The sequence below is a fragment of the Solanum stenotomum genome, chromosome 1, assembly GCF_019186545.1.
Source record: "Solanum stenotomum isolate F172 chromosome 1, ASM1918654v1, whole genome shotgun sequence".
Classification (NCBI taxonomy): domain Eukaryota; kingdom Viridiplantae; phylum Streptophyta; class Magnoliopsida; order Solanales; family Solanaceae; genus Solanum; species Solanum stenotomum.
Genome location: NC_064282.1, coordinates 48197555 through 48269643, shown reverse-complemented (window position 1 = coordinate 48269643; position 72089 = coordinate 48197555). Strand labels below are relative to the sequence as shown.

At 35.9% G+C, this 72089-nt stretch overlaps 2 protein-coding genes across 7 annotated transcripts; one reads left to right on the top strand and one right to left on the bottom strand.

Annotated features, from left to right (window-relative positions):
• Positions 1 to 39161: 39161 nt before the first annotated feature.
• LOC125862956 (uncharacterized) lies at positions 39162 to 56419 on the top strand. Of its 5 annotated transcripts, none has more exons than XM_049543102.1 (25): positions 39162 to 39451; positions 39683 to 39788; positions 45058 to 45413; positions 45917 to 46071; positions 46559 to 46795; positions 47251 to 47360; positions 47440 to 47517; positions 47603 to 47709; positions 48696 to 48790; positions 48992 to 49107; positions 49215 to 49318; positions 49409 to 49486; positions 49644 to 49722; positions 49827 to 49995; positions 50334 to 50404; positions 50903 to 50983; positions 51092 to 51162; positions 51394 to 51490; positions 51569 to 51628; positions 52572 to 52626; positions 52700 to 53100; positions 53183 to 54946; positions 55046 to 55618; positions 55694 to 55752; positions 55929 to 56419. In XM_049543102.1, the coding sequence occupies exons 3-25, from the start codon at positions 45070 to 45072 to the stop codon at positions 56122 to 56124; spliced, it is 5100 nt and encodes a 1699-aa protein (XP_049399059.1). In that variant the 5' UTR covers positions 39162 to 39451; positions 39683 to 39788; positions 45058 to 45069; the 3' UTR covers positions 56125 to 56419. The 5 variants fall into 5 exon arrangements, with proteins under 5 accessions (XP_049399059.1, XP_049399076.1, XP_049399043.1 ...); XM_049543119.1 differs by having other exon boundaries at positions 39680 to 39788; positions 49833 to 49995; XM_049543086.1 differs by having other exon boundaries at positions 39680 to 39788.
• A 5495-nt stretch (positions 56420 to 61914) lies between these two features.
• LOC125878395 (uncharacterized) lies at positions 61915 to 64510 on the bottom strand. 2 transcript variants are annotated; one of them, XM_049559644.1, is made up of 2 exons: positions 64356 to 64510; positions 61915 to 63021 (listed from the first exon to the last, which is right to left on the bottom strand). In XM_049559644.1, exon 2 carries the CDS (start codon positions 62958 to 62960, stop codon positions 62163 to 62165), a length of 798 nt encoding a protein of 265 aa, XP_049415601.1. In that variant the 5' UTR covers positions 62961 to 63021; positions 64356 to 64510; the 3' UTR covers positions 61915 to 62162. The 2 variants fall into 2 exon arrangements, with proteins under 2 accessions (XP_049415601.1, XP_049415608.1); XM_049559651.1 differs by having other exon boundaries at positions 64323 to 64441.
• Between the last annotated feature and the right edge of the window lie 7579 nt (positions 64511 to 72089).

Genomic DNA, 72089 nt, shown 5'->3' with positions numbered 1-72089 from the left:
CTTGAATTCCTCAAAGACTATGACATAAATGTGCTCTATCATTCGAGTAAGGTCAATGTAGTGGTTGACGCCCTAGCAGACTATTCATAGGTAGTGTAACACATGTTGAGTAAAAGAAGAAAAAATTATCCAAAGATGGTCATTGGCTTGCTCGCTTATGAGTTTTCCTTATGGACACGTCAGATGGTGGTGTGATAGTTCAAAGTGTGTCAAAATATTCTTTGATAGTAGAGGTTAAGGGAAAATAGGATAGTGATCATATAGTACTTCAGTTGAAAGGTGCAATTCATCAGTACATGGTTGAGGTTTTCTCCCAAGGTGGAGATGTTGTGCTTTGTTACTAGGGTTGCTTATATGTTCCTATGATGTACCGTGATCTGTGAGAAGTCTTTTGGTGGAACAACATAAAGAGAGACATCACAGATTTTGTGGCTAGGGGTCCTAACTATCAATAACTTAAAGTAGAACATCAGAAACCAGGAGATGTGACTCAAGATATTAACATTCCTACATGGAAGTGGGAAGTGATAAACATGGATTTCATTACGTGTTCACCTCGTACTCACAGACAACATGATTCTATTTGGGTGATAGTGGACAGAGTCACTAAGTCAACTCACTTCTTGGCTTTCAAGATTACAAATTCAGCGGAGGATTTTGCCAGACTTTACAACAATGAGATAGTAACGTTGCATTGGGTTCCCTTGTCTTTCATCTTAGATATGGGTCCTTAATTTACCTCTCATTTCTGGAAATCATTTAAAAAGGTGTTGGTACTCAAGTAAATCTAGGTACACCATTTCATCCACAGATGGATGGTCACGCAAAGCAAACCATTAAGACCTTAGAGGACATGTTGAGAGCTTGCATGATCGATTTCAAGTGTAGTTAGGATGATCACCTACCTGTAATAGAATTCACCTATAATAACAGCTCTCATTCCAGTATTCAGATGGCCCCTTATGAGGAATTGTATGGGCGTAGATGCAAGTCCACGGTTTGTTTGTTCGAAGTAGGTGAAGCAGCCTTGATTAGGCCATATTCGGTTCATGAGGCTATGGAGAAAATTCAGCTTAACATTGATAGACTAAAGATGGCTTAGAGTCATCAGAAGTCCTATGCAGATGTAAAGAGAAGGGACTTAGATTTTGAAATATATGATTGGGTTTTCATGAAAGTGTCACCCATGAAGGAGGTGATGAGATTTGGAAAGAAAGGGAAACTTAATGCCTGGTATGTCGGTCCTTACGGAATCCCGAAAAGGGTTTGTAATGTGGCTTATGAGATAGAGTTGCTAGTAGAACTAGCAACAGTTCACCCACTCTTTCACATTTCTTTGTTCAAGAAGTGTGTGGGTGATCTAGCATCGATAGTACCTTTACAGAGTGTGGATGTGAAGGATAGACTAACCTATGAAGAGGTTCCAGTTGATATTCATGACAGTCTGGTTCCTAGGTTGAGAAATAAGGAACTCGCTTCAGTAAAGGTTTTGTGGAGGAGTCAATCCGTAAAGGGAGCTACTTGGGAAGCAAAAGAAGCCATGATGGCCAAGTATCCTCAACTCTTTCCTCCCGATTCAGTTTCAGTTTGAGATAATAGATCCTCTCTATTCTCTAAGTTTACTCTTGTGTAACACAGTCTCAGTAACTTGTTCCCTCAGTTATCTTTGCATTTCTATATCTTTGCATGTTCATGAAAATTAGTTAAGTTAGATATTTGTTTCTAGTGCTTAGTGGTAGGGATTGCAGCTCCTTCCCTCGATACTTAGCTTTTTAGTCTTCATTCGAGGATGAATGATCCCAAGGGAAAGATATTGCAACACCTAAGAAATCTAACTAAGACAGCACAAGAGGAAAAAGTGTGGACTATAGAGGGGCCCATGGACCGTTAATAGGACTACGACCCATCACCCTTATCGTGGCTCACACCCACCAATAAGGTGAAGGACCACGAACCCCTACACGAGCCGTGGAACTCCACATGGGCCTTCAGGTTGGCAGGGAAAACAAACAAGAATTATCACGCCCTAAGGCTACCCCCTTGACATAAACACGGGACCTAGGATCACGAGAGACCCTAAGCTAACCCTGAGTTGGCATATAATAAGCATACTTCAACAAATATTCAGTGGAAGCTAAAAACATAAGATAAACTAAATGATGGGAAATACCCAATCTAAGTTTGAATATCTAAAAACTGGAATAGATTTTATAACAGTGAACTATAACTCAAACACTAAGATGAATCTTTCTATGTCCGAAATAAGCCTCTAACTGACTAGAGATGCTGGGGCATTCCCCCCAGCTAACTCTAGCAAATACAGAAAACTGAAATGAAAAGAGTAATTATAGAAACATGTCTATTGTCCTCGAAATATGAGGACTCACTACTGAAGCTGATGAAAAGAAGATCGGGAGCCGATCTATGCATAATCTGAATGTTGAGGACCTTAACCTACATCACGAAAAGATGTAACGCAGAGTATGCATCAGTACTTGAAAGGTACTGAGCATGCATGATAGGATAAAGCTGAACAATATATATATAACTGAATAAAGCATACTGATCAATGATATAAGATGAACATGAATAATATATTGAACATACTGAACATGAACTAAACTGAATGCAATGACCAAGTACATAACATGCTGAAAGTGAATACTAAAATGTAATTGGGAACCTGGTCAAATGCACTCGAATCTAACTGTGGGAGCTACTAATAACCGACATAAAGCTACATGAGCTAAATGTGGAGTCCGATATATACGCCCCATCGAGAGGACCCAATATACCTTGCCAAGGGTATAAAGGCATGACTGGCATGATCACTAAATATAATGCCCACAGAGGGGACTTACAAACCTACAGGGGCACATAGTTCTAGAACTATGAAGGTGACTGACCCTAGTCCCACTTGGTGTAAAGCCTACTCCCAACCTAATATATGTACATTACAACATAACTGAAATATAATAGATAGCTCACTGTTCTGACCTGCTAACTGAAAATGCAACTTTAATGTACTAATAATGAAACATTTGGAATTAATGTATGTATATCTGTACAAACTGGCCTAGCATGTGTAATTCATGAACTAAACGAATGAACACATCTAGGTTTCTGAATTTCATGCAAGAAACTAAGCGCCAATATTACGAAATCATGATAATCTGATTTGGAGTATTCTAACAGCTAAATCACATCAATTATCTGAAGTTCTAGAAACCCTAGGTCTAAACAGTATTTAGGGAATCAAGATTCTGACTGAAACCTAGGGACCTAATGGGTGAATTTAACCCACTAATGAAATCCCACATACCTGGTGATAAATTTCACGAAGAAATCTTTTGATTCCGGGGCTGGAACTGAAGAAACCTTGTTGCGTTCTTGGAAGGGTTAGTCGACTCTTTCTCCTCTCTGCGCTCTAAGTTTTATGAATTTTTGTGAATTATTTTTCTAGGGTAGGTTCTAAGTAAATTACTAGGCTTAAACTGACCAAAACTACATAGTTTAGGGGTTAAACGACGTAGTTTAGGTGTCCAACGCATAGGAAAAATACCAATTGACCCCTGACTTATAAGCTGTCGGGGGTCACCGACGGGCTCGACCAATGGACCGTGGATGGACCGACGGTCCGTTCTTGTCAGCCGTCTTTCAGCATCTGGGAGTTGAAGACTGGGGGCCAACACCACGGACCTGGACCACGAACCGTGGTCCCTCCTATGGTCCATATGTCCTGGCGTGGTTCTGGACTTTTCTGGAGATCCTAGGTGGCCGACCAACAGACCACACCTACGGTCCGTGGTCTGGTGACACCTGCAGGTTCTGTCAAGTCTGCTATTTGGTCTGTTTCGAATACGAATCTCCCCCTTGGGAACATTCGTCCTCAAATGAAGTCTAAAGTAGTTGAATATCTAGGGAAAGAGTTGCAAACCCTACCACTAAGTACTGAAATCTGACTTAACAAAGTTTCAAGAAAATGCAAATACGCTGAAAATGTAAGTAAAACTGAAGGAACAAAATACTAAGACTGAATTTATGCATGAGTAACTGAAAGACTGGAGAGGAACTATTACCTCAAGCTAGAATGGAATGGGAAGGAAAGAGAGGAGGATACTTGGCCTTCATGGCTGCTTCTGTTTCCCAAGTAGCTCCCTTTACGAACTGACTTCTCCACAAAACCTTAACTGAAGCGACTTCTTTGTTTCTCAACCTTTGAACCTGACGATCAAGAATTTCAACTGACACCTCTTCATAGGTGAGACTATCTTTCACAGCCACACTTTCTGATGGCACTATAGATGTTGGATCACAAAAACATTTCTTCAATAAGGAAATGTGAAAGACTGGATGGACTGCTACTAGTTCTGCTGGCAACTCTAATTCATCAACCACTTTACCAATCCTTTCCAAGATCCTGTAAGTACCTACATATCTGGGACTAATCTTCTTTTTCTTGCCAAACCTCATCACCCCCTTCATAGGTGATACTTTCAAGAAAACTCAGTCATCAATCTCAAACTTTATGGCCCTACTTCTCACATCTACATAAGACTTCTGATGACTCTGAGTTGTCTTAAGTCTATCTCTGATGAGCTGAACTTTTTCGATTGCCTTATGCTCTGAATCCTGCCCAATCAATATTGCTTCACCTATTTCAAACCAACCAACTAGAGATCTACATCTATGAGCATATAATGCCTCATAAGGGGCCATCTGAACACTGGAATGGTAGATATTATTATAGGCAAACTTAATAAGAGGAAGGTGATCATCCCAACTACTCCTGAAATCAATCACGCAAGATCTCAACATGGCCTCTAAAGTCTGAATGGTACGCTCTGCCTGACCATCCATATGCGGATGAAATGTTGTGCTGAGATTTACCTGGGTACCAAGACCTTTCCGAAAAGACTTCCAAAAATGAGAGGTAAACTGAGGACCTCTATCTGAAATGATGGATAAAGAAACCCCACGCTACCTAACTATCTCATTAATGTAAAGATTGGTGTAGTCCTTCACCGAATCTGTAGTCTTAATAGCCAAAATGTGAGTGGACTTAGTAACCCTGTCTACTATTACCCAACTAGAGTCATGTTGTATGCGAGTATGAGGTAAAACTGTAATGAATTCCATGTTTATCACTTCCCAATTCCTTGTATGAATGTTTATATCTTGAGTCATACCCCCCCCCCCCTCCGGTTTTTGATGTTTTGCCTTCACTTGTTGACAATTAGGGTTCTTAGCCACAAAATCTGCTATATCCCTTTTCATGTCATTCCACTAAAAGACTTCCCACAGATCACGGTACATCTTGGTGGCATCAGGATGAATAGAATACCTGGAGTTATGGGTTTCTGTAAGGATTTTCTGTCTCAACTCTCCTACCTTAGGAACACATAAATGACCCTGGTAGCGAAGCACGCCATCTCTCCCTTGGGAGAAAACGTCAACTTTCTGCTGATGGACTGCACGTCTGCACCCTTCAATTGAAGCAATATAGGATCACTGTCTTGTTTTCCCTTAACCTCCGCTACTAATGAAAATTCAAACCTATTCTGAACTGTCACACCATCATCTGATATGCTCATAAGGCAAACTCCTAAGCGAGTAAGCCGGTGAACATCCTTTGCCAATTTCTTCCTTTCTTTCTCAGCATGTGCTACACTACCCATAAATAGTCTGCTAAGAGCATCAGCTACTACATTGTCCTTACCAGGATGGTAAAGCACATTCATATCATAGTCCCTGAGAAATTCAAGCCATCTCCTGTGGTGAAGATTTAACTATTTATGGGTGAAAACATACTGAAGGCTTTTATGGTTTGTGAACACATCTACGTGGACACTATACAAGTAATGCCCCCAAATCTTTAGGGAAAATACTACGGTTGCAAGCTCGAGGTCACAAGTCAAATAATTCTTCTCATGCACCTTAAGTTGTCTAGAAGCATAAGCTATAACCTTACCTTGTTATATCAACACACAACCCAAGATGACTCTGGATGCATCACAATAGATAACATAACCGTCTGAACCCTCTGGTATAGGTAAAACATGAGCTATAGTCAACATAGTTTTCATTTCTGAGAAGCTCTTCTAACACTCATTTTACCACTAAAACTTAACCTTTTTCTGAGTCAACTTAGTCAATGGAGAAGTTATGGATGAAAATCCTTCCACGAACATTCTGTAATAACCTACCAAACCCAAGAAACTTTTGATGTTTGTTGGAGAGGTGGGTCTGGGCCAATGTTTCACTGCATCTATTTTTAGAGAATTCACTCAGATCCCTTTGCTAGACATTATATGCCCAAGGATAGCAACTGATTGTAACCACAACTCGCATTTGCTAAACTTAGCGAATAACTGGCAATCTTTGAGAGTTTGTAGGACAACCCTCAAATGAGTCGCGTGTTCTTCCTCATTCCTTGAGTAAATGAGGATATCATCAATAAAGACGATAACGAACAAGTCCAAATACTGGTTGAATACCCTGTTCATCAAATCCATGAAAGCTGCAGGAGCATTGGTTAGTCCAAAACACATAACTACAAATTCATAATGACCATACCAAGTTCTGAAGGCTATTTTCGGGATGTCACTTTCTCTGACTCTAAGATGATGACAAACAGATCTGAGGTCTATCTTCGAAAAATGACTAGCACCCTGAAGTTGGTCAAACAAGTTATCAATCCTGGGGATAGGGTACTTATTCTTGATTGTGACCTTGTTCAACTGTCGATAGTCAATGCACATCCTGAGAGAACCATCTTTCTTTTTCACAAACAACACTGGTGCACCCCATGGGGAAATACTTGGTCTGATGAAGCCCTTATCTAGAAGGTCTTTCAACTGCTCTTTCAATTCCTTATGCTCAGCTGGAGCCATTATGTAAGGAGGAATATAATAGGCTGGGTATCTGGAAGGAGATCAATTCCGAAGTCAATTTCCCTTCCGGGAGGAAGTCCGGGAAGATCTTCTGGAAATAGTTTTGGGAACTTATTTACTACAGGAACTGACTCAAAAGTTAGGGTTTCAAAGCCGAAATCCTTAACCCGAACTAGATGATGATATACCTCTTGGAAATCATCTTTCTAGCCTTAAGGTAAGAAATGAATCGACCTATAGGCACTAAGCTATTACCCTTCTACTCTAAGACTGGCTCGCTTGAAAACTGGAAACGAACGATCCTAGTTCTACAATCGACTGAGGCATAACAGGAATGTAACCAATCCATGCCTAGAATGATATCAAAGTCTACCATTTCCAACTCTACAAGATCTGCTAAAGTGACTTTCTGAGAGACTGTGATGGGGCAATTTCTATATACCCATCTAGTTATAACTAGGTCACCATCTGGAATAGAGACTGAGAAGGGTTCTGAGAGAGTTTCTGGACTAACACTGAAGTTCACTGCTATATATGGAGTTACAAAGGAAAGAGTAGTCTCTGGATCTAACAAAGCATAAACATCTAAGTGAAAGACTCATAACGTACCAGTGACCACATCAAGAAAATCTTCCTAGTCCTGGTGATCTTGGAGCACATACAACTTGTTTTGGCGCTGACCGCCACCTGTACCAAACGAAGCACCATGCTGAGTTGGGCGACCTTTTGGTGTTGCTGGAGTTGTAAATTGAGCCCTACTATTGTTACCTCCATGTCCCTATTTAGGAAAATGGCAATCCCTCAACCTATGGCTAGACTGACCACATCCAAAACACCCTTATTTCCCTGCAAGACTCTCGCCCGGATGGTTCTTACAACATTTTGGACAAGTTGGATAGGTTCTAGTACCTAAAACACTCCACTGAGACTTAGAGACTGATGTCCTCTCTTTATGATCCTTTCAGAACTTGGAGGATAGAGCACTAGCTGATGAATGTGCTAGAGCTAAATATTTCTGCTGAAATTGAGAGCAATTTCCACCACCCGACTTCTGCTGAGAGTACTCATAGTTACCTATCCTAGCCTTGTTATTGTCCTTAGCCTATTCCCTAAGATTGTCTCCCTCAACCTGCTGAGCATGAGTCAAAAGCATAGAGATATTCATATCTTCCAGCAACATAGCATTTCGACACTCTATTTTCACTAGGTCGGATACTCCAAACAGAAATGTATTCATCTGTGCCCTCGAATCAGCAACCATATGTGGAGCATGCCTGGAGAGTTAATTGAACTTGAGTCCATAATCTTGGACCAACATGTTACCTCGACTCAAATTCATGAACTCCTGAGCTTTTGCCTCCCTCAACTCTCTTGGGAAGAACCTATACAGGAAAGCTCTATTAAAACACTCCCAAGTGATAGGAACCGCATATGTACCCCTATTTTTTGTCCACTGAGTAAACCAGATGTGAGCTACATCCTTAAGTTGGTAGGACGCCAACTCTACCCTGTCATTTCCAGTCACTTGTATACCTCCAAAGATTTTCTTGACCTCATTAATAAAGTTCTGGGGTCTTCTCCAACTTGTGACCCTAAAAATTCTGGTGGATTCATATAGACAAAGTTTCAGACCCTAGTTGTTGCTGATCCATCCCTAGAATTTGCATGAACTGAACCTGTTGATTGTTCTGGTTAGTCACACTCTGAGCCAAAAGTAAAATGGCATTCCGAAACTCTGCATTCAAAACTTCCTTATCTGGGACTAGATGAGCTGTGTTAGCATTGCGCGAATTAACATTCCTTTGGTAAGCTCTATGAGGAGGCATGATCTGAAACTCATAACGACGAGTTAGAAGGTAGATCATACCCAAGAACGATAAGAACAACAAGAAAGTGAAGTTTTTTCTAAAACACTTCATAGCCTCCGTCTCATTAGATGTGATACACTTCACACCCATGAAAATGATTATTCTAAGTGCGGATTTTTAGACATTCTATGATACTTAAACCAAAGGCTCAGATATCAAGTTTGTCACGCCCCGAGGCTACCCCCTTGAAGAAAACAAAGGACCTAGGATCACGAGTGACCCCAAGCTAACCCTGAGTTGGGATATGAGAAGCATACTTAAAAATTATTGTGAGAAAGCTAAAAACATAAGATAAACTAAATGATGGGGAATACCCAATCTAAATCTAAATATATAAAAACTGGAATAGAGTTTATAACACTGAACTATAACTCAAATACTAAGGTAAATTTGTTTATGTCTGAAATAAGCCTCTAACTGACTAGAGATGCTGAAACATGCCCCCAGCTAACTATAGCAAATACTGAAAACTGAAATGAAAAGACTAAATATAGAAACATGTCTATTGTCCTCAAAATATGAGGACTCACCACTGAAGCTACTGAAAAGAAGATCGAGAGTCGATCTATGCGTGTTTTTGAATGATGAGGACCTGAACCTACATCACGAAAAGATGTAGCGCAGAGTATGTGTCAGTACTTGAAAGGTACTAAACATGCAGGATAGGATAAAACTGAACAATATATATATATATATATATATATATTACTTAATAGAACATACTGATCAATTATATAAGATGACTATAAAGAATATACTGAACATACTGAACATGAACTAAATTGAATGCAATGACTAAGTACATAACATGGTGAGACTGAATACTGAAATGTAACTGGAAACCTGGTCAAATGCACTAGAATCTAACTGTGGGAGCTACTAATAACCGACATAAAACTACAGGAGCTAAATGTGGAGTCCGATGTATACGCCCCATCGAGAGGACCCAATATACCTTGCCAAGGGTATAAAGGCATGACTAGTGTGATCACTAAATCTAATGCCCACACAGGAGACTTATAAACCATCAGGGGCACGTAGTTCTGGGACTATGAGGGTGACTGACCCTAGTAAAACTCGGTGCTAAGACTACTGCCAACTGAATATATATACATTACGACATAACTGAAATATAATGGATAGCTCACTGTTCTGACATGCTAAATAAAAATGCAACAATAATGTATTGATAAGGAAACATTTGGAACTAATGCATGTATATCTGTACAAACTGGCCTAACAAGTTTAATTCATGAACTAAACGAATCAACACATCTAGGTTTCTGAATTTCATGAAGAAACTAAGGAACAATGTTACAAAATCATCCTAATATGATTTGGAGTATTCTAACAGCAAAATCACAACAATTATCTAAAGTTCTAGAAACCCTACGTCTAAACAGTATTTAGAGAATCAAGATTTTGATTGAAATGTATGGACGTAATGGGTAAAAGAAACCCACTAGTGAAATCCCACATACCTGGTGACGAATTTCATGGAGAAATCTTTTGATTTCTAGGCTGGAACTGAAGAAACCTTGTTGCGTTGTTAGAAGAGTTGGTCGACTCTTTCTCCTCTCTGTGTTCTAAGTTTTATGAATTTTGGTGAATGATTTGACTAGGGTAGGTTTTAAGTAAATTGCTATGCTTCAACTGACCAAAACTACGTAGTTTAGAGGGTTAAACGATGTAGTTTAGGTTTCCAATGCATAGGGAAAAGACCAAACGACCCATGACTTAAAATCCATCACGGGTCACCGATGGGCCAGACTGAAGGACCGTGGATAGACCGCAGTCCGTTCTGGTCGGCCGTTAAACGGCGTCTGGAAGTTGAAGACTGGGGGACCCGAACCACGGACCATGGTCCCACCTACGATCCATAGGTCCTAGCGTTGTTCTGGACTTTTATGGAGATCTTGGGTGGCCAACCAACGGACCACACCTACGGTCCGTGGTCTACCCACGGGCCGTGGGTGGCCACCGTTGGTGGCATCTGCAGGTTCTGTCAAGTGTGTTATTTGGTCTGTTTCGGATACGAGTGTTACAAGAAACAACCAAGGCCCTGTGAGGAACCACAGACTACTAAACAATCCATAGAAACCCACACAGTACAACCCCAACATCTGTGAGAAACCACAGTTGCCCATACGGCCCATGGTCTTCACACAATCGGTGAATGGGCCCGTGAAAGATGTTCGTCAGAATTTAAGTCAGGGTTGTTTTGGTCTTTTTCCCAAAGAGTTTGGCATTTAAACTACGTCATTTGATGCCTAAACTATGTCATTTTACTCAGTCTAAGCCTAATAATCTATTCAGAAACAACCTAGAACCGTTATTCTCCTAAAATCATCTAACTTAGAAAGAAAAGGTTAGAAAGAGGTGATAGTTTCATCCAAGAACAAGCAGAGGTTTTCTTCAAGTTGAGCCCCAAAACCTAAAGGATTTCTTCATAGTTTTTGTCACCAGGTATGTGGGATTTCACTAGTGGGTTCCTTTCACCTATTAGGTCCCTATAATTTAGACAATTCTTTAATTTCTCATAAACTATTCTGAACCAGGGTTTCAAGATTTTGAAGATTTGTTGTGATTTTAGCTGTTATAGATTCCATGATCTAAATAGCCTATTTCTTTGCAAATTAGTGTAGTTCAATGCATAGAACCCAGAACCCTAACTTGTGTAAATTTATCATAATTCCTGAATTATACTTACTAGGCAAATCATACAGAATATCATGCTTCAAAATTCGAATGTCATATCTTCAGTATATATATGTTGCATTCTCGATTGGCATATCAGTACTTTGAGCTACTCAGTATTTCAGTGCATTTTAGATTTTCATATTCAGTTGGGAGTAGACATATCACCGAGTTGGACTAGGGTTCATCGTACCCTTAAGTTCTAGAACTACGTGCTCACGTTGGTTTATAAGTCCCCTCTATTGGGCATCAATTTTAGTGATCACGCTAGAGTCATGCCTCTATACCCCTAACAAGGTATATCGGGTCCTCTTGATGGGGCATATACATCAAACTCCATGTTTAGGTAATGTGGTTTATGTCGGTTAATAGGACCTCCCACAGTCAGACTCTTATTGCATTGACCATGTTTTCAACATTTATATTTGTATTTAGTTCAACATATTATCTTCATGATTAGTACTTGGTCATTGCATCCAGTTTAGTTTTCAGTTATACTTCAATACAATTTATTTCTTTATTCAGATTATATTTATATTGTTCAATTTAGCATATCTATATCCTGCATGCTCAGTACATTCATCGTACCGACGCATAATTTTGTGCTACATCATTTTAAGATGTAGGTTCAGGCGTTGAACATCCAGATCACGCTTAGTTCGACTCCCAGTCTGAATTCTCAAGATTCACTAGTGAGTCCTCATACATCGTGGACAATAAAGTGCTTATTTATTAGTCTTTATTTCAGTTTTTAATCTTGTTAGAGTTAGCTGGGGGCATGTCCCAGCAACTGAATTCAGTTAGAGGTTTTTCAGACATAGTAGTAGAGTTAGCTCGAGTTGTTAAGTGTTTTTTCAGTCATCACTAAACTCTTATTAATATCTAGTATATTCAGACTAGTTGGATTTTTCCCATTCTAGATATCCAATTCTTTTAGCTTATGCATAGCACATGATTTACTTAGTTAATTTTATGCATGTTATATGCCAGACTCAGGGTTAGCTTGGGGTCACTTCTGATCTTGGGTCCCATGTTTCGTCTAGGGGGTAGCCTCAGGGCGTGACATAAACTCCCAAAATTTGGTTTTTATGAGTACAAGAATCTTATTTGTTACAATTGATAGAAAGAAAATACAAGTCTCAAATGTCATTATTTTTATAGAACAAAATCATATATGGGAGTAAGAGGGTCTACTAGGATGACAAACAACTACCTCAAAAATCACTACAGGATGCCTTAGACAAAAAGAGAACTTAGAGAATCACAAAGATCTTGGCTCATAACCTACACAATGTAGAAGCAAGGGATGAGTACCAAGCAAAACGATACTCAACAAGCAAACTCCTAAATGCAAAGCAAAGTATTATAGAATACAGGTACTCCTAACGATCCAATTGAACCTCCTCATAGCTACAACCTGCATAAAAATTCAACCCAACATAACCGTTTTCAATTCATTTAATACATTGCACAATAACCACATTCACTAGGCACATGTCATCAACATAGATACAATGATAAATAATAAAAAGTTCTTCAATAGCACACACAAGTTCATAAATGGTAATGATGTGCATTGCAACAAAATGGCATATCATGTAAGGTGATGCACGTCTATCCTACGATAGCATCCATTGAGACTCAGACCAGAACCTATGGAAGCTTTATCAGTACATTCATCAGCCACGGAGCGTGTGGCCCGATCCCTTAATATAGAACATGCACGGAGCGTGTGCCTCGATCCCTCAATATAGAACTTGCAAAAATCATTTTCCATTGGCATTTTCATCACAATAATCTCATCACAGTCCTTCAACACTAATACAAGTATGCATGTTAACAAAAATATGACAAATGACAATTTACATATAAATACACAAGCCACATCAAAATAATAGAGTTAAATTATCAAATGAGTCACCACAATTAAACCAAACCATTCTCAATAATCACACATCAATAAACCATCAAGTTTCCTCATTAGCAACATATGAATAAACCAAACCCATCCTCATATCCCATTACTCCCCAACTCATAAAACAAGGGAATATGGGATTCTATAAACATAACAAAGGTTAAGAACCTCACTTGTCACAACCCAAAGTATACCCTAGGTGGAATGTGGTGTATAAAACCCGAAAAGGCCCAATACAAAGCACTTAGCATACATCATACAAGATAATAGAAATGATACCATTTTTCGGGGGTGCGGAATTGGTAGTTGAGGAAGTCATATCTTTGGTAGTGTGGTAGGTGATAGTGTGGTAAGTGAGGAATTTATCTTAAAGATTTTATCATAATATTCCTTTTGCAAGGGTCTTAATCTTGATATCTCTTTAATATTATTTATGATATATTCTAGATATAACATATCTTAGGTTCTTATGTACATATATAAATTTTCTTCGATTAATTGTTCTAATAGTTTTATATCTTCCATAGATTCTGTCCAATATTGTAAATATTCGTAGTTCATTTTAGTTTGAATTTATTTCTAAATCATACCATTCTATTCTTTCGAGGTCTAAATCATGTAGGTCTATTTCCTACCATTGTTGGTTTAATATATCTTCTGATCCGTTATCATTAAATATTTTTTCCCATATTATTCTTCTTAATTCAATTATTTCTATATCTTTAAGTATAGATAAGATTAAAGTTTCATAGTTTTTTATTATTTCATCATGCATGTTTGTAGTCATGTCCATTGTTATGCAGTTTTTTATTTTCAATTATTCCTTCCTATCATATTCATAATTGATTAAATTTATATTAGATCATTATGAACTAGATTATTTGTTTATCATGTTCGCCTGTCACTACTAGCATCATACTTTAGCGGATACTTCCTTCTTTTCAGCGCCTCAACTTTGTTTACTCCCCTAAACGGCTTTCCTCGCCTACCGGTTTCAACATTAGGATGGCATAGTATAGAAGTTTTCTCCCTGTTTCCAGTGTGCTAATAAACTAGAAATCATGATTCAAATAATTCTAATACATAATAACTAACATAAATTTATTCAATCATATATATGATATTCAGGAATATATGAAATTAGTTCTGCATATTTTTTGAACAATATACCTTTGCCTCTTGCTTATCTATGATATCTGAAGTTTTTTCCATTATCTATTAAATATGAATAGCTTAAGTATTAAATATTTAAGAGAGTGTTTATGAAAGTGCTTCGTTTATTTCAGTCTGCCTTTTATGTTACATATTCCTTCCTTTATATAGAAAGGAAATCCTATCTACTGCACTTTCAAATTTTATCTCTACAGTAATGCATAATAATGCATTACTTTACAATAATGTGCTACTTACACCTACCATACCTACTACTTACACGTGCCCATACTCTTTTAATTTGTCCATACTATATGACTTTTTAACACTACTATAATTTACACTACACAATAATGCACACTCCACTTTACACTTGTCTTCTTACAATAAGACACAATAAGACTAATAATATTTACATGATACGTTTTTATATTATTTGCTTTTGGCCAAATCTATTCTTTGCCTTATCTTTTTATTTTTGTTTTCTTCTTCTTGTCTTCTTCTTATCTTCTTTCGTCTCTATCTTATTTGATCATTCCAGCTGGACATCGGGAATCACATTATCTTCTCCATTACATTTTGAACATATATGGTCAGGATATTTATGTCCAATTAGTTTACAGTATCTAGTTAAAAGTTCTGATAAAATAAATCCTGCCTTTAATGCTTTTGTTGAAGGGCTTTCTTCTGGCTTTAATAATGATAAAATCCATTTCTGGACTTCATTCATATCTGACTTCCTTAGCTCCCTTGAATTAGCATAAATCATTAATTGATCTCTAGAATAATAACTCCATATAGCATTTCCATTCAAATAATTATTGGCTAGTTCTTGTATTATAGTTGATATACCAATTATTCTTTTATTGGCATAGAAATTTGGTATCTCAATTTTTGGTATTTCTGGTTGTTCTCCAATATCTTCCGGTATTATCATCTCTTTGGTCAGGCCTATCTTTATAACCTGAATAGGAGGTTTTATCTCATGTAATATCTCTGTTGTTGCCATATAGAATTTTACATAAAATAAATTTCCTTTGGTCGCTCTTTTGTATATAATAAATGCTTTGTATAATTCTTGTATACCACTTAGTTCTTCTCCGTCATAAGTATTTGCAGTACTTATTAATCCATAATTATAACATATTTTAACTAGGTTAGCATTGGTTTTGGCTGTGCAATTAGTTTATTGTATCCTTGTAATTTCTGGGTTATATAGTCTTGGTTTGGATCTTTTGTAGTGGTAGATCTGGGATTGAGGTTTAGGTTACTCTGTATTTTGTATATATTTTTGAGGTATGTCCTTGTGATGTGGTTATACACCTTTTTCTCAGGTTGTAGGCTATCTGCATACGTTGAAGTTTGTGGTTCTATGGTTAATGGATTTTTTTATTTTTTGTGTAATTGGCTTTTCAAATAACTGATTTAGATTTGTATTTCGTTGTTTTTCAATAACTGGTCTTCTTGTACCTGCAGCTATATTTAGACAATCATTATGGGTTTTAAGGTGATTCCCAACGTCACCTCTTAGCTCTGGATTTTTAAAGTCTTCCGATCGACTTAGCTCCGCATTTTTATAGTCATGCTGCTGACTTGTACTAGCTTTAGACTTCAGATTATCTTCATTAGTCTTTAGCTTTTGTATCTCATTGTTCATACTGTCCACTTTGATACAAAGTGTAGTAATGGCTTTGAATATATCTTCAATTGTATTTTCTTTCTCAGTTTGAGTAGCTTTGTCTTGATAAGTAATCTGCATTAACATTCTTGTCAGTTTTTATTACTTCAATAGTAAATGTAAAATTTAATATATTTAATACCAATCTTCTTATTTCTTTTGTAGTTACCGAATCTTGTATTTTTCTTGTTAGCCACCATTTTACTTGTGTGTTATCCGTTCTTATAATAAATTTGTTATATACAATATATGGTTCAAATGATAATAAACATTTATATACTGAATATAATTTTTTCCTATTTATTTCCCATTTCATTTCCGTATTAGTAAATGTTCCTGAATAATATCTGCAATGATATTCTATTTTTTCTTCATCATACCTGTAATTTAAGACTCCTCCATAACTTTTTTCACTGGCGTCTGATTCTACTATATAAGTAATTTTTTTGTTTTCATCCGGAAAATATAGTTTAGGTAGGTTCTTACATAATAATTTTATTTTTTGTATTTGTGTTTGGTCTTTTTTTATCAAACTAGTATTCTACATCTTTCTTTAACTTTTGTTGTAATAGTTTTAAATTCCCTGCTAATTTTGGTATGTATTCTCTTACTTGATTTATTAGTCCTAGAAATGATTGTAATTTCTTTTTTNTCTACATGGACACCATACAAATAACGCCTCCAAATTTTAAGGCAAAAATAACCAGCACTAATTCCAAATCATGGGTAGGATAGTTCTTTTTATGAATCTAAAGTTTCCTTGACGCATAAGCAATTGACGTTCCCATTTTTCATAAGGACATGCCCTGATCCAATCCTTGAAGCATTATAATACACCACAAACCCATCAAAACCTTCCGACAAGGTCAACATCGGAGCGAAGGTTAACCTATATTTCAACTCTTGAAAACTCTTTATAAATGTTTTCGACTATAAGAACTTAACCTTCTTTTGGGTCAATGCCGTCAATAGAGAGGCAATCGAACAAAGCCCATTCATAAACCTTCTATAATAACATCCAACCCCAAGAAACTCTGTATATCCGAAGGGGATAGAGGTCTAGACCAATTCTTAACCACTTTCATCTTCTTAGGATCAACCTCAATTTCCTTAGCAGAAATAATGTGACCAAGAAAAACCACGAATCTCAATTAAAACTCACATTTATTAAACATAGCATCTAACTCACGATTCTTAAGAATTTGCAACCTAGTTCTCAAATGATCGGCATGATCATCCTCACTCGAGAGTAAATCAAGATATCATCAATAAACACAATCACAAAAATATCAAGATATTGTCTAAACAATCTATTCATCATATGAAATAATCCAGTCGGAGCATTAGTAAAACCAAACAACATCATCAAGAATTCATAATAAACATACAGAGTTCAAAAAGATGATTTTGGAATGTCACTTTTCGTCACTCTTAATTGGTGATAACTCGACTGGAGGTCAATTTTTGAGAAATAGCTTGCTCCTTGGAGTTAATCAAATGAATCATTAATCCTTGGAAGGGGATACTTATTCTTAATGGTAACCATCTTTAATTACTGGTAATCAATATGCATATGAAGTAAACCATCTTTCTGACGAACAAACAAAATTGGAGCACCCTATGGAGGATACTCGATCAGATGAAACTCTTATGCACAAAATCTTTCAATTTCTTTTTTAATTCAATAAGTTCTTCTGGAGCCATACAGTAAGGAATAATAGAGATAGCTTGTGTATCTGTGAGAAGGTCAATACCGAAATCTATTTCCATTTCAGGAGAAACATCAGGTAGGTCATCGGGAAACACTTCGAAAACTCATTTACAATGGGTACGGACTCAAGAATATGGGTTTCAGAATTTGTATCCCCAAACCAAACAAGACAATATATGAAACCCTTAGAAATCATTTACATAGTTTTAAGAACAAGGAAAATTTTGTAGCACCCAAAAAATTTCTAAGCTAAGGCAAAACTATTCTTTATTTACATGTAACGTCGTATCGGGTGATTCTTAAATTTCACATATGTTTAAAGGGAAATTCTTAGTGTAGAATTAATTGGATATGAATTAAGGTCACTAAACCCCTAGCACAAAGTTGAGTTGAAACTTCCAAACTGATTAAGTTTTGATGTAAGATTCTACTTGGGTCACCTTCAAACAATCATATCTCTTAGAATATAAAGGGTTAGGTGGCCCATAACATATAAATTAAAGGTATTTAAATCTTCTTTCCAACACCACCAGTTGTGCATTAATCTGAGTTTTGAGTAGAAAGTTTTGACCATTTTAGTAACCTGATATAGTGTAGTGATGAATTATCCGACGGAAAAACATTACAAGGGGTGATTTATGTCTTTTTACTTCTAAGAAAACCATACACCAATTTCTTCACTAATTAAAGGCTCAAACCAAACAGATTTTGATCTCTTAATCTAACATTATCTTCTCTCTCAAATTCTTAGGAAAAACCCTAAGGAAGAATCAAAATAGAAGACTTCCATTCAAAATTCTTTAAATCTTTTTCAAGATTTTTCTTCAATGTAAGTCATTCTCCAAGAATTCCATTCTTTCCAACCAAATTCCTCCATACAATTAAGAATCACTAATGAAAACTATAATTCTTGGTCATGGAGATTTCAAGAAACTAATTCAAGAATGTCAAGAAAGGTTTTGTTGATTGTTCTCCTTCAAGATAAGGTTTCAAGGCTTCTAATCAAGTTATTCTTCAATATTCTTCAAGAACCTTGTGCTTTCAGGTATGTAAGTCTAGCATAGTGTTTCACTAGTTCATCCTCAAGCCCTACATCTACTTTCAAATCAGCAAAAGAGTAATCTAGGGTTCTATCCCTAGATTTGAGTATTCTTCAGATGAGTTGATTTAGAGTTCTTGAGTTCCGGATTCTTTTTAAAATTCTATTCCTAATAGTTGAATTTCTATATGTTATGCATTAAGATTCTTGAGTTTATTAGTTCATGCCTATATTTCAGCATGAACCTATGAATTGAAAATTCTTTAGATAAGTTGTATTGTTAAGTTCTGAGTTCTGAGCATTGAGATTTCTATATTGTTATTGAGATCCTTGAGTTGATTTTTTTCATGTCTATATTTCAGCATGAACCCTATTTTGTGTTATAAATTTTGAGAATCTTTTAAAGCCAACATTTTTGTTTTAAACTGAGTTTTGAGAAAATAAAGAGAAGTTTGAGAAAGAGTTTTAACCAAGATTTGAGAAAAAGTATAAGGGAACTAAGTAATTCCCAAATGTTTCATTTTTACTTGGAGAGAGAGTACTTTTACATTGAGCAAAGATAAACCTTGTTTTTTAAATGAGCAATTGAGTTTAGAGTTATTTCAAACCAGATACCTCTTTTAAGAGGATTGTTTGAGCACTTATCTCAAACAAAAGAAAGAGTATGTTTTATACATTTGAGCATGAGTATATATATTATTGGGAGTAGTATAGAGCACTGCTATGGGGATGAGTTTAGACTACTCAAAATCCTCATAAACCATGTCTTGCCAACATGGCACATGATCATACTTTTTAGATGAATCCTTATTTCATAGTGGATCCACTTATTTGAGGTGTCCTATATCTTGACATGATATAGGACAGTTCAAGCAGCGTGGTTGAGACTTTGTATCATCATGTTCATAGTGATAGTTGTCGCTTAGAGAATCTCCCAAATAGAGTTAAAATGTATTTTTGTTATATGACTTAATATGTTAAGTTCAAAGATGAGTAAGTAATTTTTTGTAAAGTTTTAATGATTTTACTTCTTTATTTATGAGTATATATCTATATCTATTATAGTCTTTTCATTTAGTTATTTGGTATTCAGCTATATCAAATACTTGTACATTTAATGTACTGATGTCATTCGACCTGCATGTTTTAATGATGTAGATACAAGCTCTTAGGATTCTCAACAAGAGTCCGTTGAGATCACTTCATCTGCTCATGAGCTTTTGAGTATGACCTCTTATCTTCTTGAGGACTCTAGTTTTATGAGGTTTTACTAGTAGGTCATTTAAGAAGTTGTGGGTCTTATCCCAACACTCATCTTTGTATAATAGAGGCTTCATAAATAGACAATTCTGGAGTATCTTTCAGTTTCAAAGGTTTTTTCTTTAAAACTTAGGTTTAATACTCAGTATATTATGAGATTTTTGAGATTTAATACACTATTGATTTAGAATTTCTTTCAATTTGATGATTAGGAATGCTCGAGTTAGTCTTTCGCTTGTATTCACGAGGATAAGGGTTTGTTTGGGGATCAACAATGGTTCTTGAGTACCAGCCATGTTCAGGGTGTAGGCTCAGGTCATGATAAACTTGATATCAGAGCACATAGTTCAAGTGTGCATGGGTTTCTATGAAGTCGTGTAAGTAGGATCTTATTTATGTTTGTAAGGTCCCCAGTTCTATAGATGACAAACTACGAACATTTCAAAAAAGTTTCTCTTCTTTCATACTCTAAATCGTGCAATAGCACTGTGTCATAAGAAATTTATTCAAACTCCTACTTTCAAATTCATTCGACTACCCCTCATACTCAAGGTAGTTGAAAAGCAAAGCCTAGATCCTTAATGATGAGTTACTCTCAGCAAAATTCTTCTGAAATTCATGAGGTTGCAGAGGGGCTTGAAAGAAGCATGTGAGTGAGCTTAAGTGTAGAGATTCAAAAGAATGCACTCTTATTTATATAAATCATGCGTTCGAGCTAAAAGTGGGATGTACTCCTAGACTTTCTTCTCTAAACCTTGTTTCACTTGACCACCTTATGAGGAAGTTTTTTTTTAGAGATTTTGTGGTATTTTCACCTGGAAAGATAGTATGAGTTACGATGTTATAAGAAGTAGTAGTAAAAGTGCCCATAGTTAGATGAATGCATGCAGAGGTATAATAATCTAAGAAAGGAAAATATTGATGAGGCAAATCATGTTGTTGCAGTGTACCTAGTTAGTCATTAATGAGGAGTTTTCCTTTATGTATAGACTAAGGAATAATAATTTTCTATGGAGTTCATGACAGAGGGTAGAAGAAATAGTTACTAGTTAGGATGAGTTAGCGTATACTTCAACAAGAAAAAAGTTTATGATGATGTGTCAATGTGTTAGTAACGAGCAAGTATATGTGCTGAATTGAAAAGTAAGAGTATTCATAAAGTGAGAGATCTAAGATAAGTTTATAATTTTGAATGGAGAGTTGCACGATATTTAAAGGGTTATAGAACTAATTAGGAAATGATGTGTAGTGTATGTGTAAGTAGTACTTATGTTGTGAAATGGAATGTCACGGTAAATTGTAAGTATGATGATTGAGAGATAAAGATTGACTACTTGTCATGTGGTCTTAGAGGGTGAGTGTTTCTTAATTTTATCTAGTATTCATAAGTTAGTATAGTATGTGAGAAATCTTATTGTAAATTGTGTTTAGTACTAGACCTTAAGCTTGAATTTGATATGAGTGTCGTGATAAAAAAAGAATGACAACATAAGGGTGATGATGTTAGTTCGAGATCTGATCTAGTAGGTTCGACATAAATTAGGTGAGAAATTAAGGTGTTATTTTGATAAGTGTGAGTGGTAAAAGTGTGGTTGTATGACTCTTAGATGAGAGCAAGGGAGTGTGTCTACGACATTAGATTAGCAAGAGCAATAAGAGGTGTACCCGAGATCGTATGTAATCAGACGAGGTTCCATCTAAGTTAATGATTTTTTATGTGTGCCTAGATAGTATATTTGAGCTATTAATGTGGAATAGGCTGATGTATACATTATTTTTTTTCCCTTAAGAGTTAGATGAAGCAGCCTTATAAGCCAATGAAAAGAAATTAAGAGAATCATCTTAGAAAGAGGTAATGAGAAGAGGTTAAGAGAAGCATCTTAGAAGGAGATCCTAGAAGGAGTCTTAGTACTTTCACATGGAGAGTTCATTAGTCATAAGATAAGCCTTTCTCGAGTATTAGAGTAAAGTGAATGTAGACCAGTTTAGAGATGATGGAATAAATCCATAGCTTTAAAGTGTCAACTTCAAACCTAAGAGGGAGATGATAATATGAGAAACCAATTAAAGTGTGGAGAATCATATAGTGATGTGTTCAGAAAGAGTTACAGTGTTACTTCAATTCATTTCATACTCTAGCATATTCCTCAAAGATCAATTATTACAATATTTAGTTGATGTCTCCAATATTAGCCTTATATCCACGACCTATGCTCATAAAAATCCATCTATGCTCAGTTCTCATAATGAGAGGCAAAGACGTCAACCCATTGATCTCAATCTTACTCCATAAAGTTATGGTTACCATTCTCATGATATGAACCAGTTCATATAAGCATTTATGTCTCATAGTATGCTCAGTCGCGCAAATACCTTATTTACACTCAATGGCTAGCAATATAATGTTATGCCATGCATATTCGTATATCAAATATCTCAAATGAATAGTGCTTATGATCTTTCTCCTTAATATTCTTTCAATGATCCTTTTTAGTTTTGATAGCGATGTTGTCGATAGTAGTTGTGTAATGGTAGAAGGAGAGGGTTGATGTTTCATATTGTGGTGGTGGTGATGTGCTTATTACATTTAAGGTTATAAATGTGGAGGAATAATGATATGAGGTTTTACCATGAGTACTAGTTAAATGAGAGCAATTATTCGGTTCCTAGTAGTAATGCGTGAAATTTCATTTGGTAGAGATGATGAGAGAATGAGAAATTCTTAGAAGGATTGGTTAGTAGGAGTTCACGGAGTGGTTATAGTACTAGGCATGAATGTGGTGTTGTTAACATATGAAAAAATGAATGATGCATTAGGGGTTTCTTGACATGGGCTGAAGGTTGGTTGAATGTAATTATAAGGATAAGTATAGGGATGAGATAGGTATAAAATCTAAATCTTATGGTTTAGATAAGTATAACCATTTTATGTTAAGCACCATGTGAATTACATATTATACCTAGCAAGCGATTTGAAATAGACATTTGTGAGAGTAGTCATATACTCTAGTGGTAGCTATGAGTTGCAGCTAACGAAGTGTAGTTATCAACAAGGAGAGCATAGTTGAGAAGTGTTGCTAAGCTTAAAAGATAAAGTTCATATCACTCAAGGCATAATATTCCTATTCTTACTTCATGCCCGGATACTCTTGTTTCATGTCGTGGTCTGTAATCTTGAATTTTTATGTGAGCATTCGTGCCAAGCATGCTCTAGTCCAGTTTCAAAACTCTGAGTATGAATCAGTTCTACCTATATTAGTAGACAAGTTGAGAAGTCGAGAGAGATAGTGATAGAAACTCATTTTCCTTCCATGCTCAATTTAACCATCATTCAAGAATGAATAATCCTAGGGGAAATATATTGTATGAATCTAAGCTAAGACCTGAACTATTCTTTATTTACATGTAAGGTCGTATCGAGTGATTCTTGAATTTCTCAAATGTGTAAAGATCAATTTTTCTATGTGGAATGGAAATGGATATGAATTAAGGTCACTAGAACCCCTAGCACAAAGTTGAGTTGAAAGCTTCCATACCGATTAAGTTTTGACGTAAGATTCTACTTCCGTTAACTTCAAAGTATCATATCTCTTAGAATATAAACAATTATGTGGCCCATAACCTATCATATTAAAGGTATTTGAATCTTCTTTCAATGCCACCAATTTTGTGTCAATCTGAGTTCCGAGTAGAAAGTTATGACCATTTTAGTAACCTGATATAGTACAATGACGAATTAGCCGACGAGAAAAAATTAAAAAGAGTCATTTATATCTTTTACCTCTAAGAAAACCCTAAACAAATTTCTTGACTAATTAAAGGCCCAAACCAATTAGATTTTCATATCTTTATCAAACATTATCTTCTCTCTCAAATCCTAAGGCAAAACCCTAAGGAAAAATCAAAGTAGACGACTTCCATTCAAGATTATTTTAATCTTTTTCAAAATTCTTCATCAATGTAAGTAATTCTCCAAGAATTCCATTCTTTCCAACTAAAATTCCTCCATACAATTATGAATCACTAATGAAAACTATAATTCTTGGCCATAGAGATTTCAAGAGACTAATTCAAAAATCTCAAGAAAGGTTTTGTTGATTGTTCTCCTTCAAGCTAGGGGTTCAAGGCTTCTAATAAAGTTCTTCTTCAAGATTCTTCAAGAACCTTTTTCTTTCAGGTATGTAAGGCTATCATAGTGTTGGACTAGTTCATCCTCACGGCCTACATCTACTTTCAAATTACTAAAAGAGTAATCTAGGGTTGTATTCCTATTTGAGTATTCTTGAGATAAGTTGATTTTGTGTTGTTCAGTTCCAGATTATTTTTGAAATTATCTTCCTAATTATTGAATTGTTATATATTATGCATTAAATTACTTGAGTTGATTTGTTCATGTTTATATTTCAGCATGAACCCTAAGAATTGAGAATTCTTAAGATGAGTAATATCATTGAGTTCTGAGTTATTGAGTTCTACTATGTTGTTATTGAGATCCTTGATTTGATTCGTTTATGTCTATAGTTCAACATGAACCCTATTTTGGGTTATATATTTTAAGAATCTTTTGAAGTCAACATTTTTGTTTTAAACTGAGTTTTTGAGAAAGTAAAGAGAAGTTTGAACAAGAGTTTTAACCAAGATTTGAGAAAAAGTATAAGAGAACTAAGTATTTCCCAAATATTTCTTTTTTACATGAAGAGAGAGAGTATTTTTACATTGAGTAAAGAGAAACCTTGTATTCTAAATGAGCAATTGAGTATAGAGTTATTTCAAACTAGTTACATATTTTAAGAGGATAGTTTGAGCAATTATCTCAAACAAAAGAAAGAGTATGTTTTATACATTCCAGTCTGAGTATATATATTATTGGGAGTAGTATTGAGCACTACTATGGGGATGAGTTCAGACAACTCAAAATCCTTATAAACCATGTCTTGCCAACATGGGTACATGATTATACGTTTTAGATAAATCGTTTTTGCTTAGTGGATCCACTTAGTTGAGATGTCCTATATCCCCACATGATATAGATTCTTAGCATTCTCAACAAGAGTCCTTTGAGATCACTTCATCCACTCGTCAGCTTTGTAGTAAGACCTCCTATCTTCCGGAAGACTCCAGTTTTATGAGTTGTTAGTAGTAGTTCTTTTGAGAAGTCATGGGTCTTAACCCGACACACATCTTTGTATAGTAGAGGCTTCATAAATAAACAGTTTTGAAGAGCCTTTCAGTTCTAGAGGTTTTTCTTTAAGACTTATGTTTGATTCCCAATATATTTAGAGAGTTTTGAGATTTAATACATTGTTGATTTTGCATATCTTTCAGTTTGATGTTTATGTTTGCTCAAGTTAGTCTTCCATTTGTAGTCAGCCAAGATAGGGGTTCGCTTAAGTACCAGAAATGGGTCTCGAGTGTTGTCCATGTCAAGGGTGTAGCCTTGGTCGTGACAAAACTGACCCTTAGGTATCGAAATTCCCCCTTTCCACTCTAGGACACGCTTACTAGGAAACTGAAACTTAACCACTCGGGTTCAACAATCAATAGGACTATAACAAGAATGGAGTCAATCCATACGAAGAATAAAATTGAAATCCAACATATCAAGCTTTACAAGATCAACATGAGTGACGCTATGAGATAAAAAGACGGGACAATTTCTATAGACTCTCTTAGTCATATAGACTCACCAATAGGAGTAGAGAAAGAAAAAGGATCTAACAACACATCCGAAGAAACATCAAATCTCATAGCCACATGTGGCATCACAAAAACAAGGTAGCACCGAGATCAAGCAAAGCATAAACATAAATATGAAATACTTTCAACATACTAGTAACAACATTGGAAGAACCCTCTTAATTATGCCGAGTTTGAAGTGCATGGAATCAGTTTTGCTTTGGAGCACTCGAACCTAAACCACTAGGAGGAGCATGCTTACCATCTTTTCCGTTGTCAATTCTAAATGGGAAATCTCTCAACTGGTGACTACTTATACGAAGATTAAAAAAATTATCCAAACTCATCAAGCATTTTCCCGGATTACTCTTTCTACACTTTGGCATACGGGAACCAAAGATCCATTTCCACCACAATTTCCTCATTGAGGATTAGGGTTAGACACTCTTTCTTTGTTAAACTTAGGAGCCGAAGTATTAGAGGAACCTTGACTGGAAAAACATTGTCGAAACCTAGAACAACCATGTCCATCGGACCTTGAATGTGAAAAGTCACCAACACTGATCAGTGCCCTCTTTGCCTCCCTAAATCTTACCTCAGGATTCTACTCTTCTAATTGTTGGGCATATATCATCAAATGGGAAATATCCATTTCCTTAATGATACGACATTCATTAACAACTATTTTGGACACACCCAATAAAAACTTACTCATCCTTGCCCTAGAGTCGGCAACCATAGTTGGAGCATACCTAGCCAATTGAGTGAAATTCAAAGCACACTCCTTCACACTCATATTTCCTTGACAAAGATTGCTGAAATCAAGTACCGTTGCCCCCCTCATCTCAAGGGGAAAGAAACTATCAAGAAAAGCAACCTTAACCTTCTAGATTAACCTTCTCACAATCAAGAGGACTCACATCTACCGCCCTCTCTTCCTTCCATTGGTTGAACCAAACTTTTGCAATACCCTTGTTAATAATCGGACAACTCTGCCTTCTTAACCGTAGAGGATCCTCATCAACCTTGGAACCATGAAATTCCAGAGGATTCATTCTAGTGAAGTCCCTTATCCTTGCCTCTGTTATACCAACATTTGGGTTCATGAGAACATTAGCCTCTCTATTGGATTTAGCCATCATAGCTTGAGCCAACACTTGGAAAGCAATTCAGGACTTAGCATTAGTCACTTTCTCGACCAAAGGATCGGTCATAACATTAGGAACTTCTTGTTCCACATTCTTACCCAGATTCATTCTAACATATACTCTTCGAGGACCATATCCTGAAAAGCATCCGATAAGGATTAGGAGAGAGATATATATAGAGTTACACTCTATCGCACGACTTTAGAAAGATGAAATAACTGGAATTTCTTAAACATCTTATAGCCTCTTATTCATAAATGTGGCACGCTTCATACTCATGAACAAGACTCTACTTTAAGTGGCTTGTGAGATATCCTAGGACATTTCCAAACCTTGTGCTCTGAATACCAAGTTTGTCACGACCCAAAGTATAGCCTAGGTGTAACATGGAGTATAGAACCCCAAAAGGCCATACATAAGCCACTCGGCATACATCATACAAGATAATAGAAATAAATATTTCAAAATAAGCATTCACATATCATAAAAAATTTTGATAATGCAAAATTCTAACATAGTCTCAATAATCCATCTAAACATTAAAAGGAGTGGTTGGGACGTAATCCATACATCAGATTTCAATAAGCCATCTAAACATTAAAAGGAGTGGTTGGAATGTAATTTATACATCATCCAAAACAAGTATAAAACATAGAGCAAGTAAATGTGTCTCGGTTCTCGAAACATGAGGATTAACCAATTCTTGATTCTGGTAGAATGATCAACTCTCCACGAGCGTGACAAGTAGGAGAATCGACCCTACATTAGTGAAACAATGTAGAAAAAAGTATGTGTTATTATGAGGAATGTATTAAGTATGGGGTAATATGTATAAATAAACATGATGACATAGATAGTTTAAACATGTATTGCATGACAAACATTTGAACATTTGGAAGCTTTAAGGAAGTAACAACATATAACTCATAATATATGGTCAACACAGTTAAAATAAGAGACATACGAAAGTTTTGAAGAAACATACTCGTTTATTGGGATATTAGCTTTAACCGACAAAAAGACCATGAGAGCTATATCATGGAATCTTGTATATTCCTCATACTGAAAGAATTAGATTCTACTTACCAAGGTAGCTGTAACATCCCACCTTAGAAAGAGTTAAATTTAGAAAGAACTAATTTGGAAAGAGCTAATTTGAGATTTGTTCAAGTTAAGCTTAAGTTGTGAAGTTTGGGTCAACATCAAATGACTGTAACTTTCAGTAGAAGATGGGTTAGGTGGCCCATAAGATATCAAATGAAAGTTTTTGAAATCCTCTTTCAAACACCACCAAGTTGTCTAAATTTCAAGTTTGGATGAGGGAAATATTCCCATTTGACGTCATCCTGTCCAGTTAAGGAAATTTACCCGAATTAATAATGGGTATTTTGGTCTTTTCCTTACCCCATCAGCTTTTAAAAACTTTAGTAATATATTAGGGGTCTAAACTGATTTGGGTCAGTTTTCACAATCCTAAATATGCTTAGGGTTTTTGAGAGGAGTTCAAGAGGGAAAAAAAAGGAGAGGTTAAAGGCATTTGGCAAGATTCTTGAGAATTGTCGAGGAATTTCACCAAGGATTTGATCCCTAAGAGGTGTGTAAGCTTCCAGAGTGATGGATTCTTTCACCCACACACCAATCATGATTTACATTATCGAATTCATCAATAAGAATTGAGTAATTTAAGTTCTTGATGAGTGTTCTTGAAGTGTTGCTTTTCATTCTTAAATATTGATGTTTATTTGAGTTTTTGAGGCGATGATCTTATTAATGAGAATTTTTCTTGAGGATTTTCGAGTAGATTCTCATGTAATTAAGTTGGGTAAACGAATCTAAGAGGGTTTAGAAGAAATCATTCGATTCTAGGTGAATTAGGGTCAGAAAATGAGAAATAAAATTTGTCGTAAATTTTGGGTAAAGGCTGGCGCGCCACGCCAGCAGTTTGCCAGATATGTGCCTCTGAAATTTAGGGGTTGGCGCCCTGCACCACTCAGTGTGTCAGGGTCGCCTGCCCCCATCTTTTTTCAATCGTTTGACCCGTCTGAGTTCTTTTAAAGTGTACCTTTACTCCTTTCAAATTCTAACTACTCTATACTATATCTAAACATCGAGAGACCCTTCATACAATGAATCATAACCCTTGAATTCATAATTCAAATTTAAGGTAGAGTTAAGAGTAAAGTCTTGAGAGTTCTTTCGAGTCATTTTGAGAAGTCTTTTACAATCATTTAGAACTTATTTTAAGACTTGAGTACTTGAGCATGAGGATGAGGAGAGTTGAGTTTCAGGTTTTAAAATGAATATATGGGAACTAAGTATTCCCAAGAGTAATGTGTTTACATTTAAACTGAGAGGAAACATCGATTTCCAAATAAGTTCATGAGGAGTTTTTTAGTATAATCTCTTTTAAGAGAACCTATTGAGTAACAATCTCAAAGCTTGAGAATGAGTAAATGTTCTTAAACATATGAGCTAAGTTATATTTTTGGGAGTAGTATTGATCACAGATATGGGGACGAGTTCATACAACTCAAAGTTCTCATAAACCATGTAGCCAACGTGGGTAGAAAGGGTCAACTTTTTAGATAATTCCTTATTTCTTTTTAAGCATAGATTAGTGGATCCACTTAGTTGAGGATATCTTATACTCCGTAAAGGTATAGGATAGTTCTGGCTGCGTAGGCGAGACGATTTATCATCACATTGCTCATAGTAATGGTTGTCTGTTAGAGAATCTCCCAAATTGAGTTATTTTGTATATTTACATACAAACTGAATTATTGTTGTATTTTTAAATACATTGAGTCTTTGTCTACTGTTTTAAATGCTTTATATAAACTGTATCTTCATTGTTGTTTTATACTGTATTAAGTTGAATATCCATGAGTTGAGGTTGAGTTGAGTAGAGTTGAGGTGAGTATGTTTCCTTCTTTCCAAGTTCAATCTTTTATGTTATGTTCAGTGTTTCCCTTTACATCCTCATACATTCAATGTACTGATGTCATTTGGCCTGCATCGTTTCATGATGCAGATAGAGAAGATCAAGGTCATCAACATGCGCTTTGTTGATACCATAGTAGTTCGAGTTAGCTTTAGTGAGCCTCCTTACCTCCNATACATTGAGTCTTTGTCTACTGCTTTAAATGCTTTATATAAACTGTATCTTCATTGTTGTTTTATATTGTATTGAGTTGAGTATCCATGAGTTGAGGTGAGTATGTTTCCTTCTTTCAAAGTTCAATCTTTTATGTTATGTTCAGTGTTTCCCCTTACATCCTCATACATTCAATGTACTGATGCCATTTGGCCTGCATCGTTTCATGATGCAAATAGAGAAGATCAAGGTCATCAACAGGCGCTTTGTTGATACCATAGCAGTTCGAGTTAGCTTTAGTGAGCCTCCTTGCCTCCAGAGGATCCCTTATTTATTTCTATTATTTAAGTTTTGTTAGGATGATCATAGGTCTTGTCCTGACATCCCTCATAGTATTAGAGGCTTAATAGATTGATAGTAGAGTTTGAGAAGTCTTTTCATTTCCTTGTTAAATGTTTCAATGACTAGAGTTGCATATTTTTGGCTAGTTGAATATTTATTATATTCTGTGTTATTCATTTGAGTTAAAGCTTTATATTTATGTTCATCTTATGTTTAGTAAGTCTTCTGCTGAGAGTTGAGCCAGGCCAAGGATTCTCTTGGGTCCAGCAATGGTTCTCAACTGTTGACCACGTCCAGGGTGTAGGCTTGGGGAATGACAAACTTGTATTAGAGCACAAAGTTCAATATTCCTAGGGTGTCTATGAAGTCATGTCTAGAGTGTCTTAGTTATCGGTGTGAAGCACGCCACAACTATAATTAGAAGCCTACGACATTTTTGAACTATCTCACTTACTTCATATTCTTGTGCGATAGAGTTCAACTCTATAAAGTTTCTTTCTAATTTGTGCTTGCGCGTATCTTTCAGATCATGCCTCCATAAAGAGTTTTTTTAGGTCGTCCTGCTAGGAGGAATGTTGATTCCCAGGATCAAGGGGTCCCCAATGCACCAGAAGTGCAAACCCATGGATAGGTTACTAATGCTGAGTTCTAGGACACTGTCCGAATGTTGAGTCAAGTTGTGACCAACCAAACTATGCAACAAAGAGAATTTTGACAGGATGTTGCTGATACATCCTGAATCTCTGAGTTCTTAAGGATGAATCCTCCAGATTTCACTGGTTCAAGTGTCACTAAGGATCCAGAAAACTTTGTGGAAGAGTTGTAGAAATTGTTTAAGGTGATGCATGTTGCAGATGTTGAGTGTGTGGAACTAGCTGCATACCAATTGAAGGGTGTTGCTAGAGTTTGGTACAACCAATGGAAGAAGGGTAGAGATGAGGGTTCATTAATTGTGAATTGGGTTGTGTTAAAAGAGAAATTTATGGGGCGTTTCTTTCCCCGTGAGTTGAGGCAGGCGAAAGTAAGAGAATTCCTTAACTTGAAGCAGGAATCCCTGAGTGTGCATGAGTACAGCCTTAAGTTCACTCAAATTTCCCTTTATTCTCAGGAGATGTTTGCTGATATGAGGAGTAGGATGAGCTTGTTTGTGTCTGGGTTGTTTCAAGAAAAGAGGGTAAGGTTGCGATGTTGATGGGGTACATGGACATAGCAAGGCTGATGATCCATGTGCAACAACTAGAGGAGGATAAGCTGAGAGATAGAGAAGAGTTTTGGAACAAAAAGGCTAAAATAATAGGAAATGAGTCCGAGCAACAGAAGAGTAATGCAAATCGGTAAGCCTTTCAACAAAACCAAATAGACCTACTCCATCATCTACTAGTGCACTTGCACCAAAGAACATAGGTGAGTTTAGACATCAGAATTTGTAGAACTTCAGAACTAGACCTGCGCAATCTCAAGGTAGTGTGGCACAATGAGGTAATTGGACTCTTGCATGTGCTAAGTATGGGAAAAACCACCCAAGAGCAAGTCATGATGGCTTCACTGGTTGTTTTAAGTGTGGTCAGACAGGTCAGTTCATGAGAGAGTGCCCTAAGAATAGGCAAGAAAATGGTAATGAGGGCAATAGAGCCTAATCTTCTTTAACAGCTCCACCAGACAGAGCTGCACCTAGAAGATCCACTTCAGGGATAAGCGGAGTAGCAAACCGTCTGTATGCTATCACCAGTCAGGAAGACCAAGAGAATTCACCAGATGTTGTCACTGGTATGATCAAATTCTTTACTTTTGATGTATATGCATTGCTAGATCCAGGTGCGAGTCTATCTTTTGTGACTCCATATGTTTCTATTAGGTACGATATTATTCTCAAACAACTTCTTGACCCCTTCAGTGTTTCCACACCTGTTGGTGAGTCTATTCTAGCTGAGAGAGTTTAGCATGATGATACCATTTCTATCAATCACAAGGACAGCATGGTTGACTTAGTTGAGCTAGATATGGTGGACTTTGATGCTATTCTAGGTATGGACTAGTTTCATGTTTTTTATGCCTCAGTCGATTGTAGAACTTGAGTAGTTAAGTTTCAGTTTCCTAATGAGTCTGTTATAGAGTGGTGGAGTAGTTCAGTAGTGCCTAAGGGTCATTTTATTTCGTACCTTAAAGCGAGGAAGTTAGTTTCAAAGGGGTGCATATATCACTTGGTCCGAGTTAATGACTCTAGTGTTGAGACACCACCTGTTCAGTCAGTTTCACTTGTGAGTAAGTTTGCCGAGGTCTTTCCAGATGATTTTCCCAGAGTCCCTCCTAAGAGAGAAATAAACTTATGTATAGATATTCTTCCTTATACTCATCCTATCTCTATTCCGCCATATATAATGGCTCCCGCAGATTTAAAAGAGTTAAATAGTAGTTGAAAGACCTTCTCGATAAAGGTTTCATTCGACCAAGGGTCTCACTGTGGGGTGCTCCAGTCTTATTTATGAGGAAGAAAGATGGTTTTCTTAGGATGTGTATTGATTACCTCCAATTGGACAAGGTTACTATAAAGAATAAGTATCCCCTTCCGAGAATTGATGATCTTTTTTATTAACTTCAGGGTGCCACTTGATTTTCTAAGATAGACCTCAAATCGGACTATCATCAGTTGAGAGTAAGAGAGATTGATATTCCAAAGATAGCTTTCGGGACCCGTTATGGTCATTATGAGTTTCTAGTCATGTCATTTTATTTGACTAATGCTATTGCAACGTTCATGGATTTTATGAAAATATTTTTTAAGCCTTATCTTGATATGTTTGTTATCGTATTCATTGATGAAGTTCTAATTTATTCGATAAATGAGTAGGATAATGCCAGTCATCTTAGAGTAGTTCTCCAAACTCTCAAAGATAGAAAGTTGTATGTCAAATTTTCCAAGTTTGAGTTTTGTCTTGAGTCAATGGCATTCTTAGGCCACATTGTTTCTAGTGATGGGATTCAAGTTGACACTCAGAAGATTGATGTGGTGCAGAACTGGCGTAGACCCACATCTCCAATAGATATTAGAAGTTTCTTGGGATTGGCTGATTATTATAGAAGGTTTGTCGAGGGGTTTTCATCTATTTCATCCCATTTGACAAAGTTGACTCAGAAGACAACAAAGTTTAAATGGTCTGAAGCTTGAGAGAAAAGCTTTGAGGAATTGAAAACATGGTTGACTACAGCCCCAGTGTTGACCTTACCAGAAGGTACACAAGGTTTTGTTGTGTATTCTAATGCTTCCAGAGTTGGACTGGGTTGTGTATTGATGCAGAATGGCGAAGTTATAGCTTATGCCTCCAGACAGATTAAGATTCACGAGAGGAAATACCTAACCCATGATTTAGAGTTGGCTGATGTAGTGTTTGCTTTGAAAATATGGTGTCACTATCTCTATGGTGTTCATGGTTATGTGTTCGCCAATCATAAGAGTCTTCAGTATGTATTCAGTTAGAAAAAGATTAATCTCATACAGAAGAGGTGGTTGGAGTTACTCAAAGATTATGACATCAGTATTCTCTATCACCCAGGTAAGGCAAATGTTGTTGTTTATGCTTTGAGCAGGTTATTTGTGGGTAGTACTTCCCATGTTGAAGAAGGTAAGAAAGAATTAGCCAAAGACATGAACCGACTTTCACGATTGGGAGTCCTGATAATAGATTCCAATGAATGAGGAGTAGTGGTGATGAATGGAGCTGAATCATCACTATTGTCCGAAGTGAAAGAGAAACAAGATCAAGATCCTGTTTTTCTTGAATTGAAGGCAAAGGTTCATAAGCAAAAAGTGATGGCTTTTGAACAAGGAGAAGATGGTGTATTGAGATATCAAGGTAGATTGTGTGTACCAAAGGTGGACGAACTCCAAGAGAGGATCATGGAGGAAGCTCATAGCACCAGATATTCTATCCATCCTGGTTCCACAAAGATGTATCGCGACTTGAGAGAAGTCTATTGGTGGAGTAGTACGAAGAGATGTATTGCAGAGTTCGTTGCTAAGTGCCCAAATTGCCAACAAGTCAAGGTAGAGTACCAAATTCCCAGTGGTATGTCTCATAATATAGAGATTCTGGAATAAAAGTGAGAGATGATCAATATGGATTTCATTACTGGTTTGGCACTGTCTCACAGGCAACATGATTTGATTTAGGTGATTGTAGACCAGATGACTAAATCAGCCCATTTCTTACCGGTAAAAACTACATTTTCAGCAGAAGATTATGCCAAGTTATATATCCAAGAGGTAGTTAGACTTCATGGAGTTTCGGTGTCCATCATTTTAGATAGGGGTGTGCAATTCACCGCACAATTCTGGAAGTCTTTCCAAAAAGGCTTGGGTTCGAAGGTAAATTTGAGTACTACTTTCCATCCTCAGACGGATGGTCAAGTATAGAACACAATTAGACTTTAGAGGATATGTTGAGGGTGTGTGTGATCAATTTCAAGGGTAATTGGGATGATCATTTACCTCTCATTGAGTTTTCTTACAACAACAGTTATCACTATAGCATACAGATGGCTCCTTATGAGGCTCTTTATGGGAGAAGATGTAGATCTCCTATTGGATGGTTTGAGGTTGGTGAGGCTGGGTTGATAGGACCATACTTGGTTGATCAAGCTATGGAGAAAGTGAAGACTATTCAAAAAGGGTTGAAAATAGTGCAGAGTCGTCAGAAATCCTATACAGATGTTAGGAGAAGAGACTTGGAGTTTGAGGTGGACAATTTAGGTTTATTTGAAGGTTTCACCCATGAAATGTGTTATGAGATTTGGCAATAAGGGGAAGCTTAGTCCCCAGTATATTTGTCACGACCCAGGGGTACCCCCTAGAAATAACATGGAGTATACAACCCCGAAGAACTCCATACAAGCCACTTAGCTCTGATAACATAATAAATAGTACAATAAGAGTAAAACAATAAATCAAAACATTTTATAGAAGAAAAGCGGAAGTCTAAAACGCGTGTCTTATCATAGCCATCTAATACAATATAATAAAATTAGGCCAAGCCCATACATCATATCCAAAAGAGAAAATACATGAAAGAAAGTGAATCAATAAACTCCGTCCTTGAAGCATGACGACTCACCAAATCTCAGAAATCTCAAACTCAACCACTAGCCACGAAACTGATGTTCCTGATGGACCCTACATTTAGGGAAATATAGGAAAGGGTATGCGTTAGTACAAAACAATGTACCAAGTATGATAGCCATGCATAAAAAAGTTAAATCATGCTAAAAGGGAAATTTCATTTCATGACGTGCAATTGACCAAGCTAAAAGATGATATAAAAGAGTTAGAGAACATAAGTCATAAAATCATGGTCAATGCAAGCTAAATTCTTCTTTTAAACCTTTGAACTCTAATGCAATACTTCTTGAAGTAACCTTAGTTCATTATTAATGTGGGGAATCAGCCTTAACCGACATAGAGACCATGTGAGCTATAACATGATCCTCCGGTGTCTCCCACACCAAAAAGGGTTGTCCTACTTGCCAAGGTAGAACCATGAACTTCTAGCTTAAGTGGATCCACTAGCTAATCAACCTATGGGGGTAACATAGTTAAGGGATAAGAAGATTGCTACTAGAAACCCGGCCTCTACTAACGGGAGAGCTTCATCTCATGAGATTGCTTCTAAAAACTCGGCCTCTACTAACGGGAGAGCTTTTATCTCATTATCAATATTTTCTTGGTGTTAAGCATAAATCCCACATAATAGTAATTTCTTACTTGACCTCATTATTCATGGAAAAGTGTATTTGGACAACTAATCCAAGCTAGTTTCATTAATATATCTCGTTAGTCTTTGACTAAACTAGGTGAGAAAGCCTAATTTCAATCTAAGAATCATTTCTATGTGAGAAAACCTTTCACATCATGCTAGTATGTGTATATGAGAATATCCTTACACAACACAACATCGTCATTGGTACCTTACTCTTAACACAACCTTAAAACATCTGCATATATTTCATAAGAAAATGCATAAGTCCATAATTTATCTCTTGAGGTTCAAAACCCACTTTCAATCATCAATACTTAGAAAACATAGGTTAGATATGAATTTCATCATAACTACATGTCAAGCTTGAAATACATGCTTGATTTCATAAAACTCTTGCTTTATACTCAAAATCCCACATCATATGATTCATAACTTGAAAACATGGGGATTACATGGGTTCATGGGAAAATCATAACAAAATCATCATATTTCATCAATTCATGCATAAGAGATCATAATTCAATCATTTAAATCAACAATGAAAAGTACCCATGATAATTGTAGAAAACCCTAACTCAATTGGGGAATTCTACCTTTTGAAATAGAGGAATTTGGGAACTCAATGAATGGAAGGAATCCATGGATGAAAACTATCATACCTTGAATCCAAATGATAGCCTTCAATGAGGAATTGTAACCTTGACTTGAAATCCTAGGTTGAATCTTCTTCTTCTTCAAGTCTTAGAGAGAGAAATATTTTGGAAGAATGAAGTGAATGGGCTAATTTGGGGATTGAAAATACTTATATATGAGTCTTAGTGAATGGTAAAACGACATAGTATAGTAACTAATTAATTAGGAAAAGACTCAACTACCCCTAAAAATAACTACCAGCTGACCACCAACAGACCCCTGTCGACGAACCGTGGTCTGACCTACAGTTCGTCTTGGTGGACCATTGTTGGTCATCAGAAACGCGCATCGCGGACCTGATCAGCAATGCTTAACTAATTTCGCTGATCGGTCCAAAAGCTGAAAATCTGGAAGAGTATAAATGTGAATTTTTAAATGATGAAAAGGAGTTCTGAAATTTTGAGCGAATATTCTGAGTGTTTGAGAGTTCTTACTTGGAGTTTTTGATCCCAAACACTGTTTTAGAGTTTTTGAGTAGAATTTTAAGTTGGGTTTTGATTTTAAGTTAATTTCAAGCATTGTGAAGACTCGAATTTTGTTACCCAGCTGATGGAGAACATAGTTGGTAATATTTTCCTGCTTTTTATAATGTGTGGCTAAAACCCCCATTCTTGGGGTGTAATTATGTGATTAATTGTCTTAATTAGCTTATGGGTGTTAGTAATTCTCACCTTAAATATGTTGCATCAATACATCTTTCACCAAGGTAAATAAAAATGGGCTAAGGGTTAAACCTTGGTGCAACCCTATCAACATAAGAAAATGCTCTGAGTCTCCTCCCACTGTCCGTACTTGGGTCTTCGCTCCATCATACATGCCCTTAATCAGCCTAATGTACTCCATATGCACACCTCTAGCCTCCAAGATCCTCCATATGACTCCCCTAGAAACTTTATCGTAAGCCTTTTCGAAGTCGATGAACATCATGTGTAAGTTTTTTTTTCACTTCCAATACTACTCCATCAGTCCTCTTACAAGTTAAATGGCTTCTGTAGTCAAGCATTCTTGCATAACTTTGAACTGGTCCTCACTCTCATCTCTACCACCTTCTTCCAAGCCTTCATAGTGTGGCTTAACAACTTGATATCCCTATATTTGTTGCAATTCTGAATTCCACCCTTCTTCTTGTACAACAAAATCATAGTACTCTATCACGATGCTTCAAGCATTTTCACCATCTTGAGAACAACATTAAACAACTTGGCCAACCATAAGAATTTTTACCAATGACAATGTATTCCAAATTTTCTATCGTTTTCGTTCGCGATACTTCAGATTTAGTCCACTTCACAATTGGGACTCCATCAACGAAATTTATTAGCTATATTAGGATCGAATCTATGTTGACATTTTTGCTTAAGAGGTCTCATTGAGGGACGAGGGTTGTACCAAGGATGCATAACTGTTCACTGAATTAGGTAAAACTATAAGAATAGCATGTTCCGAAGAATTGAGGGGGTGGGAGTGGATTGTGGAATCAATGTGAATTGCCTGATCAATCACCATCAATGATTGATCGTCAACTTCCACCATGGCGTATGATTAAGCAAATATGAGATTTAGCATGAAAAGAGTAAAGATATATTTCGTTTGATTAGAGTTTGATTTACTTCCTTTTAAATTAAAAAACTTATTTCTTTGAAATTTTTTATTTTTTATTTTGGGAGAGAAATTGTTGAGAGTTGCCATCACTTCAACAAATCTAAAAAAGGTTTAGTAACAAAAAGTCTCATGCTAGCTGACCCACAAAATCAATGTCAAATGCTGTACAAACATTAACAACATTGGAAGAATAGAAGCACACTTTTCTTTAACCAATTAGACCCTCACAAGAAAAAAATATATATAAGAAGAAAAAGGGAACTCTAACCCAACCTTGTCAACTGCAAAAACCGTTATATTTGATTTCAACTTTTAAAGAGATGTAAAAGGAAAACAAATGGATTTTTTTAAATAGAAACACTATTTTCAATATTCAATATTAATAAAAAAAAATAAAGCAAAGTACACTGTAATTGTTTTTTTCACAGGGAAAAACTAAATAAAACTTAACCAAAATCAAAACTGAAAATTCATAAAAGCATCTATAATATTATTTTAATATTTACTTAGGTAGAAAGTATGTATTATTTATTTATGATAAAATTTCTCACATAATTTATCTTTTTTTTGTTTTATTTATTTTGAAGAAAGGCATAAAGATATAAATTGCTAACTCTAACCCCTTTTTGTTCCCCTTCTTTCTCTCTCTACTACTGTGTTCTTCACACATCCTTCTCTCACCCTCTTCTCTTCTCTTTCCTACAAAACCAAAGACTACACAGAGCTTCTTCAACCCAAAATATTAGAGCTCCCTCCTCCATATCTAAAACCCACTTTGTTTTCTTTTTCTTCTTTATCAAAATTCTCTCTTTTTCAATTTTGGAGAAACTATAAACAACTCATTCTCCTTCGATCTCCATTTTTCTTTTTTGCTGAAATTCTACTCTACAAACAAACCGCGGTGGGTTCAACAGGGACAGGAGCACTGTATTGTAGGTGAGAATTTAGTTTCCAATTTTGGGGAATGTAGGGTAGAAATAGAGGGTATTTTGCTCTTGTTGAGGTTGTACTCAAAATTGGGACTCTTTTTTTTTCTTTTGCATGTAGGTTTATGAGATCTCAAATTGGGCTATTACTTGCAATACTGTCGGTTTATTTTTCTACTTTAATGGGGTGTGAAGTGTAAATAACTTGAATTTCTTTTTGTTTCAATGCTACAGTAGAATTCGTATGGGTTGTGGTTGTTCAATGTTTTTGAAGAAACTTGTGGCCGAGTTTCTAGCTTCTGGTGATTGCCCATCTGGTTAATTTGCTCAGAGAATATAAAAGGTTCAATCTATTTGCTGTTGGTTTTGTTTTTTGTTTTATTTCAAAGTTATTGGATGAATTTTTGTACTTTGTCTGTGTTTCTTATATATGTACATGTGGTGCTAAGATCAATATTATTGGAACAAAATATAGAATAGAACATCTTGAATTAGGTTATTTTGGTTTCAGTATATATTAGGGTTTCATGAAGATAAGTTGGAAGAGGGAAGGAGTGCCTAATGCTATTCTGTTACTGGATGTCAACTTCTTATGATTTAGTCTATTAATGTTGTTTTTCATTGTCTTTTTGATTTTCTGTTAAAGGGGAATGGTGTTATTATGAGTATCATCTTTGGGAAGTGGAAACATATTAAAACCTTGTTGCTGTAAATAAATTTAGTATTGTGATGGTCCTGAAAAGTGAATGGATATATAGGAATCATATAGTCAAGCATAACCAGTTTCGGATTGAGGCATAGTTTGATTCATTGGGGAAAATAAATTTAACAGTAAAACACAAACTATGAAGATAAGACATGGTTTACTTTCCTTCCAAAACACCTTTCTTCTAAGAACTAGAAGAACAGGTTGAACAGAGGTTGATGCTTGTAGTCCATATTTGTTTCTTTAGGTCAAAAAGCGGAGATTGCACTTCCTTGGTTGACCATGATCTTGGTCTTGTCGAATCATGGAAGTGCTTTAACTGTTAAGATTTCTCCTGAAATATTTAAGTCAAGTGTAGGTTTGTCAAATGTTTAATTCATGACGCACTACCTCCCATTTACTGACTCCATAATGTGCTAGTATAGGTAGAATGAATATAAAACCTATCTTTGTGATTTATAGATTAAAATAGTTTGTTTAGGAAATTGTTAGTACAATTGTAATGTACACTCAACAATTGAATAAAAAAAATAATAGAGATACTTCAAGAATTTATTAATGCCTTATTCATACTTATCCAGTCAGTTTCGAAGCCTCTATAGTTGTTTTCCACCTTTCCTTTTCTTTTCGTTTCTTCATCCCAAATGAAGCCTCTGAAGCTGACCTCTTCTGCTTTAGCTTATAAATATGATCTTTGTTCTCTTCTAAGCTATGTTACACAAATTCGTTTGATGTACGTACCGGATAAGGGTGTGTGCAAGGATTGGGTATGGCTATATCAAATTCTTTGCTAATTATTAGTGGCCTTTGAAGCTTTGTTGCCCGGATCCTCCAAAAATACCTCCGCATTCACGGTTACTTTCTTAAAAAAAGAAAAAAGATATGCCGCCGCATTCGTGTCGGATCCTCAAAAAATGTTTTTACATTTGGAGAATCCGACACTCGACCGACAACATTTTTTGAGTATCTAAGAAACAATGTTTTGAAGGATCAGAACAAAGTATCCACATGCTTATCGCACCCATTCAACAAGTGTACGTCAAGGCTAGTGAAAGATTTGTACAAAAGTGGTTCTAACTTCTAAGAACCTTCCCCCCTTGCAGAGATTGACCAAATTCGTTATCTCTCACTCTTTATTAGTTTTTTCAACCCAAATGATGCCTGAGAACTTATCTCTTGCGCTTTCATTTATGAGTATGACCCTTTATCAAAAAACTTAATATGACCATTTATCAATAAAATGAATATGATCCTTAGTCCATCCAACTATGCACCTTTCTTCCTAATTGTGCAAAAATAAAATGGGGAAGAGTGAATAGAAACTAGGGTTCATTACAATAGGTAATAAAGAACCAGTTTGGGTCTATGCCATGTAGATTTATATACATGGAAAGTTAAGCTTTCGTAAGAACAATGTAGGTGAAGTGAAATTAGATAGGATGATGCATGATTGTGCTTAATAGACTATTTAAAATCCAAGACTCAATCATTTAGATGAATGATATAATAGGTGAAGATGAATGCGAAAAATTTATTATGATTAGCTTAAATGGAGACGTACTATGCAAAATATGTCTGACAAATTGAAAGGTAAGTTCTATTAAATGGTTGGGAAATTCGATATTATCATACGAGTGAATATTGGGCCTCTTAAGTTGGCCAATCCAATATATTCATAAAGGTAAATGTTGTAAAGATATTGATTTTCTTTATCAAAAAAAAAGATATTGATTTTAAGATAGATGTTTGGTCCTACGTGATTGGACAAGATCAGAAACGATGACATATGACAGAGGGTGCTATTAGCACTTATGGAAGATAAAATGAGAAAAAATAGTCTGAGATAGGTTGTCCATGTTCTATGGAAACATACAAACACCGTCTCCAAACACCAGTCCTTAGGTACGACAACATGGTGGTTAAATGTAATAAACAAGGTGTCGGGTATCACAAAGCCTACAATTCCTCAAAAATCAACATGAGTCTGGATAGGACTTGAAAATAATGGAAGTAGAAGATCCATAGAGTCGTTACCAACTAATAGGGGCTAAGAATTTGAATTAGATATTGTTGTTCACTTACATTAGTGCAGTTTCAGTCAGAATCTTTTAGTCTAGTTAGAGGCTCGTTTCCGTGTAGGGATAAGTGGGTGATTTGGAGAACACAAATCTGCCTTAAAACACTACTATTCAGTATTAGAATGAAATGGACCTGAATACATCAATGGACCCTATCAATTATCAAAAGTAGAAACATCAATTGATATAGATGATTCTTACAGTTGACACTGATTGTAGTTTGAGGTTGAGGATAGTTGATTGATTGATTGCTATGGATCATGGCCAAATAGCCAATCAAGCCAAAATTAAGAGCAACCATTGGGTGCCTGAAAAAAAATCTCTTTCATTTGACAGTAAGTGGATCAAGCTTGTCATTTTAACTATATTTAAGGTTTCCACTTGACTTCAACGTATCTAGAATTCGACCACAAAAACTTGTCTCTGGACGTAGGTTTGAACTACAAACACTGAAACCTCTTTAATTTACTCAGGCTGCCTAGAACATGATTAAAAAATTACCATGGAACAAAAGTACATCATGGCTGATGTTAAATTTGTCCAAGGCTCTCCTTTAGTGTTCTTACTCATATACTTATTCCTAGATATGATGTTCATGTTTTCCTGGGAATCCCAGGTTCTTCAGACTTGGTCCTTGTGGATAATAAACCAAATTATGTTTATCTTTCCCACATTAGTTTTCCAACTTGAGTGTGGGTTCTATAGTTTTAGATTTATCAAAAAAGAAACAAATTGTTCCAGAATTTCAGTCAAAATTCACTTTCCTTTCCCTTAGCTCTAGTGTGGTTCTTTTAGATTATGTGTAGACTTGTGAGAAATATAGGAAAAAAAGAATATTATTGAATTGTTGTTGTGTCTACATTATTACATTGAGACCCTATTTATAGACCCTAGAATACAATCTTTTACCAAGTAGGATACTATTTAGTATTCCTATTTCTATTTCTATTCCTATTCCTAATCTAATAGGATTGTATAAACCTATTCCTATTCTTATAGGATTGTATAAACATATTCTTATTCTCATAGGATTGTATAAACCTATTCATATTCTAACACTCCCCCTCAAGCTAGTGCATACAATTCATGTACCTAGCTTGTTACAAATGTAATTAACATGAGGACTGATGAGGGGCTTGGTGAGACATCTGCGAGTTGATCACTCGACTTCACAAAATTGATAATAAATTTCAATGTGCTTGATCTTCTCATGAAATACTGAATTTGATGCATAATGCCAATAAAACACAGAGTGATAAAATTACAGTGTTGGAACTTCCCAAACCAAGCTTGCAAAAACTGTTTCAGACCATAGAGTTATTTATGTAATCAACATACAAGGCTACTAAACTCCCCCTAAGCAACAAAATTAGGTGGTTGCTCCATATAGACTTCTTCACAATGCAGCGAACATAGTAAGTGCTCAAAATCTAGTATAAAGTACATGGTTCATGTTGGAATCAATAGACAGTCAATATTAAACAAGTCACCGAAAAACTGCCCGAAACATGCTCATATGCCGGAGTATTAGATTTAATGGCTAAAAGTGGTCACAATCTAAGAAATAAAATGATTATATAGGATAGTTCGAATTGATGGAACGACCCCATTGAAAAAGAGAAATAATATGGGTAGGGTCGGAATGATGACACGACCCTACTGAAAAAGAAAAATTATACGGGTAGGGTTGGAATGATGGCACAACCCTACGCAAATCAGATTTGAGGAGTCACCGAAAAGACGAATGAAATAATGCAAATCAAATCCGAGGAGTCACTAAAAAGACACATGATGCTATGCAACTCAGATATGAGAAAATAGTTCGGAAAGATGCATGGTGCTACGCAAATCAAATATGCAAAAAAAGGTAGTCACCGGAAGGATGGAACGGTGTTACAAAAATTATATATGAAAAAGTAGTCACTGGAATGATGGCACAGTGCTACACAAATTAAATATGAAAAAGTAGTCACCGGAAAGATGGCACGGTGCTACAAGTTAGATATAAGAAAGTAGTCACTAGAATGATGGCACGGTGCTTACATAAATCAAATATGAGAAAATAATCACCAGAAAGATACACGATGAACCAACTTTTGCTAACATAATTGTTGACCAGACGGGCAGCATATATGGGTGCCACCCACGGGCAGCGGAAGCTCTTTAATTCTCTACCAAGTTCGTAGAGGCTCTGATACCATGTGAGAAATATAGGAAAAGAATATTATTGAATTGTTGTTGTGTCTACATTATTACATTGAGACCCTATTTATAGACCCTAGAATACAATCTTTTACCAAGTAGGATACTATTTAGTATTCCTATTTCTATTTCTATTCCTATTCCTATTCTAATAGGATTGTATAAACCTATTCCTATTCTTATAGGATTGTATAAACATATTCCTATTCTAATAGGATTGTATAAACCTATTAATATTCTAACAAGACTCGAATACACTCTTGCTATGGGTAAAGAGACAACATGGTCTAGATATGATGAACTGTGTAACTGCGTTACAGATTATTGCCGTTAAAAGAAGAGGTTTCTCCATTTCTAAACTTGTCCCAGGGATGGCAATTCACCCTGCTGAGTGTTAATTAACAATGGGATCAACTTCTGTTCCTTTCCTCATTTATTCTGTAATAGAGTCTCCTCTCAAGCATGTGCAAGAAAATTGCAATTTCAACTGTACATGGCATCTCTGCAGCAAGTTATAAAGTGATGTGATAATTCAGCGTTTCTTTCTTTTATTTGTTTTATTCTTCATTTTCCTGACATCATATTTTGGAAAGGATTTTGATGAATGTATCATATATATATATTAGGTTATAGTGGACATGTCTTTTCGGAAGTATATTCTCCCTTGTGATGCACCATCTGGAAGTATGAAATCATTGAACATATCTGGAAAGGCTAATCAAAATTCTCAGCCATCTGATCCACAAAGATCAACAGAGGCTGATGTGGACATCGACATGGGTGAGGTCTATTTTTTGATTATGCATTTCCTATCAGCTGGGCCATGTCACAGAACTTATGGGCAATTCTGGAATGAGCTTCTGGAGCATCAACTTTTACCCCGTAGATACCATGCTTGGTATTCAAGGAGTGGAGCACCAAGTGGTGACGAAAATGATGATGGGAGGTCTTTCCCATTAAGTTACAATAGATTGGTGGAAAGGTAACCTTTGCTCCCAAATTCATCAAATGCCAAGGATATATGACTTATCAATTCCTCTTTAACCAATCTCTTGTCATGTATTTCTTCTTTTATATCTCCATGTTAGTAACATGTTTTCTGAATGGCATTGAAGTACAGTTTATGAATTGCTTTCAGATTGAAAGATGTTACTCTCTGTGATAGGCCTTTATCTGTTGATATTTGATAAGCATCAAACTATTGAAAACTGAGGTCATTCAGTTGTTTTGATTCAAGAATGAAGCCATTTGTACAAATTGCAGATAAAAGAAAATCATCTGGTTTATTGTAAATGTTGTTTTTGTTTGACAGTTAATCTCTTATTGATCCCTTGCTTCCCTCCAGCCTTTTATAAACAGTACTTTTGGTACTTCCCTCATCCTCTTTTGAGAAAATGAAAGCAGTTAGGATCATACTCTCCCTCTTTCCTGAGTTATGTTTGCTGCTTACTGTGTTCATAGTTATATAGTGTGTGATGTATCTAGGTACTCTCACGTGGGAAAGGATCACTTGGTGAAGCTCTTAAAACAATTATTGTTGAGTGTGAAAGCCCCCCCTCTGGGTATGGTTGATGGCAATACAATTAATGCAGCAGCTGTTCCAACTCTGCTAGGAACTGGTTCCTTTTCACTTCTCAGCAGTACGTTCTCTAGTTTCACTACTCTTCACTTGGTTATCAAGAAATTTCATGAGTTCTTCATGCTCTGTGAATTTCGATGTCGTAAATATTAAGATTCCATCTGTGTCATTTCATGTGAAGCAGATTGAATGAGCACAAAGCTTAAATATTTATTTGATTTGTATTAGATTAGTCACAGTGATTTAAATACGTTGAAGGAAACAATAATGATTTAAAGTTAGTTAATGGAGAATGTGTCACATTATAGTTTAAACTTGTTTTTCTGGGTTTTGCAGAAGTCCTATAGAGTAATATTATTAGTAGAATCCTGCCTAGTAAACATTAGGTGCCAAAACTGGCGAATGGAGGGGGGGGGGGGGGGGGGGTAGTTTCATGTCCTTCTTGACAAGAACCATTATGCACCACTTGATGAATCCCAGAGTGGTAGAGGGTTTTACTTTCTTCTTTCTGTTAGCTCTCAATTACCCTTGAACTCTCTTCCTCTCAGGTGATCAAGATCAGAGGAATGATGAAGTTAAGCCTCCAGGTCACTTACGTTGGCCACACATGCTAGCAGATCAGCTGCGTGGACTAAGTTTGAGAGAAATTGGTGGTGGATTTTCTAAACACCATCGTGCACCATCTATCCGTGCGGCGTGTTATGCCATTGCAAAACCATCCACTATGGTGCAGAAAATGCAAAATATTAAAAAAGTTCGAGGACATAGGAACGCAGTTTATTGTGGTAACTTCTTTGGTTTGCATGTCTTATTTTTATATCATCGCCTCTGTGGACTCAATGATAACTATCTTTCTGAGTGGCTGAGTGCCCTAAGACTTGAGTTATATAACTTCATGTGTAACTTCTTACTTTGTCTGAATGTTTACCCTTAAGCAAAAGTAAGTAGTGGTCCCATTTTGACGATACTGTTCGCAAACTTTGCTACATGGTGTGTGTGTAATTTTTAACACTGGGTAATCATAAAGTAGCTTTATTTTGATAATCATCATTCTGCTTTTGCTGTTATGTAGAGTTATGAATTTTTTCAGTTTTCATCTGGTCAAGGTGGGTTTATGTTCGCTTCTTATTTTGGGCTTGACCCATTGAGTAATTTAGTTAATTAAGCTTTGTTTTAATTAGGCATTCTGTCAATTTATTCATTGATTCAATTGAATAATTAAGTGGAATATTGACTGCAGCAATATTTGATCGGTCTGGGAGATATGTTATAACTGGCTCAGATGACCGACTTGTAAAGATTTGGTCAATGGAAACAGCATATTGCTTGGCCAGCTGTCGTGGGCATGAAGTAAGTTGTTTCTATAGCTATCTTGATTCATCTCCTAATCTTCTATCTTTTGAGTTCACTATTATTGTTTTTCTTTCAGGGTGATATCACGGACCTAGCTGTCAATTCCAACAACACTTTAGTAGCTTCTGCTTCAAATGATTGCATCGTCAGAGTTGTAAGATACTTTTTCAAAGTTACATGATTTCCTATCATATGTTTTTCTGAGTGGTCATCTTAGTGTTCTTTTTTAATTCTAACAGTGGCGCTTGCCTGATGGGCTGCCGATTTCTGTGTTGCGTGGTCATACTGGAGCTGTTACGGCAATAGCATTTAGTCCAAGACCCAGTTCTATTTATCAGCTCTTATCGTAAGATCATTTGATTGTCTATGCTACTTTGGTGGAGTTCTGTGTGCAATATCTTTGTATCTCTGATTCATTTTCTTAATTGTGTATCTGCACAAAGTTTTATTCAAATGTTACCCTGAAGAGGAGATCTCATCCTGTAGGTAATCCTTTACATGAGATTGAAGTGATATTAAGGAAGCACCCCTAGTGTCTCCTAATTAAAGAAAATAACTCCAACTTTTGCAAAGCTTTTGTAATATTTTTCAGACATCTAATAGAGGGATTGTCTAGAGGAAGCTGTGTCTTTCAAAGTATTAGTCACGCTATTTGTTCAAACAAAATGGTAACTGACCTGAATAGAGGATTCATATGACCCTAATTGATTTGGAATGAGGCTTAGTTGATTATTGATTATTGAAAAAGTAACTGTTCACCTGTCAATACCCAGGCATATGCTGTTTTAAGTTGACTTGAGCTTGCTAATGGTTGTCTTGTCCATAAGAGATCGTTCAAGGTTTCACTGCCCGATCATCTGGATGGTTTGTGTTTTTTAAATTATTTTCTCTGAAAGCTATCATATTCTTGGTAGTTTTACTTCAAATGGTTAATCTCTTTCTTTCCCTTCCCATTCCATAAATCTTGTTCTTTGTCACGTTAGCTGTTTCAACCCACTCTATCTGCACTATGGCTAAGAACACAAGTAGTCTTTTGTGTAGAGACAGTCTTACATTGTGAAGATACCTTACGAGCTCAACATAGAGTCTTATCCAATGAAATAACTTGATTTTCTATCATGCTTTAATTGATCATGGAACATTTTATCATAAGGTAAAAAATAATTTTATTAATGATGGTATGCTTTTATTGCTCATGGAAGAAACTCTTGTATACAAGTGGTATACCAAAGAGAACCTGCAAAAAAGGAGATGTGTTTTTCTATCTCTATGTATGCTGTATAATGTCACTCTTTGACTACTATATATGCTATGCTGCTACCATTACCGCAGGTCATCTGATGATGGAACATGCCGGATTTGGGATGCTAGATATTCCCAGTTTAATCCACGCCTATACATTCCCAAACCGCCTGAAACAGTTGCTGGTAAGTTGCTATGTTTATCTGTTGGCTATGTTGCTCAGACTCTTAAAAAATGCCTCCACATCCATGTCGGTTTCTCCAAGTTTATATTACTTTTGGAGGATCTGGCACTCTCCTGTTGACATTTTTGAAGAGTCCGAGCAACATTGTGCCTGTCGGCATTCTGAATCCAAATTTAAATGGCAAATGTCTAAATGGTTGTAGGGAAGAACACTGGTCCTTCATCAAGCACTGTTTTGCAAAGCCACCAGATCTTCTGTTGTGCATTCAATAACAGTGGAACATTCTTTGTAACTGGAAGCTCAGACACTTGTGCAAGAGTAAGAACAGATTACTCTGTCCGACTCTTATTCACTGTCATTACCCTGTGGTTGTAGATTTCTGACACTGATATGTTGCTGCTTACGAGAATCTTATCTACTTGCAGGTCTGGAATGCTTGTAAATCTAATTCTGATGATTCAGAGCAGCCTAATCATGAGATAGAGATTTTATCTGGTCATGAAAATGATGTAAACTATGTGCAATTCAGGTTGATAGCTCCATGACAAGGTTTTATGTGTCCGTTCAATTCAAGTGTGTTTCCATTCCTTGTGCTCATGATCTTGTCTTGTGAATGCAGTGGTTGTGCTGCTGCGTCCAGATTTTCCTCCACTGATGCATCAAAGGATGACTGTGGCCCTAAGTTCAAAAACTCATGGTATGTCTCAGGAAATTAAAGGAACTAAAAGACAAAGTAGGAAAGAGTAACGATTGTTCTTTCGTGATGTTAGCTACATACTGTATAACTCTGTCGTCATAAATATTGCTTGTGATTTTGGTTAAAGAAGCTTGACAACCGAAGTTTACTGTTTCAGGTTTAATCATGATAACATCGTTACTTGTTCCCGTGATGGTAGTGCAATCATATGGATCCCGAGATCACGTAGATCGCATGTGAGATCCCAGTTCAATCCTTGCTTTCTTTCTAAGCTCGAAGCAATATCTAGATTTGTTCTAATCTGTTTCATTATTCTCATACCGTATGCTCATTGTTTAAGGGAAAGGGTGGACGTTGGCAGAAAGCGTATCATTTGAAAGTTCCACCACCGCCAATGCCACCTCAACCTCCTCGAGGCGGGCCACGTCAAAGAATTCTTCCAACTCCACGTGGTGTTAATATGATTGTCTGGAGCTTAGATAACCGTTTTGTCCTTGCTGCTATCATGGGTATGATGTATTTATACATTTTCCGCACATGAAGAGCATCTAAATTAGCTGACGAATTAATACAACTCTTTCAGCTAGACTGCTTTTTAAATTTTTAACTCTTGGTCACTGCCTTCAGTTCTTCTCCCTGATTTCTTCATTGGGTACTTCCCATTGGTAGATTCTCCACCATGCTTCTTGGTACTGTTCCTTGTAAAATAATTTTAATAAAATAACTTCAGCTTGTTCTCATCCCAAAGGCTTAAGTTCACTCTTCTTTTTCTTTTGCACCTATAATTCTTGCTGAAGCCCTAAGATGTTATCTTAAGGAGATCTGATGAAACTTCGTTTGTTTGCAGATTGCAGAATATGCGTGTGGAATGCTGTTGATGGTAGCTTAGTGCATTCTTTGACGGGTCATACTGAATCTGTAAGTTATATCATGCAATTTGATAATGGTTTGTCATAATAGCTGTCATAAATGGGCAAGCCTTCAAAGATTGTGAACAAGATCTGCCCTATACTAAAATGAACTGGACTGAAGACCCACTTTATCATATTATTATTTATTACTCCCTCTGTACAATTTGTTGTCCTACTTTCCATTTTAGTCCGTTTCAAATTGAATGCCTCTTTCCTTATTTGCCAACTCTTTATTTCAACTTTCCACATGACATGTTTAAGACCACAAGATTAAAGGGCATTTTGGTACGTTTGACATATCTTTAATTTAAGACCACGAGATTCAAAGTCTTCTTACTTTCTTCAACTTTGTGTCAAGTCAAAATAGGACAAACAAATTGAAACAGAGGGAGTACATTTTAGCTGCCTGAACATAAGATTAAACTTATGTAGGAGTTGATTACAAAATTGCATTTACTTTTGTTTGCTCGGACTGTGTCTCATGGTGTGTGCTTTGTGATTGCAGACCTATGTACTTGATGTCCATCCTTCTAATCCTAGAATAGCCATGAGTGCTGGTTATGATGGGAAAACAATTGTCTGGGATGTGAGTAATAACTGATATCCTCCCCCCTCGTACTAAAATTTTCTTTTACATATACATGATTCATCAAGTCAAGTACCAAAATTCCACATAAATCCTTCAACTTTGTAGATATGGGAAGGTGCACCTATTCGAACATACGAAATTGGGCGATTCAAGCTAGTTGATGGAAAATTTTCTCCGTAAGTCTATGATCTTACTTGTGCTTTCTACAGCTTTTCTCAATACATTTGATGTTACTTCAAGAGATTCAAGATCAGGTGTGTCAAAGACATTGGATGTAATCTATACAGCTGTTTTACTTGGAAAAGGAGATGCCAGATTTAGTACATTCAATTCACCTTGTGTATGCTAAATTTAATTAGTCACGGACAAGTTGTTAGCTTTGATGTATGTTTCTTTCTATCTTATAGGGATGGGACATCAATAATACTTTCAGATGATGTTGGCCAATTGTACATATTGAATACTGGGCAAGGAGAATCCCAGCAGGATGCCAAGTATGACCAGGTTTGTTGTAGTCCAGAAGTATTTTGGTTGCATCATCCCGGATTTAGTAAATGATTTCTGATTCATGTCTTGAAACAGTTTTTTCTTGGAGATTATCGCCCTGTCGTTCAGGATACAAATGGAAATGTCCTTGACCAGGTTGGTGGTCTGTCAATTCCTTACTAAACTGTCTTTGTACTCATGTGCTGCCTATTCGAGAAACTACAAGTTAAGAAAGGAAGGTCGAGATTAAGTGCTAGATAGATTCAGGGTTGCACCATTTAATTCAAAACAATTTGAAGTGAACATTTTAGTAAGTTTAAAGGCTCACCTATTCTTATTGATATTGATTAGAAAATTGACATTTGAAAATATCCTAGACTCCGTCATTGTCTATCATAGTTTGAATTTGAATGATTGGTATCACATTCCACGGATCGCCTTTCTAATTCAAAATAATCTAAAGTGAACTTTTTAACTAATTCATACATTGACTCATCCTCGCCAATACTGGCTGGGAATTGAGATTTGAAATTATTCATTCTGATTATTGTAATCTATCGTTGTATAAATGTTTTAAATTGTAAATCATTGGTATCACCATCCATGGACCATTATTATTAGCAGTGCTGCAGTGGCTTGTGTGATTCATGTTCCTTGAGAAACTGTTCTCTTAAACTTATTCAAAAGAAAAAAACTGTTCTCTTAGTTTGGCACACGGAGATGTACTTGTTATGCCAGCTCATACTTTGCAGCATCTGCTTCATATGGTCTCCAATTCTGCACTGTTCTTCATTACTTTTGGGGTGCTATTTTCTGCATTGTATCTTAATTCTCTGGGATATAAAATGCATCCAATCTATTAAGTTCTGAGTGCATAATGGTTAATATATAAATTGTATTTGTATCAAGCTGTATGGATAATATAAGTGTGCCTGTAAACTACTGCTTTCTTGCTGAGACAGTATCTCTTCAAGTTTTAAAACTTATTACATCTCAAACTGGCATTTCATTTTCTCTCCGAGGGGCTGTTAACCCCAACTTCTACGAATTTGAAGGCAGCTTTTGTTTATGCTTTTTCTTAATTTATAATATTTTACAGGAAACACAACTTGCTCCGTACAGGAGGAATATGCAAGATCTCCTTTGTGATGCAGGTTGGTGATTGTGATTCTTGTTTAAAGAATGTCATTATTTTCCCCCATGTCTCATGTATGTATATGATGACAGGCATGATTCCATATCCAGAGCCATACCAGAGCATGTATCAACGAAGACGGTTAGGAGCTTTGGGAATCGAGTGGAGACCCTCGTCATTCCGATTTTCTATTGGAACAGACTTCAACATGGACCAGCCGTACCAAACTTTTCCCATCATAGACTTGGAAATGCTGATTGAACCACTTCCAGGATTTGTGGATGCAATGGATTGGGAACCAGAAATTGAGATACAAAGTGATGAATCAGATTCAGAGTATCATGTAACTGAGGAGTATTCTTCTGGAAAAGAGCACGGGAGTTTCTGTTCTGATGCTTCTGCAAATCCAGAAAATAGTGACGAAGACAGTGAGGCTGAAGACAATCAAAATGATGCGCTTCGTAGATCAAGAAGGAAGAAACAGAAAGAAGAAGTAAAAGGCTTTTATGTATTTTTGCATCAGCATTTTCTTTTTATATGCAGTGCTTGATAATCATTTTTGCTTCTTTGTTAAGGCTGAAGTTATGACATCCTCTGGAAGGCGTGTAAAAAGGAAGAACTTGGATGAGTGTGACAACAGTTCTCATAGGATCAATCGCTCTAGGAAATCAAGACATGGTCGAAAAGCGAAGAAAAAGTCTTCATCAAAATCTTTGAGACCCCAGAGAGCTGCTGCTCGCAATGCCCTTCATTTGTTTTCCAGAATTACAGGGACATCTACTGAAGGAGAAGATGAATATGGTTCAGAAAGCGATTCATCTGATAGTGAGTCCACACTTCAGGACTCGAACAATGGAAATGAAGATTCGGATGTGTCCTTAAGTAGTGAACGACTTGGACATTCGAAGGGGAAAGAGATATGCGTTGATCACTCTGATGAAACAAATAAGCTCCAGCCATTTCCCAACTCTAATCTCAATGGTGGAATTAGGAGGAGATTGGTCCTAAAACTGCCAAATCGTGATTCAAGTAAATATGGGCCTCCAATGAATTACAAGCCTGGTCTAGCTGGTCCATCTTTGGTCCCTGAGGAAGGTGCTGAAGTAAGTCAAAACTACTTTGGCTGTGAGGATTACAACCTGAGGGATGCTAATGGTGACATAAGAGAAAAGAGTGAAATTGATCAACCCACAAAAATTGAAAATCACTTGGACCTCTTGGAAGGGTGCAAAGATGGAAACATCAAATGGGGAGGGGTCAAATCCCGCTCAACCAAGCGCTCTAGGATGGGAGAATTGTTTCCATCAGGCTCTGAGACAGGACCTAGCTCATTTGCTGAGGGAAACATTCTGAAAGAAAATGTTGTTAATGGGCACCCAATGCTTGAAAAGGAGAACCACAGCGTTCCTCCTTGTTCAGGGATCCAAAATGAAACCAATGGAATTATTCATGTCAATGAGAATCATTGTCAGGATTCTATGCAGGAGACAGAAAATGTTAAGCTTTTAGATGGTACTGACAGTGATCATCCATGTAAACAAAATGCAACTCCTGTCCCAATGAGGTTGCGTATTAGGTCAAAGACTCTTTTTGGTCATCCTGATAACTGTGACATGATTGATGCAAAGACTTCATTGGAGGATTCTGGGTGCACTGCTTGTGATACAGTTTCTGAATGTCAGGACACTGAGAAGGTCTTAAGTTCAGAAGCCCCCACTGAAGAAGATAGCAGAACACCAACTTTAGATGATGGAGACCATGAGAAGAAGTTAGATTCAGATAATATTGGTGGATCTTCTGGGACAGAATTGCAAGCTCCACAGCCGGTGCGGTCACATGATATGTTCACTGCTGTCTATAGAAGGTCAAAATTTGGTCGGAGTAGAAGTGGTAGAGAAAGTGTCAGTGGAAGTATGGAAGCGACCACTTCAAACGTGGGGAGCCATAGTCTAGCTGAGGGATCTGAGGCCGTTATCGAGGGAGTTCGAAGAACTAGGTCTATTAGATTAAGACCAACAACTTGTGATGTGAATCCTGCACAGAACAATGACAGATTCATGCAGTCACATGACGGTTCCGAGGGGACCTCAGTGGAAAAGACAGCAGGTAACAACGATGATGAAAGTTCGTTTGAAGAGAAGCTACTTGGTTCAGCTAGTTCTGTTGGGTTGCGTTCTACCCGAACACGGAGAGCCAGCTATTCTGCCCGTGAACCTAGTCCTCCAGACAGAAAGAAATCATACCAAGCAGCAAAAAGCTCATGGTTGATGTTGGTAGCCCATGAGGAGGGCTCCCGGTATATACCTCAGCGAGGGGATGAAATTGTATACTTAAGACAGGTATTCTTGAATTTATATTAGTTTTCAAGATTTGTGTTTCTAGAATTCTTTTCTCTTAACAGAAACTGGTCCTTTATCTACACTTGGTGATCTATACAGGGCCATGAAGAGTACATAAGTCAGAATAGTTTGAGGGATTTAGGCCCCTGGAAAACAATAAAGGGAAAAATAAGAGCAGTAGAATTTTGTTTGATTGAAACCCTCGAGTTCAAAACACGGCCAGGTTCTGGAGAAAGCTGTGCTAAAATGACACTGAAATTTTTAGATCCTGCTTCTGATGTGGTGGGGAAATCATTTCAGTTGACACTGCCTGAAGTGACTGGTTTCCCTGATTTTCTTGTTGAAAGAACCAGATATGATGCTGCTATAGAAAGGAACTGGACTTCTCGGGACAAATGCCAAGTTTGGTGGAAGAATGAAGGTGAGGAAGATGGGAGTTGGTGGGAAGGTAGGATTCTAAACGTGCAAGCTAAATCTCATGAATTTCCTGACAGCCCCTGGGAAAGGTATATTGTCCGATACAAGAGTGATCCATCGGAAACTCATCAGCATAGTCCTTGGGAACTATATGATGCTGACACACAATGGGAACAACCCCGTATAGATGATGAAACCAGAGAGAAGCTGATGAGTGCGTTTACTAAGCTGGAGCAATCTGGGAATAAAGCTCAGGTAACAATATTTGCTTGCAGTACTAATTCATATTAACAGAACACACATCTCAATAGTTTTTTGCTGGGCTTGCAGGACTATTATGGGGTTGAAAAATTGAGACAGGTTTCACACAAGTCAAACTTCATTAACAGGTAAGCCCAGTTGGTTTCATCATTTTCTGTTTGTACTAGTTTCATGCCCTGACGAGTTGCATTACTTGGCAGTGTGCATTATGAATCTATGATTATCAGAATACTTGTGCCAAACCAAATGTAAAGTTCCCTATAAAAGTCAAATGATGCATACTAATGAAATTACTAATTTGCAGGTTTCCTGTTCCCTTGTCACTTGAAACTATTCAGGCTAGGCTAGAGAACAATTACTATAGGAGTCTGGAGGGAATGAAACATGACATTGAGGTGATGCTCTCAAATGCCGAGTCATATTGTGGAAGAAATGTCGAGTTAACAACGAGAGTGAGACATTTGTCTGAGTGGTTCAGACGGACACTCTCATCTTTGTAGCAACTTCTGATGCAATTTTGTAGAAATTACTGCCCATTTAACTTGGTCCAGGCCCCCTCGATATTGTAAATAACATTTTTGGCGCTGCTAATTTTTTGATTCTTTTTCTTTTTACGAATACCAAATCCTTCTAGGTCAGGAAAATAGGCTGAAGATTCTTTATAGGAGGTTGGGGGAGATTAGGGGAGCTATCCAGCCCAAATTCATTATTTCTAGTTTAACATCTAAATGTACTGAAACTGATCAAAGATCGTTGAAGCTAAAAATTCTGGGGTTTAAACCCATTGACTGGAAATATCTTTAGCCCAGACCAATGCATTACCATCTGTATCTATTAATGATGTGCATCTATCTGCCTTAAACAACAACAACAACATAATCCAGTGAAAATCCACTAAGTGGGGTTTGGGGTTTATAGTGTATGCAGATTTTACCACTACATCGTGGAGATAGAGAGGTTGTTTTTGAAAAACCCTCAATTCAAGAGCATCAAGCCCAAATAAAAGAAGAAGAAAGCATAGGCATTTATTAGAAAAGCAATGCAAAGTCTACAAGAAAAAATACTAACAACAGTAAAATAGTGTGATAATTGATAACAGAATTAACAACATATGTCAAGAATTACAAGGGTACGACTAGTACTATGGTAGACACTAACAGGCCTAAACCCTCGGAAGGCAAGACAATTCTCCACCTCTACTATCTCTCTATCCTAATACGTGACTTCCACTCCTTTCTATCTAGAGTCATCTCTTTGGTAATATGAAGTTGTGTCATGTCCTGTCTAATCACATCTCTCCAATACATCTTCGGCCTACCTCGACTCCTTTGCATATCTTCTACAGTCACCTTCTCACTAGGCATCAACACACCTCTTCTGCACAAGCTCAAACCATCTCAGTCTTGCTTCCCTCATCTTGTATGTCATAGAGGCCACTCTCACCTTCTCTTGGATAACCTCATTCTTAATCTTATTACTCGTAGTATGCCAACACATCCACCTCAACATCTGCATTTCCACTACAAGCATCTTTCAAACATGTGCATCTATTTGCCTTGCAGAGCCATATTAGCGTACTCTTCCTCCCTTGCATCCCAAAGCGTTATGTCTTCTGAGACAATCCAAGCTAACCATGGATAGTAATATTTCGTAAAAGTTGTACTAGTATTATGATTAGGATTATATTACGATTAGGATTAGATTATTTATAATTGCATTATTATTATTATTATTATAGTAGTAATAGGTATTGTAATAGGACTCTAAGTATAGTTAACTTAAGACTCTACAATTCTCCCTATATAAGGAGGTTGTAACTCAACAATATTTTCATCAATACAATCATTGATTTCTCTAATCCTAGACGTGAGATTTCTACATGGTATCAGAGCGTAAAAGCTCTTCCGCTCTCTGAGTATTGATCAAAAAAAAAAAACTCAACCACACATTAAAATTGCTATGACCCATTCAACCAAAACCATGTCAACCTCCCCACTTCACCAAATCTTTGTCGCTTGCTCCATTAAACTTAAGCTAGCAAACTACCTCATAAAGAGGACACAAATATCTCAATTGATTTAGGTGATGAAACTAACGTATCTCATCTATGAGCCAAATAAAAGTAGTTGTTCCACTGGCAAACTGCTAGGGAAGTTGTAGCGGTTAAGAAGGATGCAAAAGATAGTGGCATCATTGATGATTGGAAGGAGAAAGATGTGTTGCTAAGGAGTTGGGTCTTAGGCACTTGACCGAAGAAAGCATGTACCTAATTGTGGGCTGCTCAACTGCCAAGGAGATGTGGGAATGCTTGGAAAAATCTTACATTCAAGCAACAAAAGTAATTAATTTTGCTAGAGGTTTAGGTCTCGAATACAAGACCTTTAGGACTGTCATATTAGGCAGGGGAAGAGGAAACAACAACATCAACTCCAGAGAAACAAGTTTCAAGCTTGCTGGACAAGGAACATGTTCTCAGAACAGTTATGGACCAGGTTCTCTGAACAATAAAAGTTTCCAAAGTGAAAATAAGGAGAAAAATAGTATTGAGTCATGTCAAATATGTGGTAGGAATAATCATATTGTTCTTAAGTGTTTTTACTAGTGGAACTACTCGTATCAATCTGCAGATGAACTATCACAAGTAACGACTAGACATCACATTCATACCGAAGCATTGACAAAACAAGTTTTTGCTGGGTATTCAAAGTTTTTTTTCTGTGTATTCTAATCAAGCTAGGAGTAACCGTTCCTCTACTCACTAGCTTGAGGGGGAGTGTTGAAGAAGGAAGTTGCTGACGATTGGAACATGTCAAAGGAACAAGTCCAACGAAGCTAACTGACGTGTCTGCAGCAAGTGTTGATGAAGAAGGAAGCTGACGATTGAAACATGTCTAAGGAACAGGTCCAACGAAGCTGACTGACGAGTTTACAGCACTGCTGTAGAATTAGAGTTGCACTAGGATTAGACTACTTATATTAATTAGGATTATATTACGACTAGAATTATATTATGATTAGGATTATATTACGACTAGGATTAGATTATTTATAATTGCATTATTATTATTATTATTATTATTATTATTATTATTATTATTATTATTATTATTATTATTAGTATTAGTATTATTATTATTATTATTATAGTAGTAATATGTATTGTAATAGGACTCTAAGTAAAGTTAACTTAGGACTCTACAATTCTCCCTATATAAGGATGTTGTAACTCAACATTATTTTCATCAATACAATATTTGATTTCTCTAATCCTAGATGTGAGATTTCTACAAAGACGATATCAAGCAAGGGATGTATGAGAATTGAGGAAACTTGAGGTTCAATTAACACTCAACGATCTATTGCAATTCAATCCAAGATCAATCATTAATAAGTAGGCTAGGTCATCTTCAATTACGCTAATTATCTTTCGATCTCAAAGTATTTTATTGTGATATCTCCTTTCGGTCTCAATCAGACCAATATAAAATAACCCGCTACCTTAATTTAGATATCTCTTTAAATGAAGCAATGAAACCCTAAACTTTCATCTTTCGATCTGAAATTCAAGATTCAATACTAATAAGCCGTAATGAATTTTAACGAGTTAACGATTTATTCCTACACCAATAAATCGTTAAGTATAAAATTTTAATTCGTTCACCAACCGTAAAACCATTAACTCAATACTAATAAGCCGATAAGTCAATTTTGCAATTGACTTACCTGTTACAGATCAATTTTGAACAGCCCTTCTTATTACATTTATGTCTAACTATCTCAGCCTTTTAGCTTTTTGGTGATGTGAAAAGGGAAAAAATTATGGAGAGTACTTGTGTTCTTGTGTTGATAACGAGGTATAAAGTTCATACTATTTTCTGAATAAGTGAAATCAACTTGTGTGGGTCTAATGTGCCTCTGAACCATGAACAACTTTTATTTTCATGATAAAAGGAATTATATAGGTAAATGTGTTTGTCATCATTAAAAAATGCAGAATTCATTGAGTATAGATGTACTTTGATGATTAACAAACACAATATATTTTGTGAAGACATTGTCCTCTACTTAAGCAAGTGCACATAAGTATTCCTTTGGTGGACATTGTTACAAGGGTTACCAAAATATGCTAAGTACATGAAAGACATTGTAATTAACAAAAGCAGATTCACAAAGTTCTCGACAGTTATTATGTGATTTGAGGCAAATATAAATTTCTTCAAAAGTTTTGATTCTTCTGAACGAACCCCAAATAGCTTTATTCGCTTGATACAAAAATTTGTCATAAAACCAACTAAAATATATTTAAATCCACTTTTTGCGTTTAAAATATCAAAAATATTGATATAAACTAGTGGCAACAAAAAATAGTTAACCTATAATTAATTTAAACTTCATCAGGTTTTCACCCAAAATAATCATCGACACACCATGTGAACTTTTTTTAATTGATGTCGTTGGAAACCCACTAAAACAACCTTTAACCACCCTTAAATTTACTATGAAAATACCAATAGCATCTTCAATCTCTCTCTTGTTTATACAATCTAAAACACCAACACAAATCTCACATAGTGATGCAATCATTTTTGTGCTGCTTGTATTGTCTCTTCAAATTTAAAATCATTGTAAGAATACCATTGCAATTTTTCTAAAGAGCAATCTGCAATCCAGAAGCCATCATCGCATTACCAAGATATCTACAATGCAGAGCAAGGAAACATGGTGTGCACAATCAATAGTCTCGACTGCATACAAAAAACAACGAAACCCATACTATGAAACTTCTTCCGCAACAAAGTACATAATAATGATCACACACGAGGGTCATTGCGCCCAAGCCTTGGAGGTAAATATCGTTTTTTTTGCAACTGAACACAAGATGCAACGTAATATCAGAAAATAAATTATCCTTGCCAGTGATACTGGGCAACTATAGGCATAGCCTCGATCTTCACAGATTTAAGTTAGAGCATCAGATATTTGACGAGACATGTTGAAGGAGGACCAGTATAAAGCGCCTTATAAGTCCGAAATCAAATCACTGATTTGACCTGGAGTGATGACTTTAGTGTAATGACAAATCACTTGTCTCATCCTGAAGTGCATGGTAATGTCTCGCTCAGCTGACAGGAAAACAACTCATCAACAGCATTAACCATAACTCTAGAGGGCAACTACCATACTACTCCCTCCGTCCCTTTTTAGTTGTCCACTTTAGAAATGGCACACAGATTAAGGCAACAATGATTAGCACAGTGAAGTTACAATTTTACCCTTATGACAACTTTTCACTTCAAAATTACAACCACTTATTTGAATTCAAGTGAAATAAATTGGAGGGAAACAACATACACTTTTACAATTTTCAAGAAGTGTAAATAAGGGTATAATAGGAAAAAATTTGTTGTCCTTTCTTGATTTGTCAAAATGGACAACTAAATAGGGACAACTAAAAAAGGAAATATGGACAAGTAAATAGGGACGGAGGGAGTAATTGTTACTGTAAACAGAATCAGGAAAACAATAAAGAGTAAGGTCTTTGAACGGCTTAACAATTGAATATCTAGTACCCTAAACTTTAAAGAGTCCCAAAAGTAAAAGAAGAAAGGAGTAAAAGGCGGAAGAAGATATGCGATAATAACTTACTTGACTCGATGGATGGAGAGAGAGGCCTCCAACTCTATGAAATCAAAGTTGATCATGGTTCACTATTTATCTTTCAGTATTCTAGCAGTGATTGGACTTGATTTTTATTTATAGCAAGTAATAAGATTGGAAAATGAACAATGTGGGTTCAGTTCTATCGACTCCTGAATTGGATCAAAGACGATTCTTGAATGAGTGTGATGAATCGAAAAAGAAATCTTTATTTGTAGATGTTTTTCCGTCTTTCAAGATATGCAGATAAAGAGAAAATATTCTACTTCCTGATGTTCTGGTTCGTCCCAAGCAATATTTTCTTTGATAAATCTCAACAATATAAGAGTTAGAATCTGTCCAACTGAGAACCTGTTGCTTGGACCAATGGCAATTGGTCTAGGATTTCAACAAATGAACAATGATTGAGGAATAATGTTTACAATATATGTGTATGCAAGACATCATGAAAACTTACCAACTGCTAAATCATCAAATGTTTCTATAGGCAAGTCCAACTAACACCAAGTAACGGTCAAACCACATGATACAAGTTTTACCAATGAAGTCCAACCCCAGCAAAGGGCAACCCGGGAAAGTGAAACGAGTAAGACAATTTCAAGCAAGCAACAGAAAAATAGACACATAACAGCTGGTAAATGAGTAAGCCAGCACATGGAAAAATTTAATACAAGAGACAACTCTTGCCACATTGAATTCTACAGCCACAACATAAGCTTATAACAATCTACAAAACCATAATTCATTCGAGACAGGAAAATCCTAGTTATCTTAAGTGCATCGCTCAAAAGATCTTTTATCACAATAGAACATAAATATGAATATTTTCAAGTTTTAAGGACCAGATACCACATATGGAGTTCTCATCTTGTTCAATGCTTCACCGCTTTTTGCTATGTCTCTTGCTGCTCTTCTTACGGCTAGTCCTCCCTTCAGAATCAGACCCGGAATCTGAGTATGAATCAGAGGACTCAGATGTTGAGCTGTATTTCCGGTGTCTTCTCTTCTTCTGCTGCTTCTTCTTCTTGTTCTTCCTCTTCCTCATCCTCTCTTCCTCTGAATCAGTTGAAGAACTGTCGCTTGAGTCACTCTCCGCAGAAGAATAATCTGACCCTGTGACTGATGACGCCTCACTGCCAGATTCAAACACTGAAGCCTCACTATCAGTCCCTGACTCTGTATCTGACTTATGCTTCCTCTTACTCTTCTTCACAGGTTTTTCACTCTTCATCTCCTTCTCAATATCTGGGTTTTCTAGATCAGAAGATACTGAAACTTTCATCCTCAACTTGGGATTTTTCAGCTGCTGCGTGCGAGATGGTCGTGATATGTACACCCTCTCATTCTTGCACTCGTAAGTCCAGTGCCCTGCCTGGAAACATTTCTGACATTGTGAAGCTGCAACAGGAGTGGAACCTGAAGGCTTGTCTTTCCTTTCACCCAGTCGCACCTGTTTCTCAGTACTCATTAAATACATCTGCCTCTTTGCTTCTTTTCTTTCCTGCCATCGGCTGGGTCCTTCTTCCTTTTGGCCATATGCATTGACATTTCTAGCAGCAGCAGTAGCAGCACGCTCAGCCTGAGCACGACTCAAACCTTTTGCAGCTGACAAGGCTGCAGCCTTAATCCTTTCTGCTGCATCCTGAGCACCACTTTCTTCATTCTTAGAGGATGCCATAATCTTGGCTCTCAACAAAGAGAAGTCCCTTTTTGAGTTTACGTTAATCTATACCAGTAACCTGGAGAGAAGAATAGCACAAAGAGATAAAAAATTTTTGATAAGATAAGTGATATTAATAACAGCATCAGGAAGATGCATAATTTACAAGATATGGCATTTGAGCTTACAAAAAAAATCTCTAGCTAACTATACAAACTATCTACGCCAGAGCTAATGAGTTAGTAAAATCCTGAAGTTGTTCTGCATTAACAGCAGGATACAAGTTGGTCCAACTAAACAAATTTTCAGTGCACCTAGTCTTCAAAATGCCTAAAGCAGTTGACTCTCCATCAAAACATCTCTTGTTCCTCTCTAACCAAATACACCAAAAAATACAAGCAGGTATCATAATCCAGGTCTTCTTGATGGCTTTGTCAACTTTCCATAGACTCCAACTCTCATATGCATCCTTAACAGTGAGGGGTGTAGTCCAATTGATGCCAGAGAGACAAAAAAACATGCTCCATAATTCTGAGGCCACCTCACAATGAAGAAGAAGGTGTCTGGGGGTTTCAGCCTCTTTTTTGCACATATAGCATCTGTTTGGGAATTGGATTTTTCTTTTCTTTATGTTGTCCTGGGTGAGACATGCCTCATATAAAGCTATCCAGGTAAAAAAAAACTACCTTAGGTGGTAGCTTGGTCCTCCAAAAGAGTTTCCAGGGCCAGTTAGATAAAATTGTTAAGAAGATAACCAAATACCAGCCAAAACACTAAAATGTAATGACAGTATATTCTTGTAAGCACAATTTTTGTTACAATTTACATTCTTCCAAGCACAGTGCATGCCCAAGTAAAGATCAATAAATTATGCCGCATTCCCAAGTTAATTCATTAGCATACACTATCGCAATACCCAAAAAAGATTTGTCTTTTCAGCTAATTAGTGGTCTTAAGTTAACAGAAATTATCAATCACAGGAAGTATTGGGTATTCTAAACGAATTGATATTGAATGTTTGCTTAGATATTCAAGTAGATTAGTTAGTAAATTAAAAGAATCTGATTAACGACATTAAAACAACAACAACAACAAGAATTTAATCCTAAAAGCAGAGTAAACAATGATAATATGCATCATACATATCCAAGGGCGGGCGGCTCAACCCTAAAAGCCACGGCTTTAGGCCCAAAACCTCAAAATTACAAATCCCGAAAGAACCAAAAATCCCTATATTCAGTTCTCTCAAATACAAACACATAATACATCCGAAGACGCCAAATCGCACAGAAAAGAAATAAATTCGATTAAACGAAGAACACAACCCAAAAACAGAGCACCGACAGAAACAGTAAACCAAAAGATGAAGAAGATACATACATAAATAAGTGGCAAGAGATAAAAGAGACGAACCAAACAAATCTGATGAAGATGAAGGCGAAGGCGATGTAAAATTTTGATGGTGAGAAGCACCGTATTAAAGAAGAAGCAGCAGAAAGAAGAGAGAGCGCTGCGCAGTAAAGGACCAAAATACCCCTGCCTCAAGTTCTAGCCTAATCCTTATAGGGATGGCTATGGGGCGGACGGGTTTAAACTTGTGTGAGGCAATACAGATTCTGTTATAAACGGCTTATTTTAAGAAATATTTTTAATTATTCAGAAAAGTTTTTTGAAAAGAATCATTTGTATTAGTTCATTTGAAAAATGTTACTGTATTAATAAGTACATTGTGTATGATTATTTTTTTTAAAAAAAATACTTTTGAGAGTCAAATTACGAAAAAAGACAAATATCAATGCACCTAATTATGAAAAAAGATAAGTATCAATGCATTTTAATATTAAAATTATTTTATAAAGAGAAACTATTTTAAATATTTGTTATAAAAATTGTAATTAAATAAAAATGTATATATTCCTTCAATCAATATTATATATAAATGAATAAAAAATAAATTAAATATTCATATAATATTAACATGATGATTTATATATAAGTTTTAAAAAAAAAGGTAAGAAAATCTTAGTGGCTTACCTGTTTGGTTAATATAAAAATAATTAATAAAACTAAAGATATATTTTATAAAGATTTCTTAAAAGATTATCTATTTATATTTATAAAGAAATTTTAAATTATAATTAAAAAATATTTCATTAATTACAATCAAAATTTGTATATCTACATAGATAATAGAGAATAAGAAATATGTTTATACATAAATGTGTCATTTTTATCTTGGTTTGAAATAGTAAAGGCAAATGGGCGGGTTGGGTCAAATTTGGGCGAGTAGAAAATGGGTTGACATAAAATGGATAATAATTCAACTCGCCCATATTTGATATGGGTAAAAATTGATTGGGTAACAAATGGGTTGGGTAAAATACTAGTTTACCCATATTTACCCATATTTTCATGAGTAAATAGTACTCTACTTAAGAATTCAACATGGAGAAAATATTTGAGTCTTTTTTTAGTTGAAAATTGTTTAAAATACTTTATTTAGTTATATTGTATCATAAAAGTAAAAAAAAAAACTCCTATAACTTCTCAATATAAAATAAATTTATGTAATAACAAGGGGAAAATATTTTTAATTTCAAAGTAAATGAATAGTTGCATTTTAAGACTAAAACATGCTTAATGCACTTTAAGAAATGTCAATACTAATACATGATTTTCTTATTTTACACTATTATTTATTATCTAATATAAAATTAAACAAATAAAAAAAATATTATAATTAACAAAAGAAATGTACATTTAAAACATATATTTTTTGAAGGGCCAAACTTCATCTTTTCAATTATAGAGAAGAATAGTTAGTCTTATAGAAGACATAAAAAGGAAGAGAAGTTACAATAATTTTAGTGATATCATGAATTTCGAGTGAACAAAAGTTGAAAACTTAACCCATTTGTCTAATCCATACTTTACCCATATTTTTATGGATTGAATATGGATATCAACCCATATTTTACCCATATAAAAAATCACCCATCCAATCCATTAAAATATTTTACCCATATGAACAAACTTATTAAAGAGTTATTCTACTTATAATGTTAATGAACTTAAATAAAAAATTATAAATACATAAGTTTATAATAAAATATTATATATAAATGGAGGATTAAAAATGACAAGGGTAAAATATTTTTTGCATAAGATGGGGGGGGGGGGGGGGGGGGNGGGGGCTAGAATGCCTATTTTTCAGATAATCTTGGTAAATTAATAATTTCTCTAAGATAATATTTTTCCTCCGGTCCCGACTTGGTACAATGGAAAAAATCACTCATTTGGATAAGATAATAAGATAATATATTTTGAGAAGACCTCTTTATAAATATATGGTTCCATTAGTATTATAAATTAATAATTCTTTAAATATACATATATCTAAGACAATTTAATGAAATTGATTCTATTGTGTTTTATTCTTTGTTAAAATATAAATCTAGTTGAAGCTTATCTCTAACTTTTTTTAGTGCATCCAAAAGTTACGGTGTTGTCTTTTCGAACTACACCATAAAATTGTGAGTTTTAGATGCGATAATTGTTCTTTACACGTAACTGGTTCCAAAGGTAAAAAATATATTACAATGAATCATACACATACATTATACTTTATGTATAATAAAATGTTTTATGTGAATTCAATAAATATGATACATAATTTAGTAAGATACAAATTGTGATGTATTTATTGTACTTTATGTATAATAAGTTTATTTTTATGTGAATTCAACAAATATGATACATAAATTAGGAAGATATCATTATTTTGATATAATCAATACTGACCTTTATTGAATCCCAAAACACTCTTCAAATTAATAAATATTAATTTATCAATTAAATAATACCTCTACAAAATAATAATATTTCATGGTTCCACCTATATTAATTTAGTAAGGTTTTATAGTATGTTTTATACATAAATGTGTCTTTTTAACTTGGTTTGAAGTGATATATATGTCTTCCAACTTTGGGTGTGCACAAGTAGAATACTTAACTTGTATAAAATTGAACAAGTAGACAAACACGTCCTACATGTCAATTCTTGAGAGATACACTAAAACTTATTTGTATTATGTCATATAGGACACATATTATGATAACATTTGAAGCACATGTGTGCCTGCTTATTCAACTTTATATAATCTTAAGTGTCCTACTTTTGCACACAAAAAGTTGGAGAGCATAGATTCCAACCAAGACTAAGTTAAATCGCATGTTAATGTATTATTCTTGAAAAATAAGTGTAACTTAAATATGCATACGCATAATACATTCATTAGATTTTAAAGTTATACATAATAATAATAATAATAATAATAATAATAATAATAATAATAGTATTGATTACGAGTGAATTGTATCCCCTCTCTTATGTCGACGACGTACGTTAGCTAAACCTACGCTAGTGGTGTCTCCATGGAAAGAGGACGGGGACGGGGACGGGGAAAGGAAAGACCAAGATGGGAAAATATTCTCTGGAAGTGCTATTAGAGCAAGATTGCAACCAGAGGCGAAGAAAGAGGTAAGCCCTACTGCCACAGAGCTAGCTATTGTGACGCACAATGGGAATGCGAGGTGAACACCAATGAAGCATTAACTGGAGCACCCCTCAATTACAACCACAAAGAAAGGTAAGGCTCTGATTGAACCATGGGCTAATCTATTTGCTAAGAATAGATGAGTTATAAATGGTATAGCTCTATCTTACATCCCACCTCAAGTAATTGATGGAAAATCAGTCATAAAGTTAGATAAAATAGAGGTGGAAAGGGAGACTTCAAAGTGGAAATGTTCTCCGATAGTGTATGTCCTAGGTGAGTCTCCAAGGTACAACACTATGCATAGATATATTAGCCATACCTGGACAGAGGTAGCGACGCCTGAAATATTCATGCATGAAAAAGGGTATTTCATAGTGCGATTTCAATCTGTGGAAGATATGCGAGCTATCATGTTTTCTGGGCCGTATTCTATAAGCAATAAACCCCTAATATTAAAGAACTAGACAAAGGAATTTGATTTTGATCAGGAATTCCCCACAAAAATCCCTGTATGGGTCAAATTTCCCAGCCTACTTATGAACTGTTAGGGATGTGATTCACTAAGCAGGATTGCAAGTGCCATTGGAATTCTCATGTTTGCAGATGAGTGCACGACTAAGCAGATGAGAGTTTCATTTGCTAGAATGTTGGTTGAGGTGGATGTCACTAAGACACTACCTGAGGAAATCACTTTTATGGATCCAAATAGGAAACAATAATACATTGGGTGAAACATGACTTGAAGCATATTTTCTGCCAGAAATACTAAGTAGTAGGTCATCATGCCTCCCTGAGCAGGTACAAGGCAATGAATATGCACAAGATATAAGAAGAAGAATAAGAAGAAGAAGAAGAAGAAGAAGAGCCCCCAAGAAGGTAGTGCAGAAATGGATCTCAAAGTTGGTAGAGAAGCTAGTTGTAACAACCACACTGGTAATGCCTGAACCTAGAATGGTAATGCATGAACCTAAACAAGAAAACCTCCCCAACAGCTTCCTCATCTGGAATAATCATATCTCGACAACCTAGCCCAACCCTAACTTTAACTAACTTTCCTATACTACAACCTACCCATGTTAGGAATGGGGTTAATCCACTGGTTATGTCATGGGGTGAAGGATATACTATACCTCCTGATAAAGGAAGCCAACCTATAAGTTAATGACAACCCTATGGTTAATTTGTGGAGATTTCAGTGCTCTTTTGTACCCTCAAGATAAGCTCTATGGTAATCCAATACACCTTACAGAAATTGCATACTTCTCAAATTTCTTGCATGATCTATCTCTTAATGAATTATCTTGGAAAAGTGAATACTATATTTGGACAAACAAGCAAAACGACTCAGATAGAATCTACAGTAGAATTGATAGGGGCTCTTGGAAATTTTGAATGGCTAATACAATGGGATCACTTAGTAGTCAATTATGGCTTGCCAAGCATATCTGAACATGCCCATATAGTGATCAACATGACTACTCAATCAAGTACTAAACTTCCTTTCAGATTCTTCAATGTTCGGGTTAATCACTCCTTCCTACCATTGGTGGAGAAGGAATGACAAAAAGGAAAAAGCTAAAGGGCACATGAAGAATATCTGGTTACACTTAAAGTGTCTCAAACAACAATTTACAAAGCTTAATCAATTGGAGTTCTAGACATCTACCCAGAGATTAAGCCAGGCAAGGACTAATCTAGTCAATATCCTCAAACAAATGCTTATAAAGTGTATAAATGACTTGTAGAATCAAGAGAAAAAACACACTTGAGCACCTCAAAAAGTGGTCAGAAATTGAAGAGAGCATACTGAAACAGAAATCCAAGCCCAAATAGATTAAACTTGGTGATACATGTGTCATTAAAGAGAGGATACGTCAAAAGAAAATGAATGACCTTACATCCTTAACTGGTACTAAGCTACTTGCTCAAGAAGACATCAAACATGAAGTGTTACAGTTCTATCAGAGTCTAATGGGATCATCCACATGCAATCTATTAGCAGTTACCAAAATTCTAATGAGAGCATGGCCTACTCTTCCACATTAACAAAGGATAGAGTTTTGTGCCACTGTGACAGAGATAGAAATCATAAATAGTTTGAAGTCTATGAGGGAAGACTAGGCCCCCGGTATTGATGGCAACAATGTGGGTTTTTTAAGAAAGCTTAGAATGTTATTAAATAAGATGTTAATGCTATTGTACAACATTTCTTTATCATAGTAATATATATCAGAACATTAACTGTACTACAGTTACCCTTGTGCCTAAAGTTGTCAATCCAATGAACATTAAAGAGTATAGACCAATAGCTTGTTGCACTATATTGTATAAAATTATTGGGAAAATCTTAGCTACTAGACTACAAAAGGTTATCTCTACCATAATCAACCCCACTCGGTTTTATCTTGGGTGGAAGAATCGGAGATAATATCATCATGGCCCATGAACTAGTAAAGTCTTATACTAGGAAACATGTATCACCTAGGTGCAAGATCAAAATTGATTTATAAAAGGCTTATGATAGTGTGGAATAAATATATCTCGAGCAGGTGATGTAGGAGTTGAATTTTCCCAATCATATCATCTATTGGATTATGGAATGTGTGAAAACTGTTAGTTACTCCATACTTGTTAATGGGGAACCAACAAAGTCATTTCCTATAGAAAAGGGTTTAAGATAGGATGACCCAATATTTCCATTTCTTTTTGCTATCGCTATGGAGTATCTCAGTAGATGTCTCACCACACTTGTGGGAGTAAAACAGTTTAAATTCCATCCCGAATGTGCTAAACTGCAAATCACCCATCTATGCTTTATTGACGATCTACTCATGTTTTCTCTAGGTAATAATTCTTCTATCCAGGCTATGATGGGATGCTTTCGACTATTCTCAGGTGCCTCAATTTTACAAGAAAGCTACATATTTTGGAGGGGTAACTTCACAAGAAAATAATAGGATTCTACAAAGTATTGGCTTCACCTGTGGAGATCTCCCCTTCAAATAATTAGGAGTTCTTTTGTCCACTAAAAAGATATCATTAATCCAATGGAACCCACTGATCACAATAATGATAGCTAGGATTTCCTCCTAGACTTCAAAAAAACTCTCATATGTTGGCAGAACACAACTAGTCCAATCTGTGCTATTTGGCATCCAAGCATAGTGTGCGGAACTATTTGTACTCCTTTCTAAGGTAATAAAACTAATTGATAGCTACTGTAGAAGTTACATGTGCTCTACATGTAATAATATCACCAAGAAGTCGTTGGTGGCATGGACTAGAGTTTGCTTTCCTCTATGCTTTGGTGGACTAAACTCTACGAATGTGAATATACATAATAGAGCAATTATTGCTAAAACTCATTGCACTGGCAAAAAAAAGGATAAGCTCTGAATAAGGTGGGTTCATACCTAGTATATAAAAGGGCAACAACTTGAGATAATGAGGATACCTGCACAAGTGTGTTAGTTGATAAATAATCTATTTAAAGCTAGAACTACTCCTGACCAATTCTAATTTGATGATTCCAGCGGACATAGTCTAACAATGCAACTCTACATGCACTTATGAATCCAGAACTTAGAATAATATGGAGGAACTTAATGTACAAAAAAGCAGCCAAGCCAAGAGCTAGATTTACACTATGTTGCAATTGCAGAATAAGATACTGACTACATATAGACTTATCAAGTGTGGAAAACTTATGTCTCCAATGCTCCCTTTGCACTTTACAGAATGAGTTTTGGGATCATATTTTCACTTCTTGTGTTTATGCCTTTATGGTATAGAACTTTGGAGAATAGTGCGACATTGAATCCAACTGATACACCCCTTGCCATGGGATCAACATCTTACTAAAGTGCTAAGGAGTGCGAAGGGAAAGACACAAGCAGCTCAAGTTTTTAAAATGATTTACAATAATTTGTACACTGTCTGTGGATAGAGAGGAATATGAGAATTTTTACAAAAAATAGTAGAGAGCCTAATGTCATTGCTAAAGATATAGCTTTTTTTGTAGTGTTAGATCCCCACCCAGGATTAGTGCCCTCATGTTTACTTTCAGCTTTAGCTGTGACTGAGTAAGAAGCTTTTTGATGTATTAGATAGCTAGTTGTGATAATTAGTTATGGTAATTGTAACCGTTTTATATTGCTGATTAATGAAATCATTAATACCAAAAAAATTATACATAATACTTAATGAATTTAATATTAAAATTACAATAAATAAAAATGTATTAATTTTGCAATAAATTTATAAAAGAATTATTCTACTTATAACGTTAACGAACTTAAATATAAATTTTTATTACAAGTTTATAAATAAAATATAATATATAAAAAGTTGTTATATAAATGGAGCATTAAACATAACAAGGGTAAAATAAATTTTACATAGGATAAAGGGAGGGGGAGGAGGAGAGAAAGAATGACTATTTTTTCAAAGTTTAGGGGGAGATTGATTTTAAATCAAAGTTGGGGGTGTAAATGATTTTCTTTCAAAATTTATGAGAGTAATTATATATATATATATATATACCATATTGTTTACTGTGTATTTTGGTATTTACTGTGTTTTTTATTGT

Excerpts from the sequence above, each read along its gene's own strand:
- LOC125862956 (XM_049543102.1), top strand. The coding sequence starts at position 45,070 with ATGTCTTTTCGGAAGTATATTCTCCCTTGTGATGCACCATCTGGAAGT. Across the intron at positions 51,491-51,568 it reads AGGATGCCAAGTATGACCAG|TTTTTTCTTGGAGATTATCG; the intron begins GTTTGTTGTAGT and ends GTCTTGAAACAG. Across the intron at positions 54,947-55,045 it reads AAATTGTATACTTAAGACAG|GGCCATGAAGAGTACATAAG; the intron begins GTATTCTTGAAT and ends TGATCTATACAG.
- LOC125878395 (XM_049559644.1), bottom strand. The coding sequence starts at position 62,960 with ATGGCATCCTCTAAGAATGAAGAAAGTGGTGCTCAGGATGCAGCAGAA.